We start from the raw sequence: 72089 nt of genomic DNA, 5'->3' as shown, positions 1-72089 counted from the left end.
TAGTATTATCGAGTGATACGTGATTGATATGTGGTGACATTGAGTAGAAAAGGCCGATTGTCGGCTTGGAGTATTGGCAGGGATGCCAGGCGAGAAGAGGTTATGTTAAGAGAGATGCAGTAGTAGGGTTGGCAAGAACCTGAGTTAATTGAGATATCGGAGTCGCAGTGCAAGGGGTTGTTCTGAAGCGTATACTGCAGTAGGGTTCGAGGACGAAGCCTAATTTAAGTGGGGGAGAATTGTAACATCCCAAGTTCGGAAGCAAGAAGTTGAAGGGTGCAAAGTGTAATCTCGAAGAAGGGACTCGACGAGTAGGTACGCTTACTCGCCGAGTCGGAGCGGGTTTGGCTCGCGGATTAAGTGGCCAACTCGCCGGGTCGGCGGCTAGGACTCGACGAGTTGGTGCTGAAGAGAGAAAACCCTAAATCTCGGGGGTTGCACCCTATTTAAAGGACTTTATGTCCTTCTCTCAGCCTCCTTATTGCCCTTGAGAACCAGAAAACCCTAAGCTCGTGTGTGAGGCCTTTGGAGGGAGATTGAAGCTTGGAAGTTGTTTCTAGTGGAAGAAACTTGAAGATCAAAAGGGCTTGCATCAAGAGAGTGGTGTAGATCCAGAATCTACTGAAGTTTGGGCACATCTTGGAGGTAATAAGCTGTTACCTTCACTCTTTTGCATCTAGATCTATTCATGTAGGAGATTTGGGGCCATTTTGGTGTGTTTAAGATCTATTTTGGGTTTGGAGATTAGATTTGAAGTTGCTACTCCGGATCTAGACTTGTGTTGGTCTAGAATGTCATAAAGCACCAGTCAATGAGTTGTTGGTGAAGCCCCTTTGTCTCAAACCCTAGCCCTAGAGTGATTTTGGACCTTTAAGCCCTTGGTTTCACGTAAAGTTTGCAACTTTACGAGGGAGTTATGCCCTAGAAGAGTGGATCTATAGTTTGGAGCCCCTGCATGGCTCAAAAAGCCTCTGTATGGATGAAGTACTGAAGGGACTCGGCGAGTCACATGGGTGGACTCGGCGAGTCACATGAAGATAGGCATGGACTCGGCGAGTTGAAGAACAACTCGGCGAGTCTGTTGAAGATTGCCTTGGACTCGGCGAGTCTGTTCTTGGACTCGGCGAGTCAGGTCGTAGAACCCCTAACTTCTTATGGTTAAGACGCAGATCAGTGAGTCGAGGGGTGACTCAGTGAGTTGGTCAGGATGGGACTCGGAGATCGTTGGAATCGACGAGTCTTGGGGAGACTCGGCGAGTTGAGTCGTGTTATGGGAGTTTCTGAGTATAGGAACTCGACGAGTCGACGGGTCGACTCGACGAGTAGAATCAACCAGGAAGGGTGACTTTGACTGAGGACTTTGACTTTGACCAAGAGTTGACCAGTTTGACTTCCAAGGGTAATTTGGTAATTTTGGTATTAATGGAATTGGTTCTTTGGTAGTGTTCTGTGGTGAAGTTCGTGTCGGTGGTCGGAGCAGCTTGGTCTTATCTCTTCAGTCGGCAATTGCAGGTGAGTTATCCTCACTATATCGACAGGTGAGTTATCTTCAGTCGGCAATTGCAGGTGTTCTGGGTAGTGTTTGTTATGTTATTGCTTTGCTAGATCTGCATCCTGGTATTTAGGATGGTGTTATGTTAGTGACCTGGTTAAGGTCGGTACCCGATATATAGGGTAATGTTATGCTAGTGACCGGTTAGGTCGGAATCCTGGTTAGGATGTTGATATACTATGTGATCTGTTAGACTGATAGTATGGTTAAGGATTTGTTATGTGATTGATTGTTTTATGTGCACATGTTTGTTTGACGGGGGTGGGGTTGAGGCGGGTCCTGCTTTGTGCTGTAGGCCAACATACCCAGGGCGGACCGGATATTCCGTAGGCCCAGCGAGCGGTCCGGATAGGCTGAAGGCCCCAAGAGGGTGGACCAGACGTGCCGAGGCTCGGAGAGTGGACCAGGCCGACTGAAGGCCCGGTGCGGGCGGACCAGTCATACTGTAGACTCAGAGAGTGGACCAGGTGGATTGAAGGCCCGGTGCGGGCGGACCAATCACACTGTAGACTCGATGTACATGGTTAGACTCGGAGGGTGGACCCAGGTGGACTGAAGGCCCGACGCGGGCGGACCAGTCACACAGTAGACCCGATGTGCATGGCTGTTTTGTATCTTGATATGTTATGAGTATGTTTATGTGTGGTTGGTATTTTGGGGGTAACTCACTAAGCTTTCAAGCTTACAGTTTCAGTGTATTGATTCAGGTACTTCAGGAGATCGTGGCAAGGCGAAGGCGTGATCGTACCGCTCCTCATGTTTTATGATTTATGTGATATGGTTCTGGGGGATACTCTGATGTTTAAACTATTTTGAAAACGAAATGTATGAACGTAATGGTTTTTGAATGAATTAAAATGTTTTAAATTGGCTCAAATTTTATGGGTGTTACACTTTTAGGATCTCCCTTGTTAATACCTGGTGGGTCATTCCCTCTCCTCCTTATAATACTGTTCATTTGCTTCATTCTTTCAAATTCAAGCTCTCGGAGTTTCTTTTTCTCTTCTAATGATGGTTCTGTTGGGTTTTAGTTTACTACAACATCCTATAGTGCACATACAACCCTAAATACCTTGGATCTATGTTTTCTCTATTATACATGCAAATGGTTTCCAAGGCATTAAACCTATAACTAGCATGCATTTGACATAAACCATATAATATACTAGTTAGGGAAACATACCTTTTATGTGGCTTGAAGTCTTGATGTATTTGGCCTTAAGAGCTTAGCACCAATAGTATGAAATGCCTCAAATGGAATCACAACACACCTAGGACAAAGGTGGCTCTTGAGAGAGAATTCCATGCACCAAAACACCTCCATATTTCTCTAAGAAAAGAAGTGGTGATTTTGGCTATGGAGTAACCTATTTATATGTAGGATTCCAAGGGTCATGGGTATAACCCATAATCCATACCCATGGGTTTTATGATCCATGGTTCATGTGGCCCAACTCTTTATGTATCCATACATAAACTTGGTCCAACATGGATCATAAGCCCAACACATATAAATATAACTAATTATCATAATTAGTCCCCATAGATTTAATTAGTCTCTTTTGATCACTAAATTAATTCCAAATTAATTCTTGATCGATACTAATTAAAACATATGATTTCATATTAATATATTATAACTTATAATATATTAATAAACCATAAATAACCTTCTCTCAAAAGTCCATCCTAACAAATTGTCCTGATGATATGCAACCCAAATGGACCATGCTACTCTCGGGTCAAATACATACCAATAATAGTTATGGGCTTAGACATCTAATCCAACAGTCTCCCACTTGGATAAGTCTAAAACTATTATTGCAAGTACGACTTTATAACCCGACTAGCAATCGTAGCTCTTAAAGCCGCTGTCGAACTCTGAACAAATCAATGACGCGTCCATTAGATAAGGGATCATATATTCCTCCATTATAGATATCATATGGACTGAGACATGGATTATAATCATTCTCTCTGTCCATTTGTTGTTTCCCGATTTTCTATTTATGATGACTGACTGATTGAACAAATCAAATCAGTCCTGGCTTGGCCAAGCACTCACATGTGTCATCGCTAAATCATCGAGGGGCCCACAGATATCGCTTTTATCCCGAAGGTAAAAGGAATGGATAAACTTCGACTCATATGGCTTGTTCTACTACTTGTTGAATCATACACAAAGGCATGTTTTATAACATCGAGCTACCAAATGCGTTTTCGTGCAATCAATGTATAACCAACTCATAGTAACAACTCATATCTCTAGGTTTGAAGAATATAAGATATTATCGTCTCATGATCACTCGTGATAAAATCCATGAAGTGATTCAAATGAGCGCGGGTTGAATCCAATACTCAGAACTTATGAGCACTCATGACTGTTGTAGCACGACTTTGTCCACCAACTTGGACCTCTACAAACCAACCCATGACAGTCTTGATTCATATCTACTTCCAACATATGACCGACTGTGGATGGTTTGAATAACTTCATCATTCAGGAAGAGCGACTTAGTTATTCTGGAAGTCAAAACATGCAAAGTGAAACACAAGAATAAATGAATCAAATATGGTATCAAACCCTATGAATATAAATAAACACTTTTATTTATCACCATACTGATTACTCATTATTCATTGTTTCGGTTTTATCAACTTTATACTTGAATTAAAAACACTAGTTGTCCCATGCTCCAGGCATGTACACTATGTTTTTCTTAAAAAATAGCTTTTCCATACACCAAGTATGCACTCTATGTTTGTCTATGATCCTTACTTTGTGAAATAAACCAATTGAACATAATTTCAATGATTCTAATTTCACACTCCCAAATCCTTATCGAAAAATATGAGAATTTCAAATTCCTATCATTTATCGAAATCTGTTTAGATTTTAAACTTATATGCACTGACCCTTCTGTAATGAATATGTACAAAGTCACAAAGACTTGTCAACAGTCATTATAAGGTATTCCAATGGAGATCAACTCCATGGAAACTAAGTCTCATATTCAAAGTACATTGCTTTGGACATGCTTCTTGCATTAAGTTTTCTAATCTTACACAGATAACTTCCACCTATGGAGACAACTCCATATTCTCATTTTGACTATCACTTCTGAATAAGAGATGCCTCTTTTCAGAATATGTCAATATGGTCCTTCCAAAATTAGCACTATACTTCCAACTGTCCCTGAGCAACCAATCTTTGGTAAACCTCAGATTGTCCTCGACAATTGCTTAATCATTTTAGTCATATCCAATTCTAGACCTTTTCCCTTCTTAATGCCTCTGGGCATTTGGAAAAATTTAGAAATGAAAAATATTATAGCACATGCAATCGATCCTGTACCCAAAGCAAATGGTACACGATTCATGATGTCTCACATAAAGACATGATTCTAGACCAGTCTTTTGCTACAATATTTTTATTTGCCATGTTTTCAAAATTTGACTATGAAGAGGGATGCCGTAATCATAATCGAATTTTAAGAACGCATTATATAGAATTTCCTTAAGTTGAACCAATCCAACATGAAATTCATATATATATTCTTGACTAAAGATGATTAACGTCTCAATCTAAGCCTTTAGAAATGAAATGAAGTATATCCTCTCCCTTAATTATAGCAAAACAACTTTTTCAATCCCTGCAGCCTCACGAATTGAAACTTTTGTTTTCTATAATTAACATTGCTAACTTGCAACACTAACAATAATTATCATGCTCCCACTAACATGATGATTATTAGCATAACACTTATGCTCCCACTAGCTTTGACATGTACTCAGAAATCAGCTGGACTTCTAGAAATCAATACTTTATTGACTTTCTTACCAAAGTTCAGATTTCTGATACGAGATGCTTTGATAAAACTTTATCAAAATCATACACCTTTCCTTAGATAGCATGCATGTGTGTCTAAACAATTTCAGAACTATGAAAAGGGATGCCATAATCATAGTCTCATTTGTTTAGACCTTTTGCCATCTGCTTCAAATCTACTTGGTGGAAGTGTTTCCTCACCATCATTTTCATGAATCGGAGAGAAACCTTTTGACCCTTAGATTTTATGGTGTATGTGTTCTTATCCATGTGAATCGTCAAAACCATAGTCACAAGACAAGGATAATGACAAATCCAAACTCATATGGACTAAACTTTAACTTCTTGCCACCTGGCAGTACAGGGCCTGCCATTGCTTCCAAGTTGTTATGCAACCAATTGAGAACTTTCAGAACTCCTATGCAAAGCCAACTTTAACTGGAATGAGCACAGAATATGTCAACACGATAGGTTATAAACCTCAAGTCGTGTGCTAGTGAAGAACCTCATGTTTTATTCTTGATTAGTTCTTGAAATTCTTTTTAGGATCTTTAAGACACCCACTATCCTCTTGAAATATAAGACTATCTTGCCAAATATTCAGGAGATAGTGCGGATTCTTTATCAAGACAAACACTTCACATAATTGGCCTTAGTTGGTCTTTGTTTTATCCAAAACATCACAACTTACCAATTTTAAATGTTCAAAAGTAGGACACTTTTACTCTTACATTTGACAAGTGTTTTAAACCTTTCTTTAAGATATGTCACTCAAGTTACAATCTTGGAGTATGACTCTAAGAATTGTTTTGGAATGAAGTATGACTCATCTTCCTAATCTAACCATTTCAACAATTCATGACTCCTCTTCTTAGTCATAAGAATGCACTAAGATGACCTTTAGAGGACTAATTGTGATATGATTTCTAAATCATTAAGATGATCACAAACATGATACTAAAGTACTCTCCCATCTTTTTAGATTTGAGAAACTTTTATCTTTCTGCCTAATTTGATTCTTCCCATTCGTTCTACCATACATTGAGACTTTTCCAATGTTTCAGAATTATACTTAAACTTGTAAGTATAACCATATTTACTAAACTTTAGTAAATCAAATAGTCTTAACGAGCTTTGTGGTGGACATGACCAGTGCACAAGAATGTGTACTCGATCCCTTTAGTCCTTCACTTGACTCACACATCCATATGAACAAGTAATTAGTCTTGATTTTCCAATGCTTGAAAGTTCCCATTCATCATACTATTCAACTTGCATGATTCCAAGTTTCGGTCCAATTGAAACTTGGGTGATGAGGAACTTTCCTGATTTGGTAAATTTAGACACTACCACAAATGAAAGAATAAAATCCATTTTCCAATATTGTTGTCAGTGGAATCATATAAGCAACAATTTTCCACAAATGCCATTGTAAGGATACTTCAAATAAATAAAATTAAACAATTTTCTTTTATTTTAAAACTTTGCGGAAAAACTTATCCTTACAATCCACATGGAAAATTGTTGTTATCTATTCCTTAGCAATATATCATAACTTCTTAAGCAACTGCTCAAAATTCTGATGCGATCGAAATCCACCTTCGCGATCAGAATCAGCATATACTTCCTTTAAGGTTTCTCTCTATTCTTTGATTCTTAAAACATCAACATGTGACCCAGTCACATCATGTAATGAGGATCTCAGAATAGAACTTAACAGAGTTAGATAATGGGCTCTACCTGATGTAGAGTCAAACTTATTGACTTTAACATCCTTAGGTAAATTTGGCAGCTTTGCAATCAACGCCCCTTCCTTTGGCAAAATAAACATATGGACCCTTTGGTAATGGGACTATCTCAGACTTAGCCTTTCTCTTTACCATTTGGTTAACCGGGTTGACTATGGCCAATCCCTTTCCATTGGGAAGAGAATGCTTTTTCTGGATTTTCAGTGTCACCATTGTCACTGTCCATAAATTTTTTTGGAAGTTGATCTTCAAATCAAATTTACTTTACTATCGTTCCAAATCATTGCTGATTCAGCAGCACCAAGCAAATAGATATGATCATTAAGGTTCATGTCATAGTCTGTTTCATAGTAGTCCCAAAGGAACTCACTATGTGACTTAGAAAGTGATTGAACATCCAACTTTCTCAAGACTTTGACACCCAACTCTCCCGGCTTGTCAATATGTGACTTCATCTCTAAGATGTGATCACACATAGACCTTGCTTGCCATTAGGGCTTGAGTGACCTTGAACTTGTGGGTTAGGGAGAATAATTGGAGGAGGTGGAGGAAGAGAAGTATGACTTCCATGAGCCAAACTCGGGAAGTCATATTCATTAGGAAAACTTGGTTTGGGAAGATCATTGTTGTCTAAACCATACATCAACAATGGGAGAAATTCACGTAAAGTTGATTTAAGTCCTTAATATAACACCCAATATGATATATTAAGGCTAGGACCCAACAAACTATTTTATAACTTGGAAGTGGGATGCCGTAATCCAAGCTATAAAATATTTGAAGGTAGGTGAATGACGATTCACCAATTTCCACCAAGATAAACGAAATGTATTATTAGGTTTTAATTGGTTTTGAAACTCCTAGATTCTTTTGAGATTCATTGAACTTTTCAATGGCATGTTTCAATCTCGAGTGTGCCCTTCAGGTTTTGTGACTGGGATGCCGAGGATCACAAAACAAGGTGTGAAGTAACCATGCAAATATACTTGGTACCCTTAATATTTACCCCTCAATCGATGTGCCGGTTAACCACACACGCTCCAACGATACTATGATAAACATTAAGTTACCCTTTGCCTACATTGTTAAGTCCAGGTTAGTGTGCCGGTTAACCACACACGCTCCACTAACAGCTTAAACAAAGTGCAAAGTGTAATTTCATGGATTAGCACCTTATTCACATTTTCCTAAGTAACTAAGATTGGGAATTTATAAGTGTTTAGTTACTTAGTATTTATCATTATACTTATAATGAAGGGAGAATTATAGTCCTTGTCCTACCTGTTTGGCTAACGACCCTCCACCGGTCAAGGAAGCGGTGAGTGAGAGTGGACACCCATTAAACTGCCATTTTATAGGCAGTAACCTTATACCCCCCTTATAGACCGGCTTCGTGAATGAGGCCTACTAATGGTAAAACGACTTTATCTTATACATATCTATATAATTAAAATTATAATAATAGTATAATGGTTGAATTTTAAACTTTTAAAATTCTAAGGTCTAGTTTGGAATTAAAGTATACATGGGGGGTAACTTTACAAATTCCAAAACTTGAGGACAAGTTTTGAAACCTTTCAAAACTCTTGGATTTTTCATAACTTATGAGTTTAATTAAGGTTTAATGAAAAAAAAAATTCAAGTTCCATAACTTGAGGACAAGTTATGGAAGACATTAAATCATTTAATGATGACATTAAAAATAGTGACTCTTCTATTTTCATAACCTATGAGACTTAATGACACTTTAAAAAGAAAAACTCTTCACTTTCCATAACTTGAGGACAAGTTATGGAGTTCATAAAAACCATTAAGATCAAATATTCCAATTAACACAATAATCAAATAATTTTTCTATGATCTAGATTAAACTCATAAGTAAAGATAATTCACATCAACAATTTTCAAGGAATTAGATAATCATATAAACTAATACAAATCTTGAAACTTTGACAATTATCCTTTGAAGACTCTTGGAATTCATAACCTAAAGAGTTAATAAATGAGACATTTCACATCCATAACTTATGGAAGTTTCAAAACTCTTACGATCATAACTTTAAAAAAAACTTTTGAGTTCCAAAATTTTATGACAAAAGTTGTAACTCCTTAAAACCATTTAGATCAAACTTTTAAAACAAATAAAATAATCATATCATTCTATCTTTTAATAAATTGACCTAATTCAACTCTTGTAGTAAAGTGACTCAAATTTTATAAATAATTAGTTTTTCATAAAATCAAGTAATTATCATAAAATTTGACAAACTTCATGTTTTTTTTTCCTTTTTTTTCCTTCAACTTGAAAAAAAAAATACATTTGCATCAAATATAATAGAAAACAACCCATGGCTCTGATACCACTGTTGGGTTTTAGTATACTACAACATCCTATAGTGCACATACAACCCTAAATACCTTGAATCTATGTTTTCTCTATTATACATGCAAATGGTTTCCAAGGCATTAAACCTATAACTAGCATGCATTTGACATAAACCATATAATATACTAGTTAGGGAAACATACCTTTTATGTGGCTTGAAGTCTTGATGTATTTGGCCTTAAGAGCTTAGCACCAATAGTATGAAATGCCTCAAATGGAATCACAACACACCTAGGACAAAGGTGGCTCTTGAGAGAGAATTCCATGCACCAAAACACCTCCATATTTCTCTAAGAAAAGAATTGGTGATTTTGGCTATGGAGTAACCTATTTATATGTAGGATTCCAAGGGTCATGGGTATAACCCATAATCCATACCCATGGGTTTTATGATCCATGGTTCATGTGGCCCAACTCTTTATGTATCCATACATAAACTTGGTCCAACATGGATCATAAGCCCAACACATATAAATATAACTAATTATCATAATTAGTCCCCATAGATTTAATTAGTCTCTTTTGATCACTAAATTAATTCCAAATTAATTCTTGATCGATACTAATTAAAACATATGATTTCATATTAATATATTATAACTTATAATATATTAATAAACCATAAATAACCTTCTCTCAAAAGTCCATCCTAACAAATTGTCCTGATGATATGCAACCCAAATGGACCATGCTACTCTCGGGTCAAATACATACCAATAATAGTTATGGGCTTAGACATCTAATCCAACAGGTTCCACATTAACACATTTTTCTTTTATCTTTTGGATCAAATGTAGCAACAGATTTAGCTGTTGAAGAACCTAAGACTCCTTCATTTATATTTAATCCCTTCTTTGATTGCAGCTTAGACGTATCAACTTCGACATTTGGATTAACTGTTGTTGTTGTCGATGATCTCATAATGACTTTCATTGGTAGTGAAGTTGGGATTTGAGTAGGAAACACCTTCCCAACTACTTTTCCTTTTTCCTCTCCACCATCTTTCGATGAGCCACCCCCTTATCTCCCCCTTATGACACGTTCATAGACGAGCGTGGAGCATTGGTGGGTAGTCGAAGAACCAAATCATGAATAGAAGCAAGTTCAGTCTTAAAGGATGACTCCACTGATGAAAACATAGAAGAGAGTTGCTCTTGAGATATCGAAGTTGTTAATGGAAAATCAAACTTCGTTAATCAATTATGAAAACCAGTAAGCGAGTTCTCGATTGTTGTAAATTTTTTACCATAATATTCCTTCTTAAGCTTCAGCTCACCAACATATTCCTTATTGAAGGCACTAATATCTTTAATCAAGGTCCGAGTTGCATCCACAAGAACATCACCTTATCCTTAATTCCCACACAAAACTTATCCAACTTCGTCACTTCTTTTGAAAACGAATCAACAAAATCCTTTAGCTTCAATTCATGGACTCTTTCGAAGAGTTCATAACCTTCTCAAAAATTTCATGTTGCTCACGAGCAACATTTTGCAATTTTTTGACTTCATGTTTGTAAGAAATCGATTGAGCAACAATACATTCTTCCAAACTTGTAACAACATTATATATCAAAGTCCTTGTTCGTGACTCTTGGGACTTTAATATAAACTCAATATCTTCACCACTCACAGAGGATTTTCCAGCATTATCAATCAAAAATTAAAGAATGGTGTCGAGTTTAGGGTTAAGGATTTTGTACTGCTTGTCTAACATAATTGCATTGTCATCAACATTTTCTTCTTTATCATCAAACTCTTAGCTCATCAAATTCAACCATCTCATCTTATTCTTCTTCTTTATTCGACGTCACTTGATATGTTGATTGAGAAGAGAATAAGGAAGCGATAGGCTCATTGATGGTACCTTGAAGTGTGGGAGAAACTGTTGGATTATGTGTCTAAGCCCATAAGTATAATTAGTATAAACTTGAATTGATGGTAGCACAATCCTTTTAGGTTGCCCTCAAACCTAACAATTGGATAGATTTTGGAGAGAGAGGTTGATTTATTATTTTATTAATAAATTGAAATAAATAATTCATTAATATATTATGAAAATAATATATTAATTAGAAATAGTAATATTTAATTAATATTTAATCAGAAATTAATTGGAATTAATTTTTTGATTAAAAGAATTAATTAAAAGTGTAGGGACTAAAGTGTACTTGTTCAATAGTTGAAGAAGAAGCATTCTAGAACCGCCTTGGAGCCTTGGACGGTTTTGAGGTGGGTTGTAGGGTTCTAGAATTATACTTGGTGGATAATTAGGAAGCTGGATAATTACCAAATTCAAGATAATATTATTATATTGAGTTTGGGCTTATCTAGGGTTTCCTTGCTGCACTATATAAAGAGGCTAACCCCTAGCATTTTCGACACTCATAATTCCCCAAACGGTGGCCGAAATTCTGATCTCCTCCCTCATTTCTCCTCAATATCGTTCTTTCTTGTGTTGGGTGTGAACCACTAGAGGCACGACGCTTATGGTGCTTGCTTCCAAAAGAACGACAAAATGGATTCTTGGTTGTTTACTTCAACAATCAATAAGGTATCTATTCTTACTAATGAATTCAAGTTTGAATAGGAAAATTTTGTAGATTGATAGTACATAGTATGTTGCCTTTATGTGAAAGACATAGATCTTTCTTAGGTTGTATGTAGATTAATCGGATCTCACGACGTGAGCATTGATGCTCACGCCGTGAGATCTGATTAGATTAGATTTTTCGTAATTATCTGCCTAATCTATTTTATTTGGTAATTATCTCCTTAAATATCTTCCAAATCCGATTTTGCTGAATATTTGATGATAAATTACAAGCCTAAAAGTTGGGAGATAAATTTTTAACTTGATTAATTATTTTATTGATTAATATGATTGATTTTTAAATGTGTAATTAATTGATTTAGATATTAATTAATCCTAATAATTAATGTCAAATATTATTTGGTTTATATTAAATTTAAAATTATATAATTTTTCGAAATTTATAAACCTAGTATTTTGAAAAGTTTTAAAATACACCTTATACTATATGTAAAATTAAATGTTTAATAATTACTATATGTATAAGACTAAGTCAGTCGAACCGCTAGTACACCTCATTCACAAAGCCATACTATAAGGGAATTTTAAGGAAACAACCTATAAAATGACCTCCATTGGGTATCCACTATTACCCACCGCTCTCTTGTATGGTGGAGGGTCGTTAGCCGAATGGGTTTGATAGGACAATTAATTCTAATTAATAAGTATAATGCGATTAAAAGTAACTAAACTCTTTTATTTTAAATCCCAATCTTATTTACTTTAGGAAAAATGTGAATTTATATGCTAACCCATGAAATTACACATTATACTTTATAGTAGTTAGTGGAGCGCGTATTGTTAACTGGCACACTAATAGTGACTATAAAGAGTAATAATGAGCATCTTGAAAATTATCATTGATTAATGGAGCATGTGTGGTTAACTGGCACATTAAAACGAGATGATAAATGACATCTAGAGTGCCAAGCTAATTTGCATGATTATTCACATCTTGTTTGTGATCCTCGGTATCCCAGTCACAGATGGAAGAGCATAATCTGAGATTAAAATGACATTGAATAGTTTCAACGAGTCTCAAAAGATCTAGAAATTTCACTTAACTAAATTTCCTTAAAAAAAATTTCACTGGTGGAATTGGTAAATCGTCATTTGCCTACTTTTATAAAATTTACAATTAGATTACGAATCCCTTTTCTAAGTTGTGAATTTTTTAGTTGGATCCCAGCCTTAATATCTCATTTTTGGGTTGTTATATTAAGGATTGTTCTTATCTAACTAAAACTACCTTTTTTTTACAAATGTCTACTCCAAATGATGCTTATGGTTCTTCCTCCTCCTCCAATCAAAACTTCTCGTTGCTAAACATCTGCTCAAGGGTGACATTGGATGGCACCAACTATAATGACTGGATGCGCAACACCAAGATAGCCCTTCATTTCGAGGACAAGGTGTATGTCCTTGAGAAAGAGTTTAATGAAATTGACGAAGAGAAGGCCACTCCTAAAGAACTGGTCGCCTGCAAGAAGCACTACAATGATGCAATAAAACTTGCTTGCATCATGGTGGCGATGATGACTCCTGAATTGCAGAGATACTTTGAGGATTACCGGCCATACGAGATGAACAATGACCTTATGGAAAAGTACCATAAGCAAGCTCATAAAGAAAAGTACGAGGTGGAAAAGTCCTCATAGCAAGCAAGATGAATGACGAAGAATCTGTTAGCAGCCACGTGCAAAGAATGCAATGATACGTGGATCGGCTTGTCAAGCTTAATGTGAATTTTGATGAGAAGTCGGCTATTGACATAGTCTTGAACTCCTTACCAAGTTGTTATGATCAGTTCATCTTGACCTATCATTTGAAGAACAATGAGACCACTTTGTCTCAATTTCAAAACCTCCTGTGAACAACTGAAGCAGGGATGAAGGGAAAAAGTGTTGCCTCCACTCCTGCAAGTGCTCCCGTTCTGGGCATTGGTCAAGCGAAAGGGAAAAAGAGGAAATGTCCTCCAAATCAAAAATAGAAGGAGAAGTTCTGATGCTCCCCCTGTCTCTGATCCCAAAGAGGCCACTTGCTTTTACTGCAATGACAAAGGGCATTGTAAACAAAGATGCCCAAGGTATCTGCAAGACATTAAAAATGGCAAGGTGAAGCCGACTTCTGCAGGTATATACACTATCCTATCTAATAACTCATCATCTTATCATTCTTGGGGTCCTTGATACATGATGTGTATTTCACATTTGTTCTGATTTCCAGGGGCTAAGAAGAAGTGAGGACGTGGAGCATGGTAGAATAAATCTGATCATGGGGAATAGGCGAACTTCACCTATCACCAAGATTGGAGCTTATAGTCTGGTGCTTAGTGATAGAGTTAGTTTAGGTTTATTAAATTGTTGCTACTCGTCAGAAATGACATGAAACATTGTTTCCTTTCATGCATTGTTGAAACAAGGTTTTAGATATTCTTTTAATGATGAAGATGGTTTTATTTCTGCTTATAAAAATGGTATTTTTTATTTTGAAGCTTTACTTTGTGACGGTGTGTATGAAACTGTGATGTGTGTAGACAATTTAGGCAATAGTGTATTTCAAATTGATTCTTCTAATGGTATAGACAAAGCATGCTTGTGGCATTTTCGTCTTGGACACATTAACAAGAAACACATCGCCTAACTCCAAAAGGATGGAGTGTTGGAATCATTTGACCTAAGGTCAGATGATGAATGTGAATCTTGTCTTTTGGGTAAGATGACAATTTTACCTTTCATTGGTTCTTGTGAAAGAGGTGAAGATTTGTTGGACCTCATACATACATATGTGTGTGGGCCCTTCAGATCCACCACAAGGGATGTTAATCGATTCTATGTGACTTTTACTGATGATTATAGAAGATGTGGTTATATCTACTTAATCAAGCATAAGTCATAAACCTTTGAAAAGTTCAAGGAGTTTAAACATGAATTCGAGAATCAACTGGGCATGAAGATAATGATGCTTAGATCCGATAGAGATGGTGAGTATCTTAGTATCTAGTTCCATGACTACCTCAAGGAATGTGGAATAGTTTCACAATTGACACCTCCTAGGATGCCCATAACTTAATGGTGTGGTTGAGAGATGCAATCGAACCTTGTTAGACATGGTTCATTCCATGATGTGTCTAGCTTCTTTTCCAATTTCGTTCTGGGGGTATGCCTTAGAGACTGTCGTCCACATTTTTAATCTTGTCCCAACTAAGAAGGTTGCCAAAACAACTCACGAGATGTGGACAAGGAACGTTCCCTCATTAGCACATATCAAGTTTTGGGGTTGTCAATCTTCTGTTAGACGAGAGACTCATGACAATATTAAACCTCGAAGTGAGAGATGTATTTTCATTGGCTACCCACAGAAGTCCATAGGATATTTGTTCTACAAACCTAGTGAGAACGTGGTCTTTGTAGCACGAAGAGGAGTCTTTCGAGAGAGAGAGATAACTCATATGCAAAGAGGAAAGTGGGAGTACAATTGAACTTGAAGAGATTCAAGAATCAAACGAAGAATGAACCTCTTAAGACGCTAGGGTTCAACCAGAGGAAGAAATTCCAGTTGAAGCAGTTGACGAGTCATTACGGTTGGATTAGGTGTCTAAGCTCATAACTATAATTGGTATGTACTTGACCCGAAAGTAGCATGGTCCATTTGGGTTGCATATCATCAGGACAATTTGTTAGGATGGACTTTTGAGAAGAGGTTATTTATGGTTTATTAATATATTATAAGTTCTAATATATTAATATGAAATCATATGATTTAATTAGTATTGATCAAGAATTAGTTTGGAATTAATTTAGTGATCAAAAGAGACTAATTAAATCAATGGAGACTAATTGTGTAAATTAGTTATATTTATATGTTGGGCTTATGATCCATGTTGGACTAAGTTTATGTATGGACACATAAAGAGTTGGGCCACATGAACCATGGATCATAAACCCATGGGTATGGATTAGGGTTAACCCATGACCCTTGGAATTCTACATATAAATATGTTGCTCCATGATTAAAATCGTGCGCATCTATTCTTAGAGAACTATGAGCCGATTTTGTGTGAAAGGAATACTCTCTCAAAATGTCATCCTTTGTCCTAGATGTGTTGTGATTCCATTTGAGGCATTCACACTATTGGTGCTAAGTTCTTAAAGGCCAAATACATCAAGGATAGCAAGCTACAACAAAAGGTATGTTATCTAACCTGTTTTATTACCCAAGTATCAAAGTTTTGTATTAGTTAGGGTAATACCATGGAAAAAGAAAGTTTGCATGTATAATAGAGAAAACATAAATCCAAGGTATTTAGGGTTGCATGTACACCTTAGGAGTGTTAGAATGCTCAAAACCCATCAATGTTATCAGAGCCTAGGCTTGTTTTCAATTATACTTGATGCTACTTGTTGTTTAAGCTTGAAAAATCGATTTTCTGCTTTTCTGGACAGTGGACTCGCTGAGTCCCAGCACAATTCTGACCAGATCGCCGAGTTTGTTCTTGCACTCGACGAGTTGGTGCTCCAGAATGCAGATTTTCGATGTTTTTGGCTAGAGTTGGACTAGGATCATTACCATAAGCTATTTTTGAAGTTATGAACCTATTTTTGATGTGGTAATGATTATGCTTATCCAATTTATAAGATAATTGTGAAAGTTTCATGTTTTGTATTATAGTTTATTTGATTATGCTAATTACATGAAGTTTGTTTGATATGAATTATATTGTTCATATGAGTTTAATCTAGATCATGGACATTATTTGACATGCTTGTTAGTTTATTTGATGAACTTTTTGTCCTTTAATGTACTCCATAACTTGTCCTCAAGTTATGGAATGTGAAAAGTTTTTCTTTTAAAGAGTTCATTAAACTCATAGGTTATGGTCTTGAAGAGTCTTTTTCCATAAATGTTTTTATGAACTCCATAACTTGTCCTCAAGTTATGGATTTTCAAGAGTCTTTTCATTAAAGTATATATTAAACTCATATGTTATGGATTCCAAAAGTTTTTGAATAGTTCAAAACTTGCCCTCAAGTTTTGGAATTTGTAAAGTTTCACTTTTTGAATACTTTAGTTCCAAAACCTAGAGTTTTAAAAGTTTAAAATTCAACCCTTATACTATTATAATATTTGTATGTATGTATAAGAGTAAAGTCAGTCTTACTGTTAGTAGGTCTCATTCACGAAGCCGGTCTATAAGAGGGGTGTAAGGTTACTGCCTATAAAATGGCAGTTTAATGGGTGTCCACTCTCACCCACTGCTTCCTTGACTGGTGGAGGGTCGTTAGCCGAACTGGTTTGACAGGACATTTAAATTCTCATTAAAAGTATAATGAAATACTAAGTAACTAAACACTTATAAATTCCCAATCTTAGTTACTTAGGAAAATGTGAATTTGGTGCTAACCTATGAAATTGCACTTTGCACCTTGTTAAGTCGTTAGTGGAGCGTGAGTGGTTAACCGACACACTAATCTGGGACTGACAGTGTGTGGCAAAGGGTAGCTTGATGTTAATCATAGATCAATGGAGCGTGTGTGGTTAACCGGCACATTCATTAGGTGGTTGTAACATTGAGTGTACCAAGCTAATTTGCATGGTTATTCACACCTTGTTTCTGATCCTCGGCATCCCAGTCACAAACTTGAAGGGCACAATCGAGATTTAAATATGCCATTGAATTGTTCAATGAATCTCAAATGATCTAGAAGTTTCAATCCACTTAAAACCTCAAATTCTTTTTCGTTTTTCGTGGTGGAAATTGGTAAATCGTCATTTACCTACCTTCAAATATTTTGCAATAGGATTACGACATCCCTCTTCCAAATTATAAAATATTGTGTTGGGTCCAAGCCTTAATATTTCATGTTGGGTGTTATATTAAGGACTAAAATCAACTAAACTTGAATTTCTCCCTTTATAGATGTCTAGTTCAGACAACTATGGTCTTCCCGAATCTTTTGAATAATCTTCCTTATAAAGCTGATTTTCCACAAGGCGATCAAGGTGAAAGATTAGTCCCTTCTTCGTGCTATAGTGGAACTTCACTTCCTCCACCTCCTCCAATAATTCTCCCTAACCCACAAGTTCTAGGTCACTCAAAGCCCTATTGGCAGGAATGAAAGTTTGTATATGCTCATGTCTTGGAGATGAAGTCACATATTGACAAGCTGGGAGAGTTGGGTGTCGAAGTCTCAAGGAAATTGGCTGTTGACTGGGTTCTTCAATCACTTTCTAAGTCATATAGCGGGTTCTTTAGGGACTACAATGTGACAGACCACGACATGACCCTTATCGATCTTACCTATTTTCTTGTTGTTGCTGAATCAGCAATGATTCGGTGCACTGGTAAAGCAAATTTGATTGGAAGGTCTACTCCCCAAACTTCCATGGACATTGACAATGGTAACATTGGAAGTCAAGAAAAGCTTTATCTTCCCAATGGAAAGGGATCGGCCATGGTCAAGTCATTGGACCAAATGGTAAAGATAAAGGCTAAGTTTGAGATAGTCCCATGTACCATTCCAAAGAGTCTATATGTTTCTATTTCCAATAGAAGGGGCATTGGTTGCGAACTGCCGTATCTACCTGAAGGACCACAAGGATGGTAAAGTCAGCGTGTATGACTCTGCTTCAGGTAAGTCCACTATCTAACTCTATTAAGTTCCTATTTGGAGATTCTTAATACATGATGTAATGTAATTACATTTTGATGTTTTGAAGAATCAAAGAAATGAGAGGAAGCTTAAAGGAAGAGTATCCTGAGTCTGATCGCGAAGAGATGGATTTCGATCGCATGGTTTGATGATCAGATTTGTGAGCTACTGCTTAAGAGTTATGATAGATTGCTTATGAATAGATAACAACATATTTTCACTTGTATTTGCATTGTAAGGATAAGTTTTCTGCAAATTTTTATAAATAAAGAAAATTTTGAAATTCATCTTATTTTTAAAATTTCCTTACAATGGCTTTTGTGAAAAATTGTTATTTATATGATTCCATGATAGCAATATTAGGAAAATGGTTTTGATTCTTTCGTTTGTGGTAGCGTCATAATTTACCAAATAAGGAAAGTTTCTCATCACCCAAGTTTCTGTTGGATAGAAACTTGGAATCATGCAACTTGTAGTATGTGATGAATGAGAACCTTCATCTTTGGGAAATTAAGACTAATTCCCTGTTCACATGTGTATGTCAGTCAAGTGAAGGACTAGGGGATCGGGTACACTGGGTGTGCACTGGTCAGGTCCACCACAGAGAACGATAAGACTGTCCGTCATGATTTACTAAAGTTTAGTAAATATGGTTATGCTTACAAGTTTAAGTATATTTCTGAAACATTGGAAAAGTTTCAATGTATGGCAGAACGAATGAGAAGAATCAAATTGGACAGAAAGCTAAAAGTTTCTCCAATCTGAAAAGATGGGAGAGTACTAGAGTATCGTGTTTTACGATCATCTTAATGATTATGAAAACCATGTCACAATTGATCCTCTAAGGATATCTTAGTGCATTTGTATGGCTAAGAAGAGGAATCATGAATTGATGAAATGGTTAAATCAAGAAGATGAGTCATACTTCGTTCCAAAACAAGTCTTAGAGTCACACTCCAAGATTGTGTCTTGAGTGACATAATCTTAGGAAATGTTTATAACACTCATCAAATGTAGAGTTAAATGTTTTTACTCTTGTACATTTGAAATTGGTAAGTTGTGATGTCTTGGTAAGGACAAAGACCAACTAAGACCAATTGTGTGAAATGTTAATCTTGATAAGAATCCGCACTAACTCTTGAATATTTGTTTTGTCAAGGAATGGTTCTTGAAAAAGAATCTTATATGTCAAGAGGTTAGTGGGAGTCTTAAAGATGTTGACAAGTTTCCAGAACTAATGGAGAAGAAAACCTATTGTTTATCACTAGCACACGACTTGAGGTTTGCAACCTATCATGTTGACATATTCTTGTTTTTGTGCTCATTCCAGTTAAAAGTTGACTATGCATGTGAGTTATGTGAGTTCTCAGTTGTTTGCATAACAACTTGGAAGCGATGGTAGGCCCATGTGCTGTCAGGTGGCAAGAAATTAAGATTGAACAAGTTCAGCCCATATGAGTTTGGATTTGTCACTAACCTTGTCTTGTGATTATGGTTTTGACAAATTCACATATGTAGGAACATATACACCATAAAATCTAAGTGTCGTAGGGTTTCTCTCCGATTCATGAAAATGATGGTGAGGAAACGCTTTCACTAAGTAGATTTGAAGTAGATAGCAGTTATGATATTTGCATTCTCAAATTTGATTATGATTACGACATACTTTTTCATAATTCGAATTGTGAGGAATGACAAAAAGTCTAAACATTTGAGACTTATTGCTGTAAGTTCTTAAATTGTTTAGACACACATGTGAGCTATATAAGAAAAGGTGTATGATTCTGAGAAGCCTAAATAAAGTCTTACCAAATCATCTCATATCAGAAATCTGAACTTTGGTAATGAAAGTCAATAAGTATTGATTTCTAGAAGTCCAGCTGATTTCTGGGTACATGTCAAAGCTAGTGGGAGCATAAATGTTATGCTAGTAAAAGTAATGATTATTATGCTAGTGGGGGCATAATCAATTATGATGAATGTTGCAAGTTAGCAATGTTAATTATAGAAAACAAAAGTTTCAACTCGCAAGTTGCAGGGTTTGAAAAGTTGTTTTACTATAATTAAGGGAGAGGAATTCATACTTCATTTCAAATCTAAAAGCTTAGATTGAGATTTTATTCAGATTTAGTCAAATATATATATGAATGTTATGTTGGAATGGTTTAACATAAGGAAATTCTATATATGGATGTGTTAATTGCGTTCTCAAAATTCGACTATGATTGCGGCATTCCTTTTCATAATTCGAATGATGAGAATATGGAAAATAGAAATATTATAACAAAAGACTGGTCAAGTATCATGTCTTTATGTAAGACATCATGAATCGTGTCCTATATGCTTCGGTATAGGATCGATTACATGTGATATAATATTCATCCGTTCTAATTTTCCAAATGCCTAGGGCATTAAGAGGGAAAAAGGACTAGAACCGGATATGACTAAGATGGTTAAGCAATTGTCGAGGACAATTTGAGGTTTATCAAAGATTGGTTGCTCATGGACAGTTGGAAGTATATTTTAAATTTTGGAAAGGACCATATTGACATACTGTGAGAAGAGGTAACTCTTGTTCAGAAGTGATGGTTAAAATGAGAATATGGAAATGTTTCCATAAGTGGAAGTTATTCTTTAAATCTGTGTAAGATTAGAAAACTTAATGCAAAGAGGATGTTCAAAGGAATGTACTTTGAATTTGAGACTTCTTTTCCATGGAATTGCTCTCCACTGGAATACTTTGTAATGTCAGTTATCAAGTCTCCGTGACTTTTGGTACCTAGACATTACAAAGGAATCATTGCATGATAGTTCAGAATCTAACACATTCTGGCAGTGACAAGAATTTGGAATTATTACACTGGTGATAAAGATTTGGAATTGTGAGATAAGTTTCATTGAAGATGTCATACCCGCAAACCAGACGGCGGAAACATCTGGAGGTGGATGACTTCATTTGTAGTATCACAACACATGCAGTATAGTAATCAAAGTAGAAACAACCATTGCATTAATAAGTATAAGTTTTTACATGTTTTCAATCAATGTATATCGACACCAAAATAGTTATACAAAAGAAGAAGACATGACTATAAAATAGCTCCATCTTCTCAAAAGCTCGGGGAGTACCTGTCTACTGATTCCCAGAGAATACAAGTAATTTGAAAAGAGAGTATCAACATAAAGTTGAGTGAGTGCATAAGCATGCATGTTTGAAAGTATGTTTTCTGTTTCTTGAATATGTAAACTGTTCCAGAAAATCCTATATTTTCTGCTGTATATGAAAAGTAGTTTTAATCACATAAAACCGTTCCGTTTGTAAACCAGTGTTCTGTTTTTGTATCCTTTTTGTATAAATTGTAAAAGTGAGTCTGCCTGGCTTCACCAGCTGTTATTGAATACTGAGATGTAATACTGTAAACTGTATTTTTGGTAAATTGGTACTTTGAAAATGTACTCGTGTTTAGTTAATTATACACTAACCGTATTGTTAATATCTTTTTAATGAGTTATTATAACCATACTGAGACTAGATGGCCTGAAACAACGCTTCAAAGGCGTCAAAAACTATTGATAACAACTGTCACTCGTAGGCATGTATGCCTGGCTGTAGCTAGCAGTCTGAGTGTGGAGATGTCAATCCCAATATAGATCTATACACACGTGTTTTGATCCCTAACTGGAGATTCTGGTTATAATGTCAGGACTTTAACTATATTGTTTAAATAAATAAACAACCTATATCTATTGACTCGTAAAAATCATATAGACGTTACATGTATAATATAAGTGATAACCCAATCATTCTGAAATAAATGATTGATAGTATATTCTTGAGTTATTATTCTTATCATGTATATGAAAGATGTATACCCTTGATTAGTTTTGAATCAAACCCTTGTTCTTGTAAAATGGTGTACTCTAGTATACTTGAATCGTGAATTAATATTCTATGAATATAAATTATACTTATTATAATTTATATGTACTTTCTGAATTGGTATTTACTGATCATGAATGCAACCCTTTGCTCCACATGTTACAAGGAGTATTGAAATTGAATGAAATAACCTTTATATTTATATACATACACAATTATATATAACTAAAATTTAAACGACATTCGGACAAATAATCGATACTATAGGCTCACATCCAAACAAGGAAAAGGAACCAAAGTGAGTTATCAGTCCTAGCCGTTTAAATCTTATATATATATATATATATATATATATATATATATATATATATATATATATGATTTTTGGGGAAAACATAAGTTTATAAACTCATTTAAGAAATTTTAACATTTTGAAATACATTTGGTGACTTGATGTCATGTTAACACAATTTAAAACCATTGGATTTGATGACAATTGATATCATTTTATAAGATATATTTTGAAACCATTTATTTGTAACACAAAATCCTTGTGTTAGACTTGTATTCCCCCCCCCCCTAAAACAGTAAAAACTATGAAAATGTGGGGGTATAAACTCACCTCGTGTATGAGTTTGTGGTTGGTTTCGATGTGGTTGCGATGATTCCCGGTATAGAATATGTGTGATTAACCGTATCCTGATTATATTTTTCACATAACTGTATCCCTAAATTAGTTAACTAGTAATATAACAAGGAAACTAATATTTGTTCAAAGGGATTACTTACGAATAGGAAGGAACTATGGAAGCAGATTCGAATTTTTTGAAAGTTCTCTGGGTATAAACTTGATACTTGAGAGAAAATGACGAACTAAAGCTTGAACTCTTGGAAGATTAGGAAGTGTTTACGGTTGTTAAATGTGCAAATGAATTCATTTGCACATTATATATGAAAGAACTTGATGTGATATGTTCGTTGGGAAGAGTACTTCTATCACATTGGTATGATAAATTTAGATAAGATATGAGATATTTGATGTGTTCACGGTTCATGGTCAATCGTGAACACCTGTTTTGATTTAAGATTCAACCGAGAACTACCTTGGAAAAGTCCCCAAACCGTGAACTAGAACTTAAGAACCTTCCATGACCGTGAACATCATCATGGGATTAATTCTAGACCGTGAACAACCTTCCCTTTAATACTTAAGGCCGTAAACTGCATTGTTATTACTTCCTTAGGCCGTGGACATCAAATTAGGAAGGTTCCATGGCCGTGAACACACTTGGTTCACTTTATTGAACCGTAAACTCCATTGTGGTGGGGTATATTGTTTTAAACTTTCATTCCTTGACTTATTTTGACTTATATTGTATTATAAATGAGTAAATTCAATATAAGTGTTCATCACTTATATTTAAGTATGATTTACAAGGTATGTATAGAAATTAGCTTGTATAAAAAAGTACTTAAGGTATTCAAGTTCCTACTATATCAATGTCATGATATGGATTTTACCTAGCATACGATTGTAACTTAGGCTTTTGTTCGAATAAGCTCAACTGACATTGATTTGAAATTATGGGTTGTTATGTGTTCAATTGATCTATTTCACAAAGTAAGGACCATAGACAAACATTGTGTGCATGCTTGGGCATGGCATAGCTATTGTTTTAATTCAAGTATTAAGTTGATTATTTGAAACATTATACAATGAATAATGAGTAATCAATACGACTCAAATTTTTTTGGGCCATATAGGATTAGTATTATTATTGTGTTTCACTTTGCATGTTTTGACTTCCTGAATAACTAGGTTATTCAAACCATCCACAGTCGATCATACTTTGGAAGTAGGTATTGAGGCAAGACTGTCATGAATGGGTCTATAGCTTGTTTAGGAGAAGGTGGCTGTAGTGTTCATGAGTACTCCTGGAATAAGATTCGAGTATTGGATTCAACCCACGCTCATTTGAATCACTTCATGGATTTTATCACGAGTGATCACGAGATGATAATATCTATATTCTTCAAACGGAGAGGTATGAGTTGCAGTTTACAAGTCGGTTGCACATTGATGATATGTAAACGCACCGGTAACTCGATGTTATAAAACATATCATTGTGCGTGATTTGATGAGTAGATAGCGCAAGCATATGAGTCGAAGTTTATCCATTCCTTTTACCCTTGGAGGGATAAAAGCGATATCTGTGGGCCCCTCGATGATTTAGTGATGACAACCCTAAGCGCTCGGCCGAGCCTGGATTGATTTGATTTGTTTAATTAGTCAGTCGTCATAAATCGGAAATCGGGAAACAACAGATGGATAGAGAGAATGATTATAATCCATTTCTTAGTCCATATGATATCTTGTAGAATGGAGGAATATATGATCCCTTATCTAGTGGACGCGTCATTGACTAGGTCAGAGTTCGATATCGACTTTTAAGAGCTACGATTGCTAGTCGGGATTTTGGAGTCATACTTGCAATAATAGTTATTAGCCTTATCCAAGTGGGAGACTGTTGGATTAGGTGTCTAAGCCCATAACTATAATTGATATGTACTTGACCCGAGAGTAGCATTGTCCATTTGGGTTGCATATCATCAGGACAATTTGTTAGGATGGACTTTTGAGAAGAGGTTATTTATGGTTTATTAATATATTATAAGTTCTAATATATTAATATGAAATCATATGATTTAATTAGTATTGATCAAGAATTAGTTTGGAATTAATTTAGTGATCAAAAGAGACTAATTAAATCAATGGAGACTAATTGTGTAAATTAGTTATATTTATATGTTGGGCTTATGATCCATGTTGGACTAAGTTTATGTATGGACACATAAAGAGTTGGGCCACATGAACCATGGATCATAAACCCATGGGTATGGATTAGGGTTAACCCATGACCCTTGGAATTCTACATATAAATATGTTGCTCCATGATCAAAATCGTGCGCATCTATTCTTAGAGAACTATGAGCCGATTTTGTGTGAAAGGAATACTCTCTCAAAATGTCATTCTTTGTCCTAGATGTGTTGTGATTCCATTTGAGGCATTCACACTATTGGTGCTAAGTTCTTAAAGGCAAAATACATCAAGGATAGCAAGCTACAACAAAAGGTATGTTATCTAACCTGTTTTATTACCCAAGTATCAAAGTTTTGTATTAGTTAGGGTAATACCTTGGAAAAAGAAAGTTTGCATGTATAATAGAGAAAAAATAGATCCAAGGTATTTAGGGTTGCATGTACACCTTAGGAGTGTTAGAATGCTTAAAACCCATCAATTACCTCTTAGACGTTCCATTAGAGTTAGAATGCGACCTGAGTTATATGGTTTCCATATTACTTCAGATGGTGATACATTTATTAGTGATAGTACACTGGTAAATTTGGATGAACCTGCTAACTAAAAGGACGCAATGGTAGGCCCTGAGGCGACCCGATGGAAAGAGGCCATGGACAGCGAGATCAAGTCCATGTATGACAACCACTTTGGAATTTGGTTGATAATGTACCAAGATGTAAGAAAATTAGGTGCAAATGGATGTTCAAGAAGAAGACTGACATGGATGGAAAGGTACTCACTTTCAAGGCTCGACTGGTTGCGAAGGGATTTACTCAATCCCCAGGGGTTGACTATGAAGAGACCTTCTCACTAGTGGATAAGACAAAATCTATTAGGATAATGCTCGCCATAGTTGCATTTCATGACTATGAAATTTGTCAGATGGATGTCAAAACCGCTTTCCTTAATGGGAAGTTGGCTGAGGATGTTTACATGAGTCAGCCAGAGGGTTTTGTTGATGCAAAGTTTCCCAACAGAGTGTGCAAGCTTGAGAAATCAATCTATGGATTAAAAAAAGCTTCTCGCAGATGGAATCTTGGATTTGACAAGAAAGTCAAGGAGTTTGGTTTCTCCACAAGTGAAGATGAGTCTTGTATATATTTCAAAGCTAGTGGGAGTATAGTAACCTTCCTGGTATTGTATGTTGATGGCATACTTCTTATAGAAAACGACATTCCAACTTTGCAAGAGGTTAAGTCTTGGCTTGGAAAGTGTTTCGCTATGAAGGATCTAGGAGAGCTCGCCTATATTCTAGGGATAAGAGTTCTGAGAGTCAGGAGTAAAAGAATAATGGGACTTAGTAAGAGTACATACTTGGAAAATGTGCTAAAACGTTTTCGTATGGAAAATTCCAAAAAAGGAGAACTGCCTATACAGATTAATACCAAACTAATTAAGACTCAGAGCTCGAGTACCGATGCAGAGATAGCAGAAAATAGTAGAGTTCCATATTCTTCCGCCGTTGGATATATCATGTATGAAATGGCATTTACTCGCCCTGATGTGGCCTGTGCTTTGAGCATGGTCAGTCGTTATCAGGAAAATACAGGTAGAGCTCGTTGGATAGCAGTTAAGAATATTCTCAAGTATCTGCAAAGGACTAAGGACTGGGTCCTAGTACTTGGTGGCAGTGATACATCGAGAGTAACTGGGTATAGTAACGCCAGATTTCAAACATACAAAGACAACTTCTGTTCTCCATCTTGCTGGGTGTTTATCTTAAATGGAGGAGTGGTAACCTGGAAAAGTTCCAAACAAGAGACAGTGGCTGATTCCACCTGTGAATCAGAGTACATAGCAGTGAGCGAAGCATCAAAGGAGGCAAATTGGTTGAAAAAATTCATCAGAGACCTTGGAGTTGTTCCAGCCATCAAGGAGCCAATGAAATTTTTTTATGATAACGAAGGAGCAGTTGCCTTGACAAAGGAACCAAGAGATCATGACAGATCAAGACATATCGACAGAAAATACCATTTCATCAGACATAGAGTAGAAGAAGGTCACCTTGTAGTGAAGAGGTTTCATCAGAAGAGAATCCTGCAGATCCCCTCACAAAGGGTCTGAGTAGGGTCGAACACATTCAACATGGTAGGAGCATTGGTATGAGCTATGGCATTAGTTTTAGCAGTTAGATAGTTAGTTGAAACTTGTAACAAAGTAAATGTAATTGACTTTTGGTGATTAAATAATATAGAGTTATTTATGAGTTTGTTTACTACCTTTTGTCTATTGTTTATTCTTGTGTTTCATTTTGCATGTTTTACTTACCGAATAATATGATTATTCAAACTCCACAGTCGATCATACTTTTGGAAGTAGTAAATTAAGACTGTCATGAATTCGATTGTAGATTGTCTAAAGGGTTTTAGACATAGCAAAGGTATTGCTGCAATGTTCATGAGTACTATGAAATGGATATTTAAGCATTAGATTAACCCACACTCAGAGAAATACTTCATGGAGTTTATCATGAGTAATCCTGAGACGATAACATCTTATAATCTTGAAACAGAGATACATGAATTGTGGCTTACAAGTCAGCTGTGCATTGATGTTACGTAAATGCATCAGTAACTTGATGTTATAAAACATATAGTTATGCATTATTTGATGAGTAAATGGAGCAAGCATATAAGTCAAAGTTTATTCGTTCCTTTTACCTTAACGGGAAAAGCGATATCTTTGGGCCCCTCGGTGATTTGGTGTTGAATTATAGTGTCGAGGACTAAATTGATGTGTTCGATTAGAAGTTCTATGTCATTACAAATCAGAAATAGGGAAACAAAATATTGGACAATGAGATTGATTCTAGTGCATGTCTCATGTCCGGATGATATCTTGTAGAATGGAGGATTCTATGATCACTTATCTTAGGACACGTAACTGACTGGGTCAGAGTTTAACAACATCGTTTGGAAGCTATAATTTGCAGATCAATTTAAAAGTTATATTGGAAATTATAGATACAAACTGCCAAGTGGGAGGCTGTTGGATTAGGTGTCTAAGCCCATAACTATAATTGGTATCAACTTGAATTGATTGTAGCACAATCCTTTTGGGTTGCCCTCAAACCTAGCAATTGGACAAGATATTTTTGAAAGAGAGGTTGATTTATTATTTGATAAATAAATTGAAATAAATAATTTGATAATATATTATGAAAACAATATATTAATTAGAAATAGTAATATTTAATTAATATTTAATCATAAATTAATTGGAATTAATTTTGTGATTAAAAGAATTAATTAAAAGTGCAGGGACTAAAGTGTAATTGTTCAATAGTTAAACAAGAGGCATTATTGAACCTCCTTGGAGCCTTGGACGGTTTTTAGGTGGGGTTTAGGGTTCTAGAATTATCCTTGGTGGATAATTAGGAAGCTGGATAATTACCCAATTCAAGATAATATTATTATATTAGGTTTGGGATTATCTAGGGTTTCCTTGCTACACTATATAAAGAGGCTAACCCCTAGCATTTTCGACAATCATAATTCCCCAAGGGTTGGCCGAAACTTTGATCTCCTCCCTCCTTTCTCCTCAATACCCTTCTTGCTTGTGTTGGGTGTGTACCACTAGAGGCACGACGCTTATGGTGCTTGCTTCCAAAAGAACGAAAAAAGGGATTCTTGGTTGTTTACTTCAACAATCAGTAAGGTTTGTATTCTTACTAATGAATTCAAGTTTGAATAGGAAAATTTTGTTGATTGATAGTTCATAGTACGTTGCCTTTATGTGAAAGACATAGATCCTTCTTAGGTTGCATGTGTCCTAATCATTTAAATGTTAAATGTTTTTCGCTTAGAGCATTGTTTTTGTAACCTCCATAACCCATCATAAACTACAAAATCTGTTGTCGATATGATTGTCGAAGTTGGTTGGTTGTGACGAAGGTGGTGGTGGCGGAATAGTTGAAGTTTCGATAGGAGATGCCAAATTCTCCTCACCCATTGTAACATTTAAGTCCTTATTAGATAAGTTCTTAGTGATTTTTGAAGACCTACCCTCCTCCATATTGGGCATGGAAATAGGAACTCTGGGTGGAGTTACATCAGTCTTCTCAGTAAGCGAAGTTGAAATTGGTTCACCAGAATCGATGTTTGTATCCATATTAGATGCGTTTACAGTGATGCCAGGATTGCTTGTCTCCTCGATATGGGATTTAACAATGGCATCCTTTCATGGTGAAACATGGAACATCTGATCATTAGTGCCAAAAACTTCATCTTCAGTCTCTTCAATATCATGAATCGCTTCAAAAGTATTTGGTATTGACTAGGCTTTGGTAGAAGGCTCTTCGACTATCTGTTCCCTAAGCTTCTTAAATGCTTCAACAACCCAGCAGTTGTTCGTTTCCTTTTCTTTTGTGCCTCTTCATCAATAATTTCTTTAATAACACCTCCAGAGGTTTTGGACTTTGACTTCAAATTCTTTGAAATATTAACAACAATCTCAAGAACAGAAACCTATTTAACAACCTCTTTAACAACCTTCACATAAACAATTAGGACTTCCTTCTCAGATGCACCTTGAACTGTTTTCTCAGTAACATCTTTTGCCGCCTTCTTAGAACCATTTTTCACAGACTTCTCAGAAATAGTCTTTGTAGAAACAATTTTATCAACAACAACTTTGGGCTTCGATGTTGACTTCTTTTTGAAAACATCGTAATCTTTAGATGTTCCTTCTGTGGCCTTAAATGTCACCTTCATTGGAATAGGAATAGATGAAGTAAGACCCATTGAAGCTTTGTACTGAATCAACAACAAATTTGATTCAGACACCAAGTTTAACATTGCCTCAGGAATCCTTTCAACGACATGAAAAACAATTGGATCATCAAGTGAAAAATTAGGAATATGAAGATGTGAAAATTGAGCAACCTCAGCATCTTCAGGAACTAGAATTCCTGCTTAACTATATGTTTCATGTAAAATAAGTCTCCAAAATCAAGCACTAGATATTTCAGTAGTCTTCTTCGAGTGCTTACCATATGTGGTTAACTAACCCCATAACGGCAAAGCATAATCAACCTTCATCACATAGTATAACCCCGCCATAAGTGAATATAACTGAAGTTTTGCATTGTCTAGACCATAACTCCTTCTAATTAAACATCGAAGGGTAATTCCAAAGAAAAAATTCCACACACCAGGAATATTTGATTTCTTAAATCTGCTAACCATAGAAATAAAAGGCTGATAATCCATTTCATTAAACATTTGAAGTACTTGTTCAGACGTAGGAACTTCAAATGACCCTATCGATGGTAGTTGAAGGATTTGGGCAAACTACTTATTATGTAATCTCTTGTTTCCTTTGGATTCCATCTGAAAGTTAACAACATCAACCGTATTATTGTATATTGCGGTAGTAGCAACAAGTGATAACCAGTTTATCAAAATAGAAAACGATGCAGTTAGAGCATGATCAAGTATAAAATCATTCGAAAATTGAACCAACATCTTCAATTCTGCTGGATAATCTTCAATCAATGAATTAAACCATACATTGTTAGATTGAATCTTCATATTAGGCATAGAAAATTCGTCTTCAGTTGTGTTGAATTGATCGAAAACAGTACTTGTAGTAGACATGTTGATCGAGATGATATATTTTGATTATGATTAGAAAGTAGGGTTAGGGTTCTTGCGTAAATGTCGGGAATCAGAAAGATTAAATTGTATCACGAAGTCATATTTTATAATCAGCGTCAAATTCAAATTAAAACCAAGATCCAATGAAGAATCGCCACATGTAAAGTAAGTAACTTAACCGACACTAACCCCATCCTCCATGTGTACATGTAATAAGTACTTTTCTCGATCCATGATAAAGCACCTAGAACTTCACATCCCAAAGGTTACTTCATGATCACCAATAGAATCGAACAATCGCCATGCTTCAAAATTTTCCACGGACCCGACATCGACAGTTAAGGTTGGCCTTATTCACTAATGGATATAATAAATGAATTCATAAGCCAGACTTTTCGAAATCTTGGTACGGGTTGGTAATATACAAAACCTTGAGGATTTCAGTGCCAATGTGTTGTAACATCCCAAAAATTAAGACTAAAAATTTCGATTTTTAATTTAATAAAACCATAATCCCAAAACATCATCACAAAACCAGAGTGGAATAAAGTGTATCAACTACATCATAAAAAAATAGATTAATCATAAAATGCGGAACGAGGTGGTGTGTGCACATCAATCATCTCGGGCTCTTCCCTTTTAAACCAGAAGTACCTGAAACATAAAATGAAAACCATAAGCACAAAGCTTAGTGAGTTCCCAATAATACCACATACCATACATATCAAACATATAATGGGCTCTGCCCATCATTGGGCCCCGCCCGAAATCGAGCCCTACCCGGTATCGAGCCCCGCTCAGTATACAAATATGTCAGTCATCAGGCCCGCCTGGCAATGGGCCTCACCCGGTATACATATAAAAAATAACATATAACCTTACAAACACATGCAATAATCATAAAGATAAAATCATACAAGATAGTCATCGAGCCCCGCCCGGCATCTGGTCCCGCCCGGTAAACATATAACCACATATCCCATGAAAGAGTCACACATACAACTAGCATCGTAAACATAACAAACCATGGGCCTGCATTAGTTCCTTCCCACTAAACAGACTGAGGAAACACACCTCTAGCTGCTGAAATACTCAAATGAATCTCTGTCTGCTGGTCCGGAAATCCCCGCGTTATCATTATAAAAATAATATCTAATTAATAATTGGATATTAGCCCTAAACCAGGAATCTAAGCTAATCAGCCCTAAACCAGTAATCTAAGATAATTAGCCCAAATCCTAAATGGTTACTCAAAGCCCAAAATGGCCCAAAATACTAGTCAAATCCCATATCAGAAGTCTAAAGGGCCTACAAGGCCCAAACTTAGAAAGTCCAAACTATGGCCCAATACCGAGAGCGTCAAGCCCAAAAGCCCATCTGCTGAGTATATGGGGCGTACTTAGCTCGTACACTTAGCGTACTCCTTCCGGGGTCAGTGTGCGCAACGCACTAGCTGGGTACACCCAACGTACTCCCCAGTACACCATTCCATTCTATTAAGCAATAATCGATTGAGACCTCAAGCCAAACTCTCAGATCTGGTCCTAAGGGTGACTTATCACGTAAAGTTGGAAACTTTACACCTATGCATGACTTTAATGAGACTCAAGGCTCAAAAAGAGCTTAATGAAGGTCTTAATACTTGCATGACCCAATAACATCAATAAAGTTTCCATTTTTATGAACTATGAGCCTCATTAGAGCTAAGATCTAGCATCTACGACTTCTAGAGTAGATCAAAAGCTCAACTTTAACACAAAAGACTTCAAAATGCACATAGGACTTCATAAAATGAATCTAACACAAACGATCATCAAGTTGTGAGCTTTTTACCCCAAAAATCTTGCAAATGAGAAGGTAATCCTGGATCCACAAGCTCAAGCTACTCCTCCAAGGGTTCCTCTTCTTCTTCTTCACCACAAAACACCAACAAATCACTCTCAAGCTCAAAAACTCACCAAATGCTCTTAGGGTTTTGTTTTCAGGGTAAAAGGAGGTGGAGACTAATCAATAATGTCCATGGGGAGAGTTAGAGTAGTTTAAATAGGGAGCAAACCCTAAAAATTAGGAATTGCATCTGCACCATGTATGCCATGCATAGTCAGCGTACGAACCACGTAGGTGGAAGGAACCCGCGATCATCAATTGCGCTAGTACACTAAGCGTACTTCTAGAGTATGTTATGCGTGCTAGCTAAAGGACCAAAATGCTACAAATTTTCATTAAAGGGGCTAAAAGCAAAATTACCAAAACTTGAATGTTACAATTCTCTCCCAATTGAATCAGACTTCGTCCCTGAAGTCCGCTGCCCTAAATAACTCTAGGTAGTGCTCCCTCATCTCGTCATTAGGATCCTACATCCAAAAGCGGAGTGATCATGGTCATCCTCAAACAAATATATCTGATCGGCGCCGCAACTACCTTCGGTTAAGAGCATCGGCAACCACATTGGCCTTCCCTGGATGTTAAAGGATCTCATAATCGTAATCCTTCACCACGTCTAACCACCGACACAGCCTCATATTTAGATTCGGCTTATCCATCAGATACCTCAGGCTCTTGTTATCCGTGTAGATAGTAAAACGGAGGCCATAAAGGTAATGTTACGAAATCTTGAGGGAAAAAACATAACCCCTATCTCTAAATCATGCATCAGATAATTCGCCTCATGAGACTTCAGCGACCTTGAAGTGAAAGAAATCACACGACCCCTCTGCATCAGAACTGCACCCAGACCCGTGATTGATGCATCACAATAAACCATAAAATCCTCGACACCCACTGGTAAGGTCAAAATCGATGCCTCACACAATCTCTATCTCAGGGTCTCAAAAGCTGCGTGCTGCTCAGGCCCCCAACAGAAAGTAACAATCTTCTTCATCAATCGATTTAGAGGAACCGCTATCTTGGAGAAATCCTGAATGAATATCCGATAGTAACCCGCTAAGCCAAGGAAACTATGAATCTCAGATGGAGACCTCGGAACCTCCCACCACATCACATCCTCGACCTTCACATAAAGTCTCTCCCTCCTCAAAGTCTCCAAAACCTCTTTCAGGCACTCCTCGTACTGCTCCTGGGTCTTGGAATAGACCAGGATATCATCAATGAATACAATCACATACCGATCCAACATCAGCCTGCATATGCTGTTCATGAGGTCCATGAATGCAGTTGCAACATTGGTGAGCCCGAAGGGCATCACCACAAACTCATAATGACCATAGCGAGTCCGGAAGGCCATATTCTGAACATCCTCCTCTCTGACCCTCATGTGATGGTAACTATTTTGGTCAAAAAATGACCGAGTGAATCTCAACTAAATTGTATGAGAGGGTGTGATGTTCAACAAAAAATAAGTACAAAATGATGATCAAAGTGACACAAGTGGTTTACAAGGCAAGCCCTTGATCCTTGCTAGGATCTCCGACATAAAACCTTGGGATGTGATAATGATCACCTGCCTTGTTTGATCTTATTGATTTGAACATAAATTATAGATATGAGCTTGATAATACGATTACAGCCGATAAAGTAAACCTATATGAGTAAGGTCTCAACTCCTTGTGTCTGTTTTATGTGTTTTACATGTCTATTTATAGTCTAGGTTATGTAACTATAAATCCGAGATTTTTGGGATCCTATTGAACTGGTATTTGCAACGTGCTTTGACTTGGTATTCCCGGGTTTTAAGCCTGGTTGGAGTGATTCTCCATTGTGAATGAGTCCTATGTTGACCATATATGTGCATGTGAGAAATAAACAAGAAATATAGCCGTTAATCTTGTTACGAAATAATAATGGCGATGTTCACGATCCTGATGTATGTTCGGGATTATAAGACTCCTTTAAGATCTGGGATCCTGGACACGTTTAAGGATCCTTATATATCTTTAAGATCTGAGATACTGGATAGGATTGAGTTCTTGGCCGCAATAATTGCTCCCAAATTATACCTACAAAATATTTGAATTAATTTCAAATATTTAAAGTGTATAATTTAATTAGTTAGAAATAAAGGATTTGAAGTTCAAACTCTAATGGATAGAAATGTATCCGTTCAAAAGATGTGATTATGTTGTCAAATCTCGCCTATATCCTCTGTGATCCGCATAAATAGGGGTTAATGGTTAATGATCTTCTGTTACTTCTTTTAGCTATCTTTCAAGCGTTATCGGTTATCTTGAAGGTAAATTTCCTGTTCCTTTCTTCTCATTTTCTTGTTTGACGATCATGGGTAAAATGGCACTCCGTTCTCGCTCAAGCATTCTTACTCTTCCTGACAAGGACTTCCTCGACCAAAAGATATGGTCTTACGAGGGGACTTTCTTTTTGATGATAACGACACTGAGTCCTTGAAATAGATCAGAGCTTTTCTTGCCAATGTCATTTTCAAGCCTTTTGATGCTAAGTCCTTGAAAAGATTTTCAAGCCTTTTGATGCTAAGGCCAAATCTGGCTTCGTCTTTCCGACTTGGGTTTACTTCCATCCAAACTATGCCTGTGATCCGGAGGATCTAATTTTAGGTTGATCGATTGAATCAGTCTAAGTATCTATGCATGGGACTAGTTGAGTTGGACCATGTTTATGATCTCCAAACTTATGGTCATATCGTTTCCTACACAAAGTCAAAAACAAATAAATCACATCTTATTTTGAAATTTAAACAAAATGATGGTTCTCAGAGAGAGAAATATTTATTTTTGAAACATGAATCCATCCCCGAAGGTGATCTCCTACCAAGAAATTAGTATAAAAACGATGAGAAGATTGGGAGTTCGAGGATCCCGAATGTGATCTCCTACCATCCCCGAAGGTGAAATTCACACTTCCTTGTTTTATTTGTATTGATGCAGCTTTCAAGTTCGAGGATCCCGTCCTTGCTGCTGAAGATACCGATGAGAAGATTGGGAGTTTCCTTGCTATGCCTGAGATTGAAAGATCCTTCAGGTTTGAAGAACTTAGCTTTCAAGAGAGTACATCTGATGTGGCCCCCATGTCGATAGGTATAAATCCTTTGTTTGTCTATTTTTTTTTAATTTTTCATGGAGGATCCTAAACTTACTGAGTTCCTTTGTTATGTTTAGGATCCAACACTACACACTCTAGTGCTTGGTTCACCCTTATTGATATCGACTCCGCTATGTCCGGTGGCCAACTTGTGATCAAGAAAGTGAAGACCTCATCTTCTCTTCCTCTGAAAAGAACCTCGATAGATCTGACCATCAAGACTCCAAGATCTTGAACGAGGAAGTCGGCTGAGACCTTGGATTTGGAGAGCCTTGGGGTGTACGAGGCACTGAGGAAGTTGATCTATTTCTCGCAAGCTGTAAGGATCTTTGTGCTTTTTCTTTTTGATTTCAATTCTCTTACTTTGGTCCTTTATAGGTTGATGATCACGTTTCTTGATCCACCGAAGATCTAAAGGTTATGCTTGACCGGGTGGAGGAAGCCTTGAAGGAGTAAGAAGGGATCAACAAGGATCTTCTGAAGAGGGTGGACAAACTGAGTAAGGAGAAAGTTGAGAAAGAGGAGGAGCATGCGCTGGAGATCGAGGAGGTGATTACGGAGGTTAATGCTGTTGTGGCCATCTGGGAGGAAAAGATAAAGTTGGCGGAGGATGTGGAGAATATAGGATCCTGGAACATGGCCGTTTGGCGTGAAACCCTGACTAAGTTGACTAGCAAGCTTGTAAATGTTGGTCAGGATCCTACAGAGAAGAAGAGAAGAAAGAGACAGAGTATATCCCAGCTGGGGGTGATCAAACATTGAATTGAATTTGCGAAAATTTAAAAACAATTTTAATTTTTTGTTTAGTAAAACAATATTTTCTTTTTTGTTGGGTAGGAGGGTAACCCCTTTTAATACTTATGCTTTGGTTTATCTCTTTTCTTGTGTGGTTGATTTGGTTGTAGAAAATGGATAAAACCAGGTTTTTCTAAGGCTTCTTAAATGATCAGGGTCCTAATGAGTGTAGAATTTACAAAAACTTTTTAGAATCCTAAAGATCTGAGATAAAATGTTACTTGATCAGGATCTTGTAATAGTCAGGATCCCGAGGTTTTAGAAGAGGTAAGTTTTGGTTTGAAAAGTAGGAAAACCTTTAAAAGAAAAGTACATACGCACACACACACACAGATATATATATATATATATATATATATATATATATATATATATATATATAGTTTTAGGAACAACTTCCAGCGTAGAAAGCATAGAAGATAAAGATATATAGAACCTGGAGAGAGCTTCTTTCTTAAATTTGTATTAGACTTTTAATTATCTCTTTGAAATTCTCTTTAGGATTCTGATCTTATCATCTTGAAGAGAATTCTTCTGAATATGCTCTTGGGAGGTGATACCAACTTTAGAATTTACTAGGAATAATCCCAACTTGGGTAATATTGGGAAGATCCCACATAGGAATTCACTAGGGAAGGTCCTAGTTTATAGTTTTACTGGGGAGAATCCCAACTTAAGAGATATTGGAGAATATCCCACTTAAGAAATACTGAGAAAGATCCCAGCTTAAGAAATACCGAGGAAGATCCCAACTTAAGAATTCTTGAAGAAGATCCCAACTTAAGAAATCTTGGATAAGATGCCAACTTAAGAAATCTTAGAGAAGATCCCAACTTAAGAAATATTGGGGATTATCCCAACTTTATATAATAACTGGGGAAAATCCCAACTTCAGATAATAACTGGGGAAATCCTAACTTCAGATAATAACTGGGGAAAAATCCCAACTTCAGATAATAACTGGGGAAAATCCCATTTCGTAAGATAACATGATAATGTTATAAACCTTAGAAATTTACTAGGGAGGATCCCAACTTAGGATAACATGATAATGTAATAAACCTTAGAAATTTACTTTAGGATCTTAACATATGTTCAGAAATAAGAGGGTTGCCAAGTCACTAAAGCCTGAAATGATCCCCTTATTCACATCCCATAGTTAGATATCGTGCGCCCAGGTGAGGTGTAGAAACCTAAAATCGTGAAAATGAGGTCATTAACTCTTTAAACCTTAGGATCTTAACATATGTTCAGAAATAAGAGGGTTGCCAAGTCACTAAAGCATGAAATGACCCCCTTACTCACATCCTATATAAGGATATCATGCGTCTAAGCGAGGTGTAGAAACCTTAACTCGTGTGAAAGAGGTAATTAACTCTTTAAACCTTAGAGGGGATTAAGTACCCTTAATCCGAGGAGAGAAAATCAGTATCTATTCGTAGTGGCTAGGATCCTTGAGTTTCTTGACTCGGTTGTGATGAATTGTGACTAAATTGACTTACATAAAGTATGCTTCAAGGTGTATAGCATTTTAGGATCTTGGCAAGATGCTTCCTTCTAGGGTAGCTAGCCGATATGCCCCTATTCTTACTTCTGAATCAGTGAGACATGCATCACACGTCTGAGCATATAGGAATGCATATTTCTTCATGGTTGGCCAGTAGTATCCTGTCCTCAACACTTTGGAGCATAAGGATCGGCCCCCGGCGTGGTTGCCGCAGTCTCCTTCATGCATATCCTTTATAAATTCTTCAGCTTCATGATCTTCTAAGCATATAAGCTATGGACCTGCCATAGATTTTTTTATATAACTTACCTTGGATTATAACAAACCTTGAGACCCTTGTTGTGAATGCTCTATAGCTTTTTTCTTTTTTAGGGATCTTGCCATTCCGGAGGTATTCCATAATGGGTTTGATCTAGGATCTTGAGGTTGGAGAAGGATCCTTGATGTTTGGATCCTAATAAGGAAGTATAGAATCAGGATCTTCGATTGTAGTGGTGTTAGTAGTTTCCTCGTGATCGTTTGGATCCTTAAGTCTTTTGGCAGGATCCTTGATTGTTGGGATCAACACGTGGGTTATCGGGATCCTGGTTTCTGGTGGGATCCTAAGAGAAGATCATCGATTGGCTAAAGTATACGCTTCAACATTGTCTTCTCTAGGAAGATGGTTTAGGCTAAATGCTTCAAATTCTGAGGCTAAGTTTTTGAGGATCTGGAGATATATTGCTAATATTTCTCCTTTTACTGCATAGGATCCATTAAAATGGTTAGTCAATAATAAAGAATCGATGAATACCTGAAGATCCTTGATTCAAAGATCCTTGGCTAACTATAATCGCATGATTAGTGCCTCGTATTCTGCTTTGTTGTTGGTTGCATTGAACTAACACCTGATTGTTTGGGGTAGGATGTCCCCCTGTGGCGATTTTAGTATGATCCATAAGCCAGTTTCTCTTTGGTTTGATGCTCCATCTATGAATAGTGTCCATTTTCCCATTTTCTTCTCTTCTAGAAGCTGTTGGCTTCTATTTCTACTTCAGCTCGTAGATCATCACTAAAGTCAGCTACAAAGTCTGCCAATGCTTGATACTTTATAGTAGATCTTGGCTCATACTTTATGTCATATATGCTTGATTTCATGGACCACTTTGCTATCCTTCCTAACATTTTTGTTTTTATCATAACATTCTTAATGGGATAATTATTTCTTACAGTTATAGGATGTGTTTCAAAATAGTGTCTTAATTTTGTAGAAGCAGTTACTAATGCAAGTATAAGTTTTTCAAGGTGGGAGTACCTGGTCTGAGGATTCAAGAGACTTTTACTTACATAATAGATGGGATGTTGGTCCCTATTAAGATCCTTAGCCAATACTACACTCACCGCGTTTGAGGATACTGAGAGGTAGAGAAGAAGTGGTTCCACATCTAATGTTTTACCAATAGGGGTTCTGAACTTAAATATTTTTTAAGTTCCTGGAAAGCATCTTCATGTTCCTTGCTCGAATCTTTTGTTCTTCTTCAAGATGACGTAGAAAGGCTTGCATCTTTCTGAGGATCTTGAGATGAACCTGTTTAGGGCTGCCACTCTTCCTGTTAGTCTTTGAATATCTTTTGTCGAGGATGGTGATCTTAGATCGGGGATGGCCTTGATTTGCTCCGAGCTTGCTTCAGTTCCTCTTTTGGTCATCATGTATCCAAGGAACTTGCCTGATCTCATTCCAAAGTGGCACTTGGAGGGATTTAGCTTCATGTTATATTCATCCAGTATGTCGAAGGCTTCTTCATGATCCTTGAGGTGATCTTCAGCTTTCTTGGACTTGACCACCATGTCATCGATGTAGACTTCCATGGTGACCCCGGTTTCTCTTTGAAGATCTTGTTGACTAGCCTTAGGTATGTTGCACCTGCATTGTTAAGACCAAATGGCATGGCAGTATAACAATAGATACATGTTGGAGTTATGAATGTCGTATCCTCTTGGTCAGATGGTTCCATCTGGATCTGTTGGAATCCCACTGATGCATCCATGAATGTTAAAAATTCATGACCCGCTGTCGCATCTATCATGGAGGCTACTTGTGGTAGAGGGAAAGGATCCTTGGCACAAGGCTTTTTAAGATCAGTGTAATCTACACATACTCTCCACTTACCATTCTTCTGTTGTACTATGACCACATTAGATAGCCATCTTGGGAATTTCACCTCCTTGATCATCCCTGTTTTGAGTATTTTTTTCTACTTCTTCTTATATAACTTGGTTTCTCTCTGGTGGGAACTTCCTTCTCTTTTGGTGTATTGGTCTGAAAGATGGATTAATGTTAAGTTTGTGAGTTATTATATTTTTTTCTATACATGTCATGTCCTGATGCTTCCATGCAAATGTATTTCTTCTAGGTTTGAGGAACTCTATTAAATCAAGTTCGATTTGTTCAGGCATTGAGGATCCTATGAGAATTCTGACTTCAGGATCCTCAAGGTTCGGGGGAGCTTCTTTTATATCTTGTTCTCTGGTTTCCAGTACGTCTTGTGCCCCTACTTTAATTGCTATGCATGTCATGGTATCGTTGAGGCTTTCATAGAAGTCTTGTAGCATTCTTTGGATTCTTGTTGATCTCCTATGATCTTCACTATCCCCCATGGGTTAGGCATCTTCACACACTGATGATATGTCAATGGAACGTCCTTTATTATGTGGATCCATGGTCTATCTCATATAACATTATAATAGGGTAATGTATCAATTACACAAAAACATTGTACAGAGTTTACCCCATCTATGTAGATAGGTAGCTTTATCTCGCCGATGGTGTGTTTGGTTTCATCACTGAATCCGATCAACACTAAGGATCTTCTAACTATTTCAGACTCTGAGATGTTAATTCTTTTTAATGCGTCCAGGAGTATAATTTTGAGTGAGGATCTTCCATCGACAAGGATCCTTCTAACGAAATGGTTGGCGATGAAAAGAGTGATCACTAATCTGTCATGGTGAGGATCCTGGATGTCTTATCTTTCTGCTTCGTCGAAGGTGATACCCTTCTCGTTTGTGATTAACGTGTTCTTTTATGGTCCTTTTTCTTTTTCCGTTTTTGATACCTTGGCATACCTCTTCGCTGCAAAATAAGAGGTACCACAAATGTCGGATCTTCTAGAGATCACATTGATTACCTTGGCGTCAGCAGGGGGTCCTAGTCTATCGAGGATCTTCTGAGGATCCTGATACTTTTCTTTGGATCTCTACTTTCTTCTTCCAAGGATTTATTTGAGGTATCCTTTTCCTAAGAGGTAGCTGATCTCCTTCCTGAGAGCTATGCAATCCACTATGATATGACTAAAGTCTTCATGGCATGCACACCATTTGGACTTTTCTTTCCAAGCAGTGGATTTTTCTCCTTTTCTTGGCCATCTTGCTTTGTCTCCAAGATCCTGCATAGCAAATATTACACCTGAAATATCCATAGAAAAACAATAGTCAATAATTTCAGGAAAATCTTCTTCCTTTCCCTCATCTTCAGGGGAATTAACCCTATGATGTTCAGGTTTGGAATATAGTTTTGAATTGTAGGATCTTTGGGCCGAGGAGTCGGCCTTTCTATTAGGGTGATCGTAAGAGCTTTTCGGGTTGCTCCTTTTGGATCTCCTTGTCTTGTTCAAGCCTTATGAATCTTAACGCTCTGCTTTTGATTTCGTCCATCCTCATGCATGGAGTCATTACGAGGTCTTCATAGAAAGGAGAATCCTTCTTTAAGCCCAATTTAAAGGCTTCAACTACAGTTTCCATGTCGATGTTGGGGATACTTAGAGATTCCCTGTCAAACCTGTTTAAACAATTCCTAATGGATTCCTTAGGATCATGGACCGCTCGATAGAGATCACTAGAGATCTTTTCGAATGTTCTACTACAAGAAAATTGATTGTTAAATAAATTAATCAAATGAGCAAACGATGTAATAGAGTAAAGAGGAACGTTAAGAAACCATTTTAAAGCTGATCCTGTGAGGGTTGAACCAAAACTCTTGCATAGGCAAGCTTCTTTCAAGTGAGTGAGTATGAGACTGATCTCCATCCTTTCCCTGTATTGTGCCACGTGCTCCTCAGGATCTGTAGTCCCGTCATAAGGCTTCATACTGGGGGTTTGGAAGCTCTTTGGGACTTCGGTATCAGCTATTGTCGGAACAAATATTGAGATCTTAGGGCTTGTGGGGGATACTTTCGGTACAGGTTGAACTACTCCAGGCACGCTCGAGATAATTTGTCTTAAATGGTGAAGCTCCTTATCCATAATCGGGCTTAAAACTGCATCGATATGCATTGAGTTAGTGGTAAAGATATTATTATTGATGGGGTTACCAAGATCCTTGTTATTGGGAGTAACAAAGGTTTCGTTGGGATCTTGGGTCGTATGGGCTTGATCTCTTGGAGTCGCGCCCAAGGTGGGAATAGAGGCTGGTATTGAGCATCCTATCTCGCGGCGAATCGATGAGGATCCCGTGTTATCAAAATTCAAGATCGTAGGCTGCAAGATCGAGGGTGCTGCTTCTTGAGGCTTGTGAATTTATGCCCTCATTCTCTCCACTTCCTTGAGAATTTTTTTGTTATCCTCCTGATGTTGAGCGACTTGTCGTTCCAGTCTCTTCATTATAGAGAAGATCTTACTGTTCGAAATCAGCACAGGAGGATCCTGGCGTCCTTGGGTAGCGACCGCAGAGGTGTTTTGTTTCAGTGCTTCCAAGGCTTTCTTGGGAGCTCCAGTTGGAGGTGGGCGCCAAATAGTTTTGGTAAAAAATGAACGAGTGAATCTCAACCAAATTGTATGAGAGGTAGTGATGTTCAAGATAAAATAAGTACAAAATGAAGATCAAAGTGACACAAGTGCTTTACATGGAAAGCGCTTGATCCTTGATAGGATCTCCGACATAAAACCTTGGGAGGTGATATTGATCACCTGCCTTGTATGATCTTATTGATTTGAACGTAAATTACAGAGATGAGATAGATAATACGAATACAAATAATAAAGTAAATCTATATGAGTTAAGTGTCAACTCCTTTTGTCCGTTGTGTGTATTTTACAGGTGTATCTATAGTCTAGGTTAAGTAACTATAAATCCGAAATTTTTGGGATCCTGTTGAACTGGTATTTGCAACGTGCTTTGACTTGGTATTCTGGGGTTTTAAGCCTGGTTGGAGTGATTCTTTGTTGTGAATGATTCCTATGTTGACTGTTTCTATGCATGTGAGAATTAAACAAGAAATATAGCCGTTAATCTGGTTATGAAATAATAATGGTGATGTTCAACATCCTGATGTATGTTCGGGATCCTAAGACTCTTTTAAGATCCGGGATCCTGGATAGGTTTAAGGATCCTTAGATATCTTTATGATTTGGGATCCTGGATAGGACTGAGGATATTCTCCCTAATAGTAACCAAAACACAGATCGATCTTGGATAACCAAGATGCACCTGAAGCTGGTCAAAGAAATCATCAATCCTCGGGAGTGGATAAGATTCTTCACAGTTAACTTATTCAACTCCAGGTAGTCAATACACATCCGATGAGACCCATCCTTCTTCTTCACAAGGATGATTGGTGCTCCCATGGTGAACTGCTCGGACGAATGAACCCCTTGTCTAACAGCTCTTGCAGCTATGTAGATAACACCCACATCTCGGGAGGAGCCAACCGATATGGTGCCTTGGCTATCGGAGCAGCACTAGGAACCAAGTCGATCTTGAACTCCACCTACCTCTCCGAAGGCACCCTAGGTATATCCTCCGGAAACACATATGGGTACTCCCATACAATCAGCACATCCTCCATAGTCGCCTTACCCGTATTCTGGGTATCCATAACATAGGCGACACATTTGGAACAACCCTGATGAAGATAACGTATGACCCTAGCCGCTCAACATAGCGGCCCACGATGCGCTCTCTCTCCCTGAACCACCAACTCTCCCCCTATTGGGTTCGAATCCTCACTAACTGATGCTCACAATCCACCACCGCCCCATTGGGGCTCAACCAGTCCATACCTACGAGAAACTAGTTCCCGCGCAAAGGAATGGGACCAAATCAATCGGATACTGCTCGTTAATCTTCTGAAGAACACAATCCTGATGAACCCTCGATACCTAGACAGATCGATCATATGCCAGCTCCCCCGATCTCCAGCAAACCGCTTGCTGAGCGCAAGCGATACAAAAGACCGGGTATCCCTCGAATCGAACAATACCAAAGCAGAAATATCGTTCACGAGGAACGACCCTAAAATAAAACACACAAATATGAGCAAGCAGTTCAATATAAATAAAGAAATAAGGAGAAGATGCATACCCATCACCGCATCAGGTATTGTACGAGCCTCCTCGACCGTCAGCTGAAAAGCCCTGCTCTTCACAACAGGCGCATCCGCCTTGCCCAGGCGGCCATTAGTAATCCGCTATGTCGCTGGAGCGGGTGCTACCACTGGTCCGACTGCTGCCAAACTCGGACATTGGGCCTTCTTATGGCCCCTCTGATTGCAATGAAATCAAATCAGATCAGATATTGGGGTGGTGGTGGTAGTAGCAGTGCAATCCCTACTAAAATGACCCGTCCGGCCGCACTTGAAGCAGGCAGAACTGCCCACCCTGCATGCTCTGTCGTGCGTCTTGTCGCACTTACCAACGCGGCTCCGACCCTTCTGGCCTCTCGATCTCGAATCATACACCTTGGGCCTCTTTCCTGATCCCCCTGAAACCTAATCCTGATCTGGCTTCCTCTTCCTCTCCATCTCAAGATCAATCTCCATCTCTCTAGCTATCATGATCCTATCCTACAGCGTCTTGCAACTGGCTTGGCTCACAAACTACTGAATATCACTTTGTTAACATCTCGTGGTATCTCGCCTTCTTCATCTCCTCATCAGCCGCATAATGTGGAACCAACAGTTCCCTCTCACGGAACATCGCGGTGATCTCAACCACCGTCTCAGTAGTCTAGCGAAGGTCCTGGAACTCCATCGCCAACTGTTGCACCTCAATCACTGGTGCAAAGTAAGCTCGAAAACTAATCACGAAATCAGCTGATGTCATCGAATCAACCACCTCATCACCAACGGAGTGCCCGGCCTCCTCCCACCAGTATAGAGCTTTGTCTTTCAGAAGACAAGAAGTTAGTGTGACCTTTGGCCCATCGGGGAAACTGCTAGTGCGGAAGGCATTAGCGACATCCGATAACCATCATCTGCTCACTATCAAGTTCTTCCCCATGATAATCCAGAGCACCACACACCCAAAACTCCCTAAATGTCAAAGTGCATGCTCCTATCAGTGCCACCATCTCAGACCGAAAATGGCTCAAACGCTCATCCAAAATCTTCAAAATTCCCTCATTGACCGTAACAAAGATCACAGGAGTCTGCTCAAGTATATTGCAGGTAATCTCAGATGAAATGAACTCCCATGTCTGATCATCCAACTACCCGACTCCAGAATTCGAGACTGAACCCTCACTAGCACCAGAACCAACAATCGGTCTATCTCGAAGAGTCACCATACTGAAAACAAACAATATAAACCATCAAAAAACGCATCGATAAATATATCGCGGAGTCTCATACTCTACAAGCTTCCTGGTTTCAACACAACACTCCTTGAATCGAGTACGGATCCTCTGCTTCCGGTAGTACGGGCCCATACTACCTTCCACATCTATCCGCACTTTCCTCAAGGATCGCATTGAATCCCCCAAGTCACTCCTTATCCATACAATCCTCTACAGATAAGGTTCCTAACACAAAATCTCGTCCTAAGTTTTCCAAGGGAAATCACCACACCACTCTCCACCATCAGCTGCAGAAGGAACTCCCTCTAACTAGCTCATGAATACAATTACATATCATCAATACCAAATAATTCTTCGAATGAAAGGTCTCACACTACAACGGTTGGACATAGACAAGACCTGCGCAATAGAGTTAAAGCCTAACTTTCTTAAATTATTTAGTCTCAATAATATGTAACTTAGCATATTAGCTTACTATTTAGATGAAACTAATGAGAACTCCTATAAAGCACAACGAAAGCAACATTCGAGCATTGAGTAATCGAAATCAAACATAAACCTAACAGGCCATCCAATCACTGACTGATCAGTTCTAGCATGCAAATCTACAAGCTCATACAGTAGGCATATGAAGGCATCTCTCACAGCATTCTTTAATGCCAATCCTAATAAGATCCTTAGCCCTAACTAGCACGCGATTCACAGATTCACAAATCAAAGCATATCATATAACATGTATGGGTATTTTTGGAAAACTTACTTGAGCTTGATCGATTGCATGCACCACACCTTTTTCTTTTATTAGAAAACCCTTTTAATAAAACATTTCCTTTTGAAATTTTTTACCAAACCCTCAGTTTGAGTTCAGACACACCCGAGAGTATGTCTGAATACCTCAAACGAAGGCTCCGATATCAACTTGTAACATCCCAAAAATTAAGACTAAAAATTTCGATTTTTAATTTAATAAAACCATCATCCCAAAACATCATCACAAAACCATAGTGGAATAAAGTGTATCAACTACATCATAAAACATCAGAGTAATCATAAAATGCAGAACGAGGTGGTGTGTGCACTGCAATCATCCCGGGCTCTTCCCTTTTGAACCATAAGTACCTGAAACATAAACTGAAAATTGTAAGCACAAAACTTAGTGAGTTCCCAAGAATACCACATACCATACATATGAAACATATAATGGGCCCTGCCCTTCATCGGGCTCCGCCCAATATCGAGCCTTGCTCGGTATACATATAAAAAATAACATATAACCTTACAAAAACTTGCAATAATCATAAAGATAAAAGCATAAAAGATAGTCATCGAGCCCCGCCCGACATCGGGTCCCGCCTCGTAAACATATGACCACATATCTCATGCAAGAGTCACGTAGACAACTAGCATCCTAAACATAAAAAACCATGGGGCGGCATTGGTGCCTTCGAGCCACTAAACACAGTGAGGAAAATTTCTTCTAGCTGCTGAAATACTCAAATGAATCTCTGTCTCCTGGTCCGAAAATCCTCGCGCTATCATCATCAAAATAATATCCAACTAATAATTAGATCTCGACCCTTAACCAGGAATCTAATCTAATTAGATCATAACCATGGTAAAATACCTTTTTAACCTCTTTCTTACTTGGACCAAAACCAAGGCCCAATCCAACTACCCAAAAGGCCAAATCCTAAATGGTTACTTAAAGCCCAAAATGGCCCAATCTTCCAAATTTGGCCAACAACCCATCATGGGCTTAAATCCAAAGGAGGTCCAAAATACTAGTTAAAGCCCAAATCAGAAGTCTAATGGCCCTACAAGGCCCAAACTTAGAAAGTACAAACTATGGCCCAATACTGAGAGCGTCAAGCCCAAAAGCCCATTTGCTGAGTACGCGGGCGTACTCAGCTCGTACGCTCAGCGTACTCTTCCAGGGTCAGTACACGCAACGTACTAGCTGGGTACACCCAACGTACTCCACAGTGCACCATTTCACTCCATTAAATCCTTAATCGATTGAGACCTCAATCCAAACTCTCAGATCTGGTCCTAAGGGGTGACTTACCATGCAAAGTTGGAAACTTTACACCCATGCATGGATTTAATGGGACTCAAGGCTCAAAAAGAGCTTAATAAAGGTCTTAATACTTGCATGAACTAATAACATCCATAAAGTTTGCATTTTTATGAACTATGAGCCTAATTGGAGCTAAGATCTAGCATCCATGGCTTCTGGAGTAGATCAAAAGCTCAACTTTAACACAAAAGACTTCAAAATGCACACAAGCCTTCATAAAACGAATCTAACATAAATGATCATCAAGGTGTGAGCTTTTTACCTCAAAAGCTTGCAAATGAGAAGGTAATCCTGGATCCACAAGCTCAAGCTACTCCTCCAAGGGTTCCTCTTCTCCTTCTTCACCACAAAACCCCAACAAATCACTCTCAAGCTCAAAAACTCGCCAAATGCTCTTAGGGTTTCGTCTTCAGGGTAAAGGGAGGTGGAGACTGGTCAATAATGTCCATGGGGTGAGTTAGAGTCGTTTAAATAGGGAGCAAACCCTAAAAATTAGGGTTTGCATGTGCACCACGTATACCATGCATACTCAGCGTACGCCCCACGTACGTGGGAAGAACCCGCGATCATCAATTGGGTTGGTACGCCAAGCGTACTTCTAGAGTACGCCTCACGTACTACCTAAAGGACCAAAATGTTTCAAATTATCATTGAAGGGGCTAAAAGGAAATTTACCAAAACTTGAATGTTATAAAAATAAAAAATAGAATCAAAATAAGAAAATTTTGGATAGTGTGATATTAAAGAAACTTTGATATAAAGGCAGTAAGATCTCGGGAAAAGAAACTCTTCCTATGATATCAAGAGAGAAATCGAAGTGCCTGTGTGGTTTCCCATGAATTACAATCGAATACTTATAGTGAAGTATCGATGGGCCTCTTTTAATTAAGCATCGACGGTAGGCTGTATTTTCAAAGAAGATCGCAACTTAACATAAGTGTGAAACATTGTAAGAAAATACTTGTATGATCAGTGTAATCATCATCAAGTAAGCTTTGGAAAAGTTTAAGTAACAAGGTTCGAAATAAATGTTCATATGGAAATCTCATTTCATAAAAAAAAATAGTTGGATCTATTGGGAAGAAATGACTTGAAATTAGTACATTTCATTAAGATCACACATAAGAAATGAAAATGACATTTTGAACATTAAAAAAAGTACCTTGAAACATGAAGTTTCATTCATCAATTCCTAGTAAGAACTAGAATAATACAATTGTTCACCATCAATTCGTTAAGATATAAGGTTTGGTGGGTCTCACCCTTATCATGGAAAAATGATTTAGGATCATAAACATAGATTTTTGGTACACCTACATCTGAGTTGTTTTTTACTAGGGTTGTCTTTGGATATGCGTCATTATGTGTGAAAGTGTAAGAAATTTAGGGTGAAAACGAGTGGTTAAGAAAATTCATTGTGTCTCTGTGAAAACTTGTGACCAAGCAGTCATCTCTTAACTCAAATTAAGAAGAGAAAGTTAGCTCGAGGACTATTGTTATTATAGCCTATAGGGAAGAAATTGTTAGAAAAAAAATTTCATTAAGGCTTCGCAAGCAATGTGTCAATTAGTCTTTGGACAACATGTTGCAGCATGCTTCTTGGGACAATTAACTAATCAATGAGTTGCAAATGTTACCTAGTCCCCATTGAGCTTCGCTTGTGCATGCTTATGAAAAACATGTGTTACAATGAACGTCTCAATCAAGATAAAGAAAATATTTTTATATTTTTGAATTTATTTAAATAGAAGACAAAAATAAAGAAAATGTTTTTGGATTTTTGACTTTTAGAAATAAAGTACAAAAATAAAGAAAATCTTTTTGGAAATTTGAGTTTTTAGAAATGAAAGACAAAAATAAAGAAAATCTTTTTGATATTTTTGAATTTTTCTATAACAACAACGAAAATATTACCTTTACTAGTCATTCGATAATGATAGTGAATAGTTCTGCAATGAGACCTTCGCTATAAACTCAATCAAGCCATCTTTATACCTTCGCATGTTAGCAACAATCACTGAATGGGTCATAGGAAATGTCGAAAACGAAGTGTATCGAAGCTCTAAACATGAACGGTAACCTCAGGATGACGTTGTATCAATAGCGAAGTTTAGTCTAAGCCTTCGTTATTCAAAGACAAGAAAAATTAGTTAGAGGTTGGAACAAAATAAGCCTCCATAATTCCCAATCCATTTAAGATTCTCAGAAAATAATTTTCATCAATTGGTTTAGTGAAAATATTAGTCAATTGGTTAGTGGTTTAAAAAAAAGAACTTCAATATTGCCATCCTCAACATGATCTTTGATTAAATGGTATCAAAGTGCAATATGTTTGGTTTTAAAATGTTGAACATGCTTATGACAAATGTGAATTGCACTTTGAGAATCACAAAACAAAGGATTTTTCTTCATGTTAATTTCATAGTCACACAATTGACTTTAAATCCTGATCACTTGGGAAGTACAAGCAACAATAACAATATACTCAGCCTCGAATGTAGTAATTGATACACTTGTCTGCTTCTTCGATTGCCAGCTTATATGTTTTCCATCATGAAACAGACATCCTCCAGTGGTACTCTTTCGATCCAATACACAAGCCCTAGATTCGCATCAGAAAATGCATGAATAAAGAATCATGTATTTGTTGGATACCATAATCCTAGAGTTGGAGTTACAGCTAAATATCGAAAGATATTCTTAACAGCTGCGAGAGGTGGTTCTCTAGGATTTGGTTGGCACCTGGAACAATTACAAACCGAAAACATAATCTCTGGCCAACTTGCAGTTAAGTACGGTAACGAACCAATCATGCTTCGATATATCTTCAAGTCAGCGGCTAGCATGTCTAATGGAGGACTTAAGCGAGTGTCGACTGCCATGGTGACCTTCGCATCTGAACAATTTATCATTCCAAAGCGCTCAAGCAAGTTTCTCGTATAGTTCTCTTGATTTATAAAGATTCTGTAGTGACTAAAGAACATGGTTTGGCATGCGAAATTAAAGATTGCACAATGAAAACGGTGATTTCGGTGTTTAAGAGATGTATTGATTATGTATTGTGTTACAAAAAGGGATCTAGATCTAGTCTACATAAATAACACACACTTACACACTCAACTTTTACACCTCTCAAGCACACCTCTACAAGTGGAATAAACCCACCTTATATAGAGGTGTTTACATGTCTCTCTCTCATTCTCTATCTCATAAGTCATAAGGCCAATACACCACATGCAAGTGGGTCTACAAAAGTCAACACATTACAAAGTCATACATGGATAACTTTGCATCCCAACATTCTCCCCCTCAAAGTTAGGAATGGATGACCCAGTTTAAATCTTCCAAAATCGAGCAACTACGCGATTCGAGCCTCAAGGGTGACACATGTCGAAACAAACTTCAATCTTCAATTCTTCCATGATTCTTCAATTTGGGCTCTAGGATGTGAGACCATACAAACCGAGCATCAACGAATGATCACGAGCTTCTCAAACTCCAAATTGATCACCAAAAGTTGAGCATAAAATTACACCCCAAAAATCTTCAATAAAACCAAACCCATTTCGAAATGAAATCACTTCCGAATCTCCAATTGCTTCATTTCGTATACTTCTAAAATTCAAGGTCACTTCGGTCGTCAAATCCGCGTAATATGAAAAATTCAAGTTCGAATTTCCATATAAATTTCTCCGCCTTTTTATAATCGAAATTTGATTATAAAACCTTCAAGGAAAGAGAACGTTCTCTATTCGGACTTTTTTGTGTCAAAACTCCCCCTTAACATGTGGCATAAACTTTGTGCTTCAATCCGGAAAATCCAAAAAATCTTCAATTTTTAGCTTCGTTCACGGACCGCCTTTGACAAAATTTCTCAAAATTGGATAGAAATTGTCAATATCAAAATTCTGCAGTGACCTGGTGCGCCCAAAACAGCCAAAAATGCAAAACTCTCCCCCTTTTCCGAAGCTGGGTAGAAAGTGTCAATTTGCATAAACTGCATATTCTTCAAATTCTCAACAAAACAGTCCTTTTTCGAATTTGGGCAAATACTGCCAAATTTCCAAAACTCCAGGGACTAATTTCGACAATACTGCCCTTTGTTCAAAAATTATCGAAATATTGATCATAGTGTCAAACTAATGAAACACCAGGGGCAGTTGTCAAAATTTCTTTATTTCATTTCAAAACTAACGAAACTTTCATCCAGTAGTCGAAAGTTTGGAAAAAGTGTTAAACTAACGAAACTTCAAGGACCAATTTCGAAAATTCTGAGTTTCTTCTTCCCCAAATCTAACGAAAATTATCAGTTAACGAGCATCACCATATCAACGAATTTTTTTTCCTCTGCACCGTTTTCACGAAAATTTGTTCTTAACAAAATTTTTGCTTTGCTTCGCGACTTAAACTGTCGAATTCTCATACCCAAAATCTTCGTTAGTCATCAAACCCAAAGTCATCGACATTAAAAACTCCAAAAACGAATTCACAACATTCGTTTTTTTTTCATCACCATAAAATAACTTCAATATATCGATTCCAAACAAATGAATCCAGATTCCAAGTCTTCGAACATCTACTCATCCCAGTCGACTTTGACCAACAATTGATCAAAAACCACTTCGTCATCACAAATCGATATCATCTCAAATCCGATTATCAACTAATATCCACCCAAAATCAATCGATATTATGCAGTTACCGCTCATTGACATCCAAACCATCGCAATTTCGCTTGCGACCATCAAAAACAACTAATCGATTTCAATAACAACCAATTAATTTCGACTACTCTTCACCACATCGAACATTATAAATAAGAATCCAGTGTTCCATTTGCAATACCCATCAAACAACAACTTCTGAAATCACAAGGAACTCCTCCATTTCAATCGATTCCAGTATTGATTTCGTAAGAACATCGATTTGGACTTTTTCATCTCATCTTTGACTTTTCGAATTTGCCAATCAACAAACACAAATTGAAAACTTTTTAGTTCAATTTCAGATCAAACAAGCTGTACGAACAGATCTTCATCACTAGTTCATTGTGTTTTTGTCCAATATTTATAAAAGCTCAAAATCAATTTCCGATTTCAAAGTTTAGATACGAACAAATCTGATTTCATCACATACACATCATCTGAAATCGATATCTAAACTCAGATTAACAATCAATAACAAATGATTGTTAAGAATGAGGAGATGAAATCGTAAATTTTGAACAAGTAACAGATGCGTATCATAGAGTGACAAATCGTATGAAGATAGGAATTAACCACCGAGTGTTGTTTAGATGCGAATCACAGATGCGTACAAGGAAGATATTGGACTCAGTTAAATGAGTATAACATCGAATAATGAACAACTTTTGATCTGGGCTCAAATAACCAACATGAACAGTAATGGACATCGAATTCGGGCTCAAGATAAGGATCAGTTGAATCAAAAGATTTTGGTTGACTTCGAATATAACCAATATCAAATTCCAAAAATGAATCAAAATGATTTTTGGATAAAATCTGGATTTAAACAAACAATTTCAATTGAGAATCATATCGAACAACAGAAAATGAGATTGGATCGGACCTTGATCAAAAAAATTTATTGGATCACAACAAATGGGTTTTTCAAAAAAAATTTGATCCAATGAGTCAAATGATCACAAATCAAAAACGCAACGCACGATTCAACAAGATTAAGAGAGATCATAGAGAGAGACTCACAAAAAATGCTTCAATTGTGACAAATGTTCCCAAACTGAGAATCGTTCTTCAAAAATCACCTTGATCATGAAGACCCGCTCTGATACCAATTGTAGTGACAAAAGAACATGGTTTGGCATGCGGAGTTAAAGATTGCACAATGAACACGGTGATTTCGGTGTTTAAGAGATGTATTGATTATGTATTGTGTTACAAAAAGGGATCTAGATCTAGTCTACATAAATAACACACACTTACACACTCAACTTTTACACCTCTCAAGCACACCTCTACAAGTGGAATAAACCCACCTTATATAGAGGTTTTTACATGTCTCTCTCTCATTCTCTATCTCATGAGTCATAAGGCTAATACACCACATGCAAGTGGGTCTACAAAAGTCAACACATTACAAAGTCATACATGGATAACTTTGCACCCCAACAGACTCCTTCTTTTCTTTCGTGAATGTGCAATCCCAAAAAAAATGATCTTACCCATCATACTCATCTCGAATTGACTTTTCATTAATTCTTCAAATTCCTTTGACAACGAAGGGTCAATAGAACCAAAAATTATATCATCGACATAAATTTGAACAAGCATGAGATGATACCCAAATTTCTGTCAAAATAATGTGGGATGAACTGATCATTGCTTAAATTTAGCAATTTTCAAAAAAATTGGTTAAAGTAGCATACCAAACACGTGGTGCTTGTTTTAACCCATACACAACTTTGTCAAGGATATAACAATGATGAGGAAACTTATCGTTCAAAAACCTAGGAGGTTGTTGAACATAAATAGTTTATTTGAGTATACCATTGAGGAATGCACACTTCACATCCATTTGGTAAACATGAAAGTTCTTATGAGCTGCATAAGCAAGAAAAATTTGTACTTCTTCGAGTCTTGCGACAGGAGCAAAGGTTTCATCGTAATCAATTCCTTCTTGTTGAGAAGAACCTTTTACAAATAATATTGCGTTATTACGAACCACATTACCTTCTTTGTCAACTTTGTTTTTAAAATCCCATTTTAAACCAACCACAAAAACATTTTATGGTTTAGGAATTGACCTCCCCACTTTGTTTCTTTCAAATTCAACCAATTCAGATTGCAGTGCAACAACCGAATCAGGATGTTCTGATACAGTCTCGACTATTTTTGGTTTAATTTTCAAAATAAAAACATTGAACATGCAAAACTCTTGGTGAATATTAAGAACTTCATTCCTAGCTCTAACTTTTCCTCGTGTTAACACACCAGAATTAGGATTACCAAGAGTTTGTTCTTTGGGGTGATCACCAGTCCATTTCTCTATAGGAAGAAATGATGGATCAAAATCCAAATGAGCATCCTGAAATATTTCTTCAGCTTCCAAAAATTCTTCAGCAACATAAAGATTATCATTAATATCATTATTTTCATAACCTAGAGCGTCGTTATGATCTTCAATATGCGTTCTATCTTGCTCCCCCTGAACACATGAATCTACTATGTGTTTCTCCCCCTTAACAACAACAGTTTAAGGTAACGAATGCCCCTTGACTTGAGGTTGTGTAGTCAAGTGACCCCCCTCAACTTGACCAGACGTCGAAGTTTGACCCTCTTTGACATTTACTCTTGGTGTCAATGACGAATATACATTAGTGCGTTTATCAGTTATTGGTGAGTCATTAAAATGCTTTGATTCTTTAGGAACTTGATTGTCTTCGATGTTGACCTCAACATTAATTTCTCTATTAGGAATACCAAAAAGCAAATCAAAATCAACATCAAAAGTAAGCATTTGCTCAGATTCCTCATTAGAATCAGTGAGATTTGGTTTCCTTGAAAAATCATGTTCGACATTTTTAACATAGTATTCATTGAATGTTAGATTAAAAGTTTCTTCAACTCTTCACGTTCATTTGTTCATCACCATATATGCCACAACATTATGTGAATATCCAAGAATGATTCTTTCATCAGCCTTCATATGAAACTTTGAAAGATTATCTTTTAGATTCATCATAAAGCATTTGCAACCAAAAACATGGAAAAATTTGACTTTAGGTTTCCCTTTGTTAATAATTTCATAAGGTGTGATGTTAAATCTTCGATGAATAAAAGAGAGATTTTGAGTGAAACAAGCTGTCGAAATTGCTTCTGCCCAAAAATATTGAGGTAGATTTGCGTAAGTGAGCATAGTTCTAGAAGCTTCACACAATGATTTCTCCTTTCAAAAACACCATTTTGTTGTGTTGTTTAAGGAGACGAAAAATTATGAGAAATTCCTAAATTTATCAAAAATAAATTGGGTGCATGATTTTTGAATTCCGCTACATTATTACTTTTGATACGAAGAACTTTCTTCTTAAGAATCAGTTTGTTTTGATGAAATCGATCATCACTTGTGATGTCTCAAATTTCTATCTAAGAAAATAAACTCAAGTAAAACATGATACATCATCTATTATAACAAGTATGTACTTCTTCCCATTAAGAGACTCAATAGTCGAACGACCACACAAGTCAATGTATAGAAGTTCCAATGGTTCAACAATCTTTGAGTCAATGGCTATAGGATTACCTTGTCGATATTGTTTTCCTTATTCACAAGCTGAAGACAAAGAGTCATTATTAAATTTTAGAACAAGTAAACCTCGAACAAGATCATTTAAAACAAGTTTATTCAAAATTTTGAAATTGAGATGAGAAAGCCTTCGATGCCAAAACCAACTGAGGTCAGAAGAAGCCTTCAATGGTAAGCAAACAGAGCGTATGCCAACTATTGGTTTTATGTCTAGAGTTAAAATATTGCCCTTCCTCTTCAACTTTAACAAGACTTCGTTTATTTCTTTGTTTGAAATCACACTTCCCTCCTCATCAGAGAGAACTTGATCCAGTACCAACGATGAATTGAGATACGTTTATAAGGTTGTGCTTTAAACCTTTGACATAAGCGAGTCTTTTCACAGTGAACTTCCCATTCGTCACCTTCCGAAATCCTTTAACCTTGCACTTTTGATTATTTCCAAACTTTTCGAGTCCAACATTTTCTAACTTCCTAAAATCTCCTAGGTTCGCTTTCCTTACAGTCATGTAATGCGAGCATCCATTATCAATGTACAAATTTTCTTCATATTGCTCGTCACATAGAACTTGTTAGGGACAGGATCCTCAAAGCATTTAGGACCCTCAAACCTCATCGGATATTCAGGATCCTCAACTATCTCAGGATCCCGACTATTACCGTTATTATTATTTACTAACATTTATAACGGTTATATTTCATTCTTAACTAACTCATGTGCAGAAATAGTCAAGAGAAGACTTATTCTCAATAGAGTTTCGTCTCAACTATGTTAAAGACCCGGAATACCAAGTCAATCAACGTTCACAAAGCTGGTCATAGAGGATACCGGGAATATCGAATATATTGTTAGTTAGTTTAGACTATAAATTGACACACGTATCTCGCACACGACACACTCTACTTACTCTGAGCTTCCTCTACAAACTTTTTCACTTGTTCTTACTGAAATACTCTTGGTAATGGTCATTTTATATTAATAAAATCATCAAGGAAGGTCATCATTATCACCTCCCAAGGTCTTGTCTCGGAGATCCTAGCAAGGATCAAGGGCTTTCCTTGTAAACAATCGTGTCATTCTCTTTACCTTTTTCTATTTCACAATTCAAACATCACAGTGGGGCCATGGTGTTCAAAATCCTCAAAAGATCATGTCTACACAACCGATCCATTTATCATCCTCTGCTCCTGCCATTCCAACCAAAAACCTACCACTTCCTCCAAGTGGACCCCCTGGTCACAGGAAAGCGCCTGATACTTCCAAGAGAAACACCCCTCCGGGCACTAACCAAGGAAGTTTGGGATCTTCAGGACTCCATGATCCGACTTATGGGTTTTGAGCATTCTAACACTCCTAAGGTGCAAACGCAACCCTAAATACCTTGGATCTATGTTTTCTCTATTATACATGCAAACTTTCATTTTCCAAGGTATTACCGTAACTAGCATACAAAACTTTGATACTTGGGTAATAAAACAAGTTAGATAACATACCTTTTGTTGTAGCTTGCTATCCTTGATGTATTTGGCCTTTAATAACTTAGAACCAATAGTGTGAATGCCTCAAATGGAATCACAACACATCTAGGACAAAGAATGACATTTTGGGAGAGTATTCCTTTCACACAAAATCGGCTCATAGTTCTCTAAGATTAGATGCACACGATTTTGGTCATGGAGCAACATATTTATATGTAGAATTCCAAGGGTCATGGGTTAACCCTAATACATACCCATGGATTTATGATCCATGGTTCATGTGGCCCAACTCTTTATGTGTCCATACATAAACTTAGTCCAACATGGATCATAAGCCCAACATACAAATATAACTAATTTACACAATTAGTCCCCATTGATTTAATTAGTCTCTTTTGATCACTAAATTAATTCCAAACCAATTCTTGATCAATAGTAATTAAATCATATGATTTCATATTAATATATTAGAACTTATAATATATTAATGAACCATAAATAACCTCTTCTCAAAAGTCTATCCTAACAAATTGTCCTGATGATATGCAACCCAAATGGACCATGCTACTCTCGGGTCAAGTACATACTAATTATAGTTATGGACTTAAACACTAATCCAACAATCTCCCACTTGGATAAGTCTAATAACTATTATTGCAAGTACGACTCCACAACCCGACTAGCAATCATAGCTCATAAAACCCGCTGTCGAACTCTGATCTAGTCAATGACGCGTCCATTAGATAAGGGATCCTATATTCCTCTACTCTAAAAGATAGCATATGGACTAAGACATGGATTATAATCATTCTCTATGTCCATCTGTTGTTTCCCGATTTCCGATTTATGACGATTGACTAATTGAACAAATCAAATCAGTCCAGGCTCGGCCGAGCGCTTAGGGTTGTCATCACTAAATCATCGAGGGGCCCATATATATCACTTTTATCCCTCTAATGGTAAAAGGAATGGATAAACTTCGACTCATATGCTTGTTCTATCTACTCATCAAATCACACACAACGATATGTTTTATAACACCAAATTACTAGTACGTTTACATATGTCAATGTGCAACCGACTTGTAAATACAACTCACATGTCTCCATTTCAAGAATATAAGATATTATCATCTCATGATCACTCGTGATAAAATCCATGAAGTGATTCAAATGAGCGTGGGTTGAATCCAATACTCGAATCTTACTCCAGGAGTACTCATGAACACTGCATCCACCTTGTCCTAGACAAACTACAGACCCATTCATGACAGTCTTGCCTCAATACCTACTTCCAAAGTATGATCGACCGTGGATGGCTTGAATAACCTAGTTATTCAGGAAGTCAAAACATGCAAAGTGAAACACAATATTAATACTAATCCTCTATGGCCCAAAAACTTTTGAGTCATATTTATTACTCATTATTCATTGTATAATGTTTCAAATAATCAACTTAATACTTGAATTAAAACAATAGCTTATGCCATGCTCCAAGCATGCACACTATGTTTGTCTATGGTCCTTACTTTGCGAAATAGATTAATTGAACACATCTTCAATGAAACTTATTTCACAATTCCAAATCTTTATCACCAGTGTAAGAATTCCAAATTCTTGTCACTATTAGAATGTGTTAGATTCTAAACTATCAAGCAATGATTCCTTTGTAATGTCTAGGTACCAAAAGTCACGGAGACTTAACAACGGACATTACAAAGTTCCTTTGAAGATTTTTACAAGACAATTCTATGGAAGCGAAGTCTCAAATGCAAAGTACATTCCTTTGAACATCCTTCTTGCATTAAGTTTTCTAATCTTACACAGATTTAAAGAATAACTTCCACTTATGGAAACATTTCCATATTTCCATTTTGACCATCACTTCTGAACAAGAGTTACCTCTTCTCAGAGTATCTCAATATGGTCCTTTCCAAAATTTAAAATATACTTCCAACTGTCCATGAGCAACCAATCTTTGGTAAACCTCAGATTGTCCTCAACAATTGCTTAACCATTTTAGTCATATCCGGTTCTAGACCTTTTTCCCTCTTAATTCCCTAGGCATTTGGAAAATTGGAATGGATGAATATTATAGCACATGTAATCGATCCTATACCGAAGCATATAGGACACGGTTCATGATGTCTTACATAAAGACATGATACTTGACCAGTCTTTTGCTATAATATTTCTATTTGCCATGTTCTCATCATTTGAATTATGAAAAGGGATACCGTAATCATAGTCGAATTTTGAGAACGCAATTAACACATCCATATATAGAATTTGACTAAATCTGGTTAAAATCTCAATCTAAGCTTTTAGATTTGGAATGAAGTATGAATTCCTCTCCCTTAATTATAGTAAAACAACTTTTGAAACCCTACAACTTGTGAATTGAAACTTTTGTTTTCTATAATTAACATTGCTAACTTGCAACATTCATCATAATTGATTATGCTCCGACTAGCATAATAATCATTACTTTTACTAGCAAAACATTTATGCTCCCACTAGCTTTGACATGTACCCAAAAATCAGCTGGACTTCTAGAAATCAATACTTATTGACTTTCATTACCAAAGTTCAGATTTCTGATACGAGATGCTTTGATAAGACTTTATTTAGGCTTCTCAAACTCGTACACCTTTCCTTAGATAGCACACATGTGTGTCTAAACAATTTAAGAACTTACAACAATAAGTCTCAAATGTTTAGACTTTTTTCTATTCCTCACAATTCAAATTATTAAAAGGTATGTCGTAATCATAATCAAATTTTGAGAAGGCAAATATCATAACTGCTATCTACTTAAAATCTACTTAGTGAAAGTGTTTCCTTACCATCATTTTCATGAATCGGAGAGAAACCTTATGACACTTAGATTTTATGGTGTATGTGTTCCTATCCATGTGAATTTGTCAAACCATAATCAAAAGACAAGGTTAGTGACAAATCCGAACTCATATGGATTGAACTAGTTCAATCTTAATTTCTTGCCACTTGGTAGCACAAGGGCCTACCATTGCTTCCACGTTGTTATGCAAACAACTGAGAATACATAGAACTCACATACATAGTCAACTTTAACTGGAATGGGCACAGAAACAAGAATATGTCAACACGATAGGTTACAAACCTCAAGTCGTGTGCTAGTGTCTAACAATAGGTTTACCCTTGATTAGTTCTTGAAACTTTCAAGATCTTTAAGACTCCTAATGACCTCTTGACATATAAGATTCACTTTATCAAGGAACATTACTTGACAAAACAAATATTCAAGAGTTAGTGCGGATTCTTATCAAGATAAACACTTCACACAATTGGTCTTAGTTGGTCTTTGTCCTTACCAAGACATCACAACTTACAAATTTCAAATGTGCAAGAGTAAAAACATTTAACTCTACATTTGATGAGTGTTATAAACCTTTCATAAGATTATGTCACTCAAGGCACAATCTTGGAGTTGTTGGATATAGTGTCTAAGTCCATAACTTTATTTGGTATGTACTTGACCCGACCCGGCATGGTCCATTTGGGTTGCATGGCATTGCAATACTTGGATAGACTAAATGAGAGAATAAGGCACTTATGATTATTAATATATTATAAGTTCTAATATATTAATAATAATATTATTTAATTAGTATTGATCAAGTATTAATCTAGTATTAATTTGGTGATCAAAGTGAGACTAATTAAATAGATAAGGGTTGATTATGACAATCATCAATTCTTTTATGGTGGATTAATGATCCATGGTTTATTGGTTTGGTTATAACCATATGGAGCTCCATGGATAGTCCATGGGAGTTACAAACCCATGGGTCATGAGAAATCAAGAGTCATGACAATTAAGGGCATTCATGTGTAAACCCTAATTGTGACAACACTATAAAAGGAACCCTATGGCTAGCAAAATCGTGACCTAGTGGACCTAGTGTTACTAGAGAGGGCATAACCGATTTTGAGGCTAAGTGACATTCTCTTAAGTTATTCCAAGTCTTGTGGTGTTGTGTGAAGCATTTGAGGCACAACATTTGGGGTGCTAGGCTCACAAAGTCTTGAAGGAATCCAAGCAACAACAATGTATGCATTTCTACTAGTTTTATGTTTTATGTAATCCCCATGCCATGCTAGTTAGGAAATAACCTTGAAAAAGATATTTGCATGTATATAGAGAAAACATAGATTCAAGGTTATTAGGGTTGCATGTACACTTAGGAAGTGTTAGAATGCTCAAAAACACATCAGTGGTATCAGAGCCTAGGATTGTTTTCTGTATACTTGATGCAAAACTGCTTGAAAATCGAAAATTCTGCACTCTGACGACTGGACTCGCCGAGTCCATGGGGAGGACTCGCCGAGTCCATGAACAAATTCATCCTACTCGGCGAGTAGAATAATGCACTCAGCGAGTAGGAGCGTGCTGGACAGTTTTTTCGAGTTTTGTTGCTGGAAATGGATTAAGATCATTATCCCAATCTGTTTTGGACTTGTTAAATCTGTTTTTCAAAATGATAATGATTATGTTAACCCATTTTACATGACTTTTATCAATTTTCAAGTATTGTATATGTTTATATGATTTCTTGAAATTGCTTGACATGAATTTGTGTTCTTATGAGTTTTTAGAAGATCATAGGAATTATATGTAACCTCCATGTATGTTTAATTCATGATCTTAATGGAAATGATGGTGTCCATAACTTGTCCTCAAGTTATGGATAACCAAAAGTCACTTCTTTAAATTGTGATTAAAGAACTAAAGAAGTTTCATAAAATGAAGAGTCTTCATTTTATGAACCATTAAAACTCATAAGTTACAAATTGAAGAGACTTGGAATAGTTTCAAATCTTGCCCTCAAGTTTTGGAATTTGAAAAGTCTTACACTTTAATACTTTAATTCCAAATTAAACCTTAGATTTTTAAAAAGTTTAAAAATCAACACTTATACTATTATTATAATTTTATTATATAGATATGTATAAGAATATGTCATTCTTACCGTTAGTAGGCCTCATTCACGAAGCCGGTCTATAAGGGGGGTATAAGGTTGTTGCCTATAAAATGGTGACTTAATGGGTGTCCACTCTCACCCACCGCTTCCTTGATCGGTGGAGGGTCGTTAGCCGAACGGGTAGGATACGACTTTAAATACTCGTTAAAAGTATAATGAATTATAAAGTAACTATACATTATAAATTCCCAATCTTAGTTACTTTAGGAAAATATGAAATTGGTGCTAGCCCATAAAATTACACTTTGTACCTTACCAAGTCGTTAGTGGAGCGTGTGTGGTTAACCGGCACACTAACATGGACTAGTAAGAGTGGCAAAGGGTAACTTGACTTTATTATAGATCGGTGGAGTGTGTGTGGTTAACCGACACATCGATTAGGTAATATTGTTGAGGGTACCAAGTCAATTTGTATGGTTATTCACACCTTGTTTGTGATCCTCGGCATCCCAGTCACAAACTTGAGAGGGCACAATCGAGATTCAAACATGCCATTGAAAAGTTCAATGTATCTCAAAAGATCTAGGAGTTTCAAAACCAATAAAACCTAATAATAAAATATTTCGTTCTTATGGTGGAAATTGGTAAATCGTCATTTACCTACCTTCAAATATTTTATAGTATGGATTACGGCATCCCTCTTCCAACTATAAATAGTTTGTTGGATCCTAGCCTTAATATTTCATTTGGGTGAATTATTAAGGATTCCTAATCTAATGAAACTTGTCTTTCTTTCGTTTCAGATGTCTTCCAACAATGATTCTGGCTCAAACCCAACAGGCTCCTTTTCCCTTATGAACTTGTGTGGTAAGGTCATCTTTGATGGATCCAATTTCAATGAGTGGATCAGAAACATCAGAATGATTACCCGCTATGAGGACAAAGAATATGTCCTCGATAGGGAGCTTAAGGTTGTGAGTGAAGCCACTGCTACTCCTGAAGAGTTTGCGGAGTTTGTTGCACATGAAAAGGATGCTACTAAAGTAGCATGCATCATGATGGCCACCATGACTCCTGAACTTCAAAAATCCTATGAAGATTTCTACCCCTATGAGATGCACCTAGATCTAATGGAAAGGTACCATCAGAGCGCGCGTCAGGAGAGGTATGAAATCATCTCCTCCATGATAACCGCAAGGATGAAGGATGGTGAACCCATCACCGGTCACTTGCAGAAGATGCAAAGGTTCGTTGACCGGTTGCTGAAGCTAAATGTTGACTTTCCTGAGGAAATGGCGATTGACATCATTCTCCATTCCTTACCTCCAAGTTATGATCAGTTTCGTATGACTTATCATATGAACAAGGAGGAAGTCACACTTAGCAAACTTCAAGGACTCTTAAGGACAACTGAAAATGGCCTTAAGGGTAAAGCGGTTGCTACTTCTACTCCTTCAACAGCCCCTGTTCTGGCTATTGGGCAGGGAAAGGGTAAGAAGAGGAAAAACCCTTCGAAGGGTACCAAGGGTAAGACTCTTGATGGTTCCTCTTCAAGTGGGACAAAGAAAGGTCCCATTACTCCTTCTTCAAACCCAAAGGAAGCACAGTGCTTCTATTGCCAGGATAAGGGACACTTCAAGCGAAGCTGCCCTAAATATCTGCAAGATGTAAAGGATGGGAAGATTAAACCCACCCATGCAGGTATTTACACAATATTGTCTAATAACTCGTCTAATGCTAATTCTTGGGTGCTTGATACAGGTTGTGGTATTCACATATGTACTGATTTGCAGGCACTAAGAATAAGTGAGCAAGTGGAGCACGAGAAGATAAACTTAGTCATGGGCAACAGGAAAGCATCACATGTTACCAAGATAGGAGTTTATTATTTATTGCTTAATAATGGGTTAATGTTAGATTTGAATAAGTGTTGTTACTCGCCCGAAATGGCGAGAAATATTATTTCTTTTCATGGCTTGTACAAACAAGGTTTTTCATTTTCATTTGATAATAAAAAAAATGCTATTAATGTTTATTACAATGATGTATTTTACTTTAAAGCATTACCTTGTGATGGTGTATATGAAGCCGTGAATGTTGTAGACAATCTAGGAAATAATGTGTTGTATATTGATTCTTCAGATAGCTTGGATAAAGCATCCTTGTGGCATTGTCGTCTTGGACATGTTAACAAGAAGTGCATAGGCCAACTCCAAAAGGCTGGAGTCTTGGAATCATTTGACCTCAAGTCAGATGATAGTTGCGAGTCTTGTTTACTTGGAAAAATGACAAAGTCACCCTTCACAGGTACTTGTGATAGGGGTGAAGGTTTGTTGGACCTTGTACACACGGATGTGTGTGGGCCCTTCAGAGTTGCTACAAGGGATGCTAATCGCTATTATGTGACTTTTACTGATGATTACAGTAGATATGGATATATTTACTTAATCAAGCATAAGTCAGAAACCTTTGAAAAGTTCAAAGAGTTTAAGCAGGAAGTGGAGAATCAATTGGGCAGGAACATCAAGATGCTCCGATCCGATCGGGGAGGAGAGTATCTTAGCATTGAGTTCATTGACTATCTTAAGGAATGTGGGATTGTCTCACAATTGACACCTCCCAGAACACCACAGTTGAATGGTGTAGCTGAGAGGCGCAATCGAACCTTGTTGGATATGGTTCGTTCCATGATGAGTCGAGCTTCGTTACCAATCTCTTTCTGGGGGTATGCCTTAGAGACTGCCACCCATATCCTTAATCTAGTCCCTACTAAAAAGGTTGCCAAAACACCTTACGAGATGTGGACTGGGAAAGTTCCCAATTTGGACCACATCAAGATTTGGGGTTGTGAAGCTTTCGTGAGGCGTGAGACTCATGATAAGCTTGAACCTCGAAGTGAGAGGTGTATTTTCATCGGCTACCCACAGAGATCCTTTGGTTACCTCTTCTACAGACCCAGTGATAATGTGGTCTTTGTAGCAAGAAGAGGAGTCTTTCGTGAGAGAGAATTCATAAGCCAAGGGGACAGTGGGAGGCAAATTGACCTTGAAGAGCTTCAAGAGTCAAGTGGTGAAGGAACCTCAAATGCTATCGACCAACCTGAGGAGGAAACTCCTGTTGATCCGATAGATGAGTCTGTACCTCCAAGACGTTCCACTAGGGTGAGGAACACACCTGATTTTTATTATGGTTATCACATCACCACTGAAGGTGATACGTTTATTAGTGATAGTACACTAATAGATTTGGATGAACCTAATAACTACAGGGAAGCCATGGCAGGCCCTGAGTCTGCTAAATGGAAGGAGGCTATGGACAGCGAGATTCAGTCCATGTATGACAATCAAGTTTGGAACTTGGTTGACAATGTACCAGGTCGTAAGACAGTTGGGTGCAAATGGATCTTCAAGAAGAAGACCGACATGGATGGAAAGGTACATACTTACAAAGCGCGACTGGTTGCGAAGGGCTTTACTCAAACTCCGGGAGTTGACTATGATGAGACCTTCTCACCAGTAGCGAAGATTAAGTCTATTAGAGTATTGTTAGCCATAGCTGCATTTCATGATTATGAAATATGGTAAATGAATGTCAAAACTGCTTTCCTTAATGGAAAGTTGGCTGAGGATGTTTACATGGCTCAACCAGAGGGTTTTGTCGATATAAGATACCCTAATAGAGTGTGTAAGCTTGATAAATCCATTTATGGATTGAAACAAGCATCTCGCAGATGGAATCTTTGCTTTGATGAGAAAGTCAAAGAGTTTGGCTTTTCTAGGAGTGAGGATGAGTCTTGTGTGTATGTCAGGGCTATAGGGAGCATAGTTAGCTTCTTGGTGTTGTATGTGGATGACATACTTCTCATAGGAAAAGACATCCCAACCTTGCAGGAGGTTAAGTCCTGGCTTGGGAAGTGTTTCGCTATGAAGGACCTTGGGGAAGCTGCCTATCTCCTAGGGATAAGGATATTGAGAGATAGGAGTGAGAGACTAATTGGACTTAGTCAAAGTACTTACTTGGATAAGGTGCTGAAGAGGTTCAGCATGCAAGAATCCAAGAAAGGAGAATTACCAATCCAGAGTAATGCCAAGCTGAGTAAGACTCAGAGTCCAAGTACAGAAGCTGAGATAGCTGAAATGAGTCATATACCATATGCTTCCGCTGTGGGCTCAATCATGTATGTTATGACTTGTACTCGCCCTGATGTGGCCTTTGCTTTGAGCATGGTCAGTAGATATCAAGGGAACCCTGGCAAGGCACACTGGACAGCGGTAAAGAACATTCTCAAGTATCTGCGGAGGACTAAGGATTGGGTCCTTACCCTCGGAGGCAGTGATGACTTGAGAGTGGAAGGATATAGCGATGCTAGCTTCCAGACTGATAGGGATAATTTCCGCTCTCAGTCAGGCTGGGTCTTTATCCTAAATGGAGGGGCAATTACTTGGAAAAGTTCCAAGCAGGAGACAGTAGCTGATTCTACTTGTGAATCAGAGTACATAGCAGCAAGTGAAGCAGCTAAGGAGGCGATATGGCTAAAGAACTTCATCGGAGACCTTGGAGTTGTACCAGCTATAAAGGAGCCAATGGAAATTTTCTGTGACAGCGAAAGTGCGGTTGCTTTGGCTAAGGAACCAAGAGATCACGGGAGATCTAGGCACATTGACAGAAAATACCATTTCATAAGACATAGAATAGAAGAAGGACTCCTCGTGGCAACGAGGGTATCATCAGATGAGAACCCGGCAGATCCCCTCACGAAGGGACTGAGCAGGGTTAAACATCTACAGCATGCGAGGCGCATTGGGCTGAAGGATGATATTAGTTTCAATAATTAGATTCCTGAAACTTGTAAAATGTAATTGACATTTGATGATAAATAAAAGTTGTTATTTATTTATGAGTAAGGTGTTACTATCTTGTGTTGATGGTTTACTATGTTTCAATTTTGCATGTTTTTACTTCCAGAATAATTATGTTATTATTCAAACCATCCACAGTCAGTCAAACTTTGGAAGTAAGTATTGAATTAAGACTGTCATGAATTTGGCTTGTATGATTTGTCTAAAAGTGCTTTGGACAATGCAATGGTTGCTACAACATTCATGAGTACTCATAAGGGCTGAGTATTGGATCCAACCCACGCTCACTTGCATCACTTCATGGAATTTATCTCGAGTGATCGTGAGACGGTAATATCATATAAATCTTCAAACCTAGAGATATGAGTTGTTGACTATGAGTTGGTTATTCATTGATTGTACGAAAACGCATTGGTAACTCGATGTTATAAAACGTGCCTTTGTGAATAATTCAACAAGTAGTTAGTACAAGCATATCAGTCGAAGTTTATCTGTTCCTTCTAGAAATAGAAGCGATATCTGGGCCCCTCGATGATTTGGTTTTGACTCATGTACCGGGCCCGGTCAGAACCTAATTGATGTGTTCAATTTAGTTCTATGTCGAAACAAATCAGAGATCGAGAAACAAATGCTGGACAACAAGTAAGACCATGTTCCATGTGTTTGTCCGGCTGATATCATGAGAACAGAGGATTATATGATCACTTATCTTAAATGGCGTATCATCATCATCTCAGTTCCGAGAGACTTTGAAAGAGCTACGATTGCTAGTCGGATTTTAAAGTCATATTTGCAAATATAGTTATTAGACTTATCCAAGTGGGAGACTGTTGGATATAGTGTCTAAGTCCATAACTTTATTTGGTATGTACTTGACCCGACCCGACATGGTCCATTTGGGTTGCATGGCATTGCAATACTTGGATAGACTAAATGAGAGAATAAGGCACTTATGATTATTAATATATTATAAGTTCTAATATATTAATAATAGTATTATTTAATTAGTATTGATCAAGTATTAATCTAGTATTAATTTGGTGATCAAAGTGAGACTAATTAAATAGATAAGGGTTGATTATGACAATCATCAATTCTTTTATGGTGGATTAATGATCCATGGTTTATGGGTTTGGTTATAACCATATGGAGCTCCATGGATAGTCCATGGGAGTTACAAACCCATGGGTCATGAGAAATCAAGAGTCATGACAATTAAGGGCATTCATGTGTAAACCCTAATTGTGACAACACTATAAAAGGAACCCTATGGCTAGCAAAATCGTGACCTAGTGGACCTAGTGTTACTAGAGAGGGCATAACCGATTTTGAGGCTAAGTGACATTCTCTTAAGTTATTCCAAGTCTTGTGGTGTTGTGTGAAGCATTTGAGGCACAACATTTGGGGTGCTAGGCTCACAAAGTCTTGAAGGAATCCAAGCAACAACAAGGTATGTATTTCTACTAGTTTTATGTTTTATGTAATCCCCATGCCATGCTAGTTAGGAAATAACCTTGAAAAAGATATTTGCATGTATATAGAGAAAACATAGATTCAAGGTTATTAGGGTTGCATGTACACTTAGGAAGTGTTAGAATGCTCAAAAACCCATCAGGAGTATGACTCTAAGACATGTTTTGGAACGAAGTATGACTCATCTTCTTGATTTAACCATTTCAACAATTCGCGATTCCTCTTCTTAGCCATACAAATGCACTAACATATCCTTAGAGGATCAATTGTGACATGGTTTTCATAATCATTAAGATGATCATAAAACACGATACTAAAGTACTCTCCCATCTTTTCAGATTGGAGAAACTTTAATCCTTCTGCCTAATTTGATTCTTCTCATTCGTTTTGCCATACATTGAAACTTTTCCAATGTTTCAGAATTATACTTAAACTTGTAAGCATAACCATATTTACTAAACTTTAATAAATCATGACGAATACTCTTATCGTTCTCTGTGGTGGACCTGCCCAGCGCACACCCAGTGTACCCGATCCCTTAGTCCTTCACTTGACTCACATAAATATGTGAACAATGAATTAGTCTTAATTTCCCATAGATGAAGGTTCTCATTCATCACACAATACAAGTTGCATGATTCCAAGTTTCTATCCAACTGAAACTTGGGTGATGAGAATCTTTCCTTATTTGGCATATTCTCGACACTACCACAAACGAAAGAATCAAATCCATTATCCTAATATTGCTATCAATGGAATCATATAAACACCAATTTTTCACAAAGGCCATTGTAAGGAAATTTTAAAATAAGATAAATTTCAAAATTTTCTTTATTTATAAAAATTGCGGAAAACTTATCCTTACAATGCAAATACAAGTGAAAATATGTTGTTATCTATTCCTAAGCAATCTCTTATAACTCTTAAGCAGCAACTCACAGATCTGATCATCGAACCATGCGATCAAAATCCATCTCTTCGCGATCAGACTCAGCATACTCTTCCTTTAAGCTTCCTTTCATTTCTTTGATTCTTCAAAACATCAAAATGTAATTACATTACATCATGTATTAAGAATCTTCAAATAAGAACTTAATAGAGTTATACAGTGGACTTACCTGAAGCAGATACACTCTGACTTTACCATCCTTGTGGTCCTTCAGGCAGATATGGTAGCTTCACAACCAATGCCCCTTCTCTTGGCAATAGAAACATATGGACTCTTTGGAATGGTACACGGGACTATCTCAGACTTAGCCTTTCTCTTTACCATTTGGTCAAATGACTTGACCATGGCCGATCCCTTTCAATTGGGAAGAGAAAGCTTTTCAGGACCTCCAATGTTACCATTGTCAATGTCCATGGAAGTTTGGGAAATAGACCTTCAAATAAAATTTGCTTTACCAGTGCACCAAATCATTGCTGATTCAGCAACAACAAGCAAATAGGTAAGATCGATAAGGGTCATGTTGTGGTCTCCCATATAGTAGTCGTTAAAGGAACCCGCTATATGACTTAGGAAGTGATTGAAGAACCCAGTTAACCGCCAACTTCCTTGAGACTTCGACACCTATCTCTCCCAGCTTGTCAATATCTAACTTCATCTCCAAGACGTGAGCACATAAAAACTTTCCTTCTTGCCAATAGGTCTTTGAGTGACCTAGAACTTGTGGGTTAGGTAGAATTATTGGAGGAGGTGGAGGAAGTGAAGTTCCATTACAGCACGAAGAAAGGATTAATCTTTCACCTTGATCTCCTTGTGGAAAATCATCTTTATAAAGAAAGCTTTTTCAAAAGATTCGGCAAGACCATAGTTGTCTGAACTTAGACATTTATGAGGGAGAAATTCAAGTTTAGTTGATTTTAGTCCTTAATATAACACCCAAATGAAATATTAAGGCTAGGACCCAACACAATATTTTACAATTCATAAGAGGGATGTCGTAATCCTATTGCAAAATATTTGAAGGTAGGTAAATGAAGATTTACCAATTTCCACCACGAAAAAAGAAAAAGAATTTTAGGTTTTAAGTGGATTGAAAGTCCTAGATCCTTTGAGATTCATTGAAAAATTCAACGACATGTTTAAATATCGATTGCCCCCTTCAAGTTTATGACTGGGATGCCGATGATCACAAACAAGGTGTGAATAACCATGCAAATTAGCTTGGTACACTCAATGTTACAACCACCTAATCAATGTGCTGGTTAACCACACACGCTCCATTGATCTATGATTAACATCAAGCTACCATTTTCCACGCACTGTCAGTCCCAGATTTGTGTGTCGGTTAACCACACACACTCCACTAACGACTTAATAAGGTGCAAAGTGCAATTTCATGGGTTAGCACCAAATTCACATTTTCCTAAGTAACTAAGATTGAGAATTTATAAGTGTTTAGTTACTTAGTATTTCATTATAATTTTAATGATAATACAAATGTCTTGTCAAACCCATTCGGCTAACGACCCTCCACCAGTCAAGGAAGCAGTGGGTGAGAGTGGACACCCATTAAACTATCATTTTATAGGCAGTAACCTTATACCCCCCCTTATTGACCGGCTTCGTGAATGATGCCTACTAACGGTAAGACTGACTTTACTCTTATACATATATATATAAATATTAAACCTATAATATTATAATAGTATAAGGGTTGAATTTTAAACTTTTAAAATTCTAGGGTTTGGAACTAAATGTGTCAACAGTAGACTCTACATTTACAAATTCCAAAACTTGAGGGCAAGTTTTGAACTATTCAAAAACCTTTGGAATCCATAACATATGAGTTTAATATAGGCTTTAATGAAAAGTCTCTTGGAAATCTATAACTTGAGGACAAGTTATGGAGTTCATTAAAACATTTATGGAAAAAACTCTTCAAGATCATAACCTATGAGTTTAATGAAGTCTTTTAAAAGAAAAACTTTTCATTTTCCATAACTTGAGGACAAGTTTTGGAGTACATTAAAGGCCATAAAGATCATCAAA

The 72089-nt window shown here is 37.1% G+C and overlaps 1 protein-coding gene across 1 annotated transcript; it reads right to left on the bottom strand.

The window, feature by feature from the left end:
• Positions 1–42005: 42005 nt before the first annotated feature.
• Positions 42006–42722, bottom strand: LOC145164754 (uncharacterized). Its single transcript, XM_079083444.1, has one exon. It carries the CDS (start codon positions 42720–42722, stop codon positions 42006–42008), a length of 717 nt encoding a protein of 238 aa, XP_078939570.1.
• Between the last annotated feature and the right edge of the window lie 29367 nt (positions 42723–72089).

The sequence above is a fragment of the Lactuca virosa genome, chromosome 3, assembly GCF_052849685.1.
Source record: "Lactuca virosa cultivar CGN04683 chromosome 3, Lactuca_virosa_CGN04683_v6, whole genome shotgun sequence".
Lineage (NCBI taxonomy): Eukaryota > Viridiplantae > Streptophyta > Magnoliopsida > Asterales > Asteraceae > Lactuca > Lactuca virosa.
The sequence above is the reverse complement of the archived record's forward strand: the minus strand, read 5'-3'. Positions and strand labels throughout refer to the sequence as shown.

Excerpts from the sequence above, each read along its gene's own strand:
- LOC145164754 (XM_079083444.1), bottom strand. The coding sequence starts at position 42,722 with ATGCATATCGATGCAGTTTTAAGCCCGATTATGGATAAGGAGCTTCAC.